The 68,157-nt window shown below is 48.6% G+C and overlaps 2 protein-coding genes, 1 long non-coding RNA gene and 1 pseudogene across 6 annotated transcripts, besides 13 other annotated features; 1 reads left to right on the top strand and 3 right to left on the bottom strand.

Annotated features, from left to right (window-relative positions):
• Positions 1-2,498: 2,498 nt before the first annotated feature.
• Positions 2,499-4,191, bottom strand: TOB1-AS1 (TOB1 antisense RNA 1). The gene is made up of 2 exons (NR_038458.1): positions 3,653-4,191; positions 2,499-3,374 (listed from the first exon to the last, which is right to left on the bottom strand). It is a non-coding gene; the product is annotated as a TOB1 antisense RNA 1 (long non-coding RNA).
• Positions 2,892-8,647, top strand: TOB1 (transducer of ERBB2, 1). Of its 3 annotated transcripts, NM_001243877.2 has the most exons (3): positions 2,892-3,065; positions 3,268-3,376; positions 6,707-8,647. In NM_001243877.2, exon 3 carries the CDS (start codon positions 6,853-6,855, stop codon positions 7,888-7,890), a length of 1,038 nt encoding a protein of 345 aa, NP_001230806.1. In that variant the 5' UTR covers positions 2,892-3,065; positions 3,268-3,376; positions 6,707-6,852; the 3' UTR covers positions 7,891-8,647. The 3 variants fall into 3 exon arrangements, with proteins under 3 accessions (NP_001230806.1, NP_001230814.1, NP_005740.1); NM_001243885.2 differs by lacking the exons at positions 2,892-3,065; positions 3,268-3,376 and adding an exon at positions 4,516-4,812 and having other exon boundaries at positions 6,910-8,647; NM_005749.4 differs by lacking the exons at positions 2,892-3,065; positions 3,268-3,376 and adding an exon at positions 4,516-4,812.
• Positions 4,181-4,690: a silencer, noted in NCBI's record as "silent region_8714". NCBI's record gives its function as "represses an Ori minimal core promoter by ATAC-STARR-seq in GM12878 lymphoblastoid cells {active_cell/tissue: GM12878}" and the evidence as "EXISTENCE:reporter gene assay evidence [ECO:0000049][PMID:35858748]".
• Positions 4,701-5,310: a silencer, noted in NCBI's record as "silent region_8713". NCBI's record gives its function as "represses an Ori minimal core promoter by ATAC-STARR-seq in GM12878 lymphoblastoid cells {active_cell/tissue: GM12878}" and the evidence as "EXISTENCE:reporter gene assay evidence [ECO:0000049][PMID:35858748]".
• Positions 5,851-5,900: an enhancer, noted in NCBI's record as "active region_12393". NCBI's record gives its function as "activates an Ori minimal core promoter by ATAC-STARR-seq in GM12878 lymphoblastoid cells {active_cell/tissue: GM12878}" and the evidence as "EXISTENCE:reporter gene assay evidence [ECO:0000049][PMID:35858748]".
• On the bottom strand, positions 21,217-22,936 carry RPL5P33 (ribosomal protein L5 pseudogene 33; annotated as a pseudogene).
• Positions 25,925-26,450: an enhancer, noted in NCBI's record as "H3K4me1 hESC enhancer chr17:48921781-48922306 (GRCh37/hg19 assembly coordinates)". NCBI's record gives its function as "activates a minimal SCP1, AML or CMV promoter by ChIP-STARR-seq in naive H9 embryonic stem cells {active_cell/tissue: H9 hESC(naive)}" and the evidence as "EXISTENCE:reporter gene assay evidence [ECO:0000049][PMID:30033119]".
• Positions 28,517-36,286, bottom strand: WFIKKN2 (WAP, follistatin/kazal, immunoglobulin, kunitz and netrin domain containing 2). Of its 2 annotated transcripts, none has more exons than NM_001330341.2 (2): positions 35,838-36,286; positions 28,517-31,371 (listed from the first exon to the last, which is right to left on the bottom strand). In NM_001330341.2, exon 2 carries the CDS (start codon positions 31,300-31,302, stop codon positions 29,851-29,853), a length of 1,452 nt encoding a protein of 483 aa, NP_001317270.1. In that variant the 5' UTR covers positions 31,303-31,371; positions 35,838-36,286; the 3' UTR covers positions 28,517-29,850. The 2 variants fall into 2 exon arrangements, with proteins under 2 accessions (NP_001317270.1, NP_783165.1); NM_175575.6 differs by lacking the exon at positions 35,838-36,286 and adding an exon at positions 34,723-35,284.
• Positions 37,572-38,092: an enhancer, noted in NCBI's record as "H3K4me1 hESC enhancer chr17:48910139-48910659 (GRCh37/hg19 assembly coordinates)". NCBI's record gives its function as "activates a minimal SCP1, AML or CMV promoter by ChIP-STARR-seq in primed H9 embryonic stem cells {active_cell/tissue: H9 hESC(primed)}" and the evidence as "EXISTENCE:reporter gene assay evidence [ECO:0000049][PMID:30033119]".
• Positions 38,093-38,613: an enhancer, noted in NCBI's record as "H3K4me1 hESC enhancer chr17:48909618-48910138 (GRCh37/hg19 assembly coordinates)". NCBI's record gives its function as "activates a minimal SCP1, AML or CMV promoter by ChIP-STARR-seq in naive H9 embryonic stem cells {active_cell/tissue: H9 hESC(naive)}" and the evidence as "EXISTENCE:reporter gene assay evidence [ECO:0000049][PMID:30033119]".
• Positions 38,773-39,643: an enhancer, noted in NCBI's record as "H3K27ac-H3K4me1 hESC enhancer chr17:48908588-48909458 (GRCh37/hg19 assembly coordinates)". NCBI's record gives its function as "activates a minimal SCP1, AML or CMV promoter by ChIP-STARR-seq in naive and primed H9 embryonic stem cells {active_cell/tissue: H9 hESC(naive and primed)}" and the evidence as "EXISTENCE:reporter gene assay evidence [ECO:0000049][PMID:30033119]".
• Positions 39,644-40,515: an enhancer, noted in NCBI's record as "H3K27ac-H3K4me1 hESC enhancer chr17:48907716-48908587 (GRCh37/hg19 assembly coordinates)". NCBI's record gives its function as "activates a minimal SCP1, AML or CMV promoter by ChIP-STARR-seq in naive H9 embryonic stem cells {active_cell/tissue: H9 hESC(naive)}" and the evidence as "EXISTENCE:reporter gene assay evidence [ECO:0000049][PMID:30033119]".
• Positions 41,916-42,025: a silencer, noted in NCBI's record as "silent region_8712". NCBI's record gives its function as "represses an Ori minimal core promoter by ATAC-STARR-seq in GM12878 lymphoblastoid cells {active_cell/tissue: GM12878}" and the evidence as "EXISTENCE:reporter gene assay evidence [ECO:0000049][PMID:35858748]".
• Positions 42,146-42,375: an enhancer, noted in NCBI's record as "active region_12392". NCBI's record gives its function as "activates an Ori minimal core promoter by ATAC-STARR-seq in GM12878 lymphoblastoid cells {active_cell/tissue: GM12878}" and the evidence as "EXISTENCE:reporter gene assay evidence [ECO:0000049][PMID:35858748]".
• Positions 51,521-51,580: an enhancer, noted in NCBI's record as "active region_12391". NCBI's record gives its function as "activates an Ori minimal core promoter by ATAC-STARR-seq in GM12878 lymphoblastoid cells {active_cell/tissue: GM12878}" and the evidence as "EXISTENCE:reporter gene assay evidence [ECO:0000049][PMID:35858748]".
• Positions 53,184-53,263: an enhancer, noted in NCBI's record as "active region_12390". NCBI's record gives its function as "activates an Ori minimal core promoter by ATAC-STARR-seq in GM12878 lymphoblastoid cells {active_cell/tissue: GM12878}" and the evidence as "EXISTENCE:reporter gene assay evidence [ECO:0000049][PMID:35858748]".
• Positions 64,482-64,703: a silencer, noted in NCBI's record as "fragment chr17:48883528-48883749 (GRCh37/hg19 assembly coordinates)". NCBI's record gives its function as "represses an EF-1alpha promoter that drives an FKBP-Casp9 reporter gene in an ReSE screen in phorbol 12-myristate 13-acetate-treated (for megakaryocytic differentiation) K562 erythroleukemia cells {active_cell/tissue: K562(+PMA)}" and the evidence as "EXISTENCE:reporter gene assay evidence [ECO:0000049][PMID:32094911]".

Raw genomic sequence — 68,157 nt, 5'->3', positions numbered from 1 at the left:
GGTCTCCACCTCCTTGTCTCAAGAGATTCTCCCACCTCAGCCTTCCAAGTAGCTGGGACTACAGGTGTGCATCACCACTCCCGCCTTTTTTTTTTTTTTAAATAAAATAGAGATAGGGGTCTCACTGTGTTGCATAGGCTGATCTCGAACTCCTCGGCTCAAGGGATCCTCCCGCCTCAAGCCTCCTAAAATGCTGGCATTACGAGCATGTGAGCCACCTTGCCCTGCCTGTCTTATTTTCAAATAAAGGTAAAAGGTTGATTCCTTAGAAGTGAAATGAGTCGGCCGGGTGCGGTGGCTCATGCCTGTAATCCCAACACTTTGGGAGGCCGAGGCGGGCGGATCACGAGGTCAAGAGATAGAGACCATCCTGGCCAACATGGTGAAACCCCATCTCTACTAAAAATACAAAAGTTAGCTGGGAGTGGTGGCGCATGCCTGTAGTCCCAGCTACTTGGGAGGCTGAGGCAGGAGAATCACTTGAACCCGGAAGGCAGAGGTTGCAGTGAGCCAAGACTGTGCCACTGCACTCCAGCCTGGCGACAGAGTGAGACTCTGTCTCAAAAAAAAAAAAAAAAAAAAAAAAGAAGTAAAATGAGTATTAATAATTATACACCATGTGATAGCTATTCTCCTGTAACCCTTTCTCAATTTACAAGGAAGCATATTAAGAATTAGAAAACTTAGGATGTCTCTATCTCAGAAATCAAGGTGTTGCATGTGTGTGTTCTTGTGTGGATTAGGTAATAATTCAAGGCACTTTCAAGAACTGTATTTTATGAAGATATTGGAAGTTATTTTTTACCAAACGATTACCTTTATTGTAAGGGCCCACTGGGAATTGTGTAGAATGTAGGGATGTGAAAGGCAAAGGCTGTAGTTTCTAGTGACTGTTATTTGCTCAGAGAGAGGAATACCTCTTGATTGTGATACACTTGGAGCCTAATATCAAATTCTTTTTTCCTCCATAAGTCTAATTCCCTGCACAATTAGCAGTTAGCCCTCCACTCCCCTGCACAATTCCAAAGTAAATGTTAGATAATAATAAGCCATATGCAGAACTTGGATAAAGAACATTTTATACCTCGTGACTGGCAATGTTCAGAGATGTGAATCAGTTTTCCCTTTTATTTGCAATCCATATATATGTATTTTTTTTCTTTTTTGAAACGAAGTTTTGCTCCTGTTGCCTAGGCTGGAGTGCAATGGCGCGATCCCAGCTCACCGCAACCTCCGCCTCCCGGGTTCAAGTGATTCTCCTGCCTCAGCCTCCCGAGTAGCTGGGATTACAGGCATGCGCCACCATGCCAGGCTAATTTTGTATTTTTAGTAGAGACAGGGTTTCTCCATGTTGGTCAAGCTGATCTCGAGCTCCCGACCTCAGATGATCCACCCACCTTGGCCTCCCAAAGTACTGGGATTACAGGCGAGAGCCACCGCGCCCTGACTTGCAATCTGTATTTGAAGAACAGCTGCAGTATATATGTTAGGAACATTGAGTTTTAAGGGCGGAATATTTTATTTATTTATTTTTTTGAGAGAGAGTCTCGCTCTGTCGGCCAGCAGGAGTGCAGTGGCACGATCGCGGCGCACTGCAACCTCCATCTCCCAGGCTCAAGCAATTCTCCTGCCTCAGCCTCCCAAGTAGCTGGGATTACAGGCGTGTGCCACTACACCCGGCTAATTTTTGTATTTTCAGTAGAGACGGGGTTTCACCGTGTTGGCCAGGCTGGTCTCAAATTCCTGAGCTCAGGTAATCTGCCTGCCTCAGCCTCCCAAAGTGCTGGGATTACAGGCGTAAGCCACTGCTCCCAGCCAAGTGTGGAATTTTTTTTTAATTGAAGGAGACATTAGATATGATCTAATTCAACCCTTTTTATAGGTGAGAAAACTAAAAGTTTATTGAAACTGGTGTGAAACTCAGACCTCCCAGTACCCACCCTTCATTGCTTTTTCCAGTATGCCATGGGGCCTCCGTGTGTGTTGTTTGTGTGGTGTGTGTGTGTGTGTTTATATTTGGTCAGACATCTTCTTACACTCCTAGGCCAAGCAGCAATAACTCATAAATTTTTGACATCTACATTTCTGACTTAAAAATGCTTTTAATGCTACTGATATTTAATCAGTACCTATCAGATGACTGCTCTCATATTTCAAATCTGGAATTACAGATTGAAGACATTCAGAAAAGAGAACTTGTCCCTTCTCTTTAGAGAATTATTGAAAAGTACAGATAAGTTTGACAAAATTACAATTCATCTATCTTTAGACATTTTAGTCTCAGCCATGCCTAATATGCCCCCCCAATATAAAATTACTAATCAAGACACATGGTCCCGCAGTTCTAGATGTTTGGTACAGTACCATTATTTGCCTAATGGTAAAAGAAGTTGTGCTTCTAGAACACGTGAAAAATGAAGTGTTTCTTTTGGTAAGGCATTCCAAGGATATCCTGTCTAGTTTCTTGAAATTTCTGTGCTTAATTAGAAAACTAAAAATAACTCACTTTTATTACAGATGGACTTGTCATTACAGAAAACCAAAAACAAACAAATAAAAAAAGAAAACTGAACAAATCATTTATATTTGACGCTTTGATGACATTTCAATGCAGAGGAAGGGACATTTTAATTTAAATGCTTTCACAGTTTTGCCATACTTTCACATTTCAATTCCACTCCTGTTTGCAACTAAAAAACCCAAACACTCAAAAAAAAAAAAAAATCACATTAATCAGAATTTAAGGAGTCACTTAGTAAAACTATGTTTTAGGAATCTGTACAATAAACATGAAATCAGTCACCTGACCACTCCCCACCCTCAGCCCATTCCACAAACCCATCTTCCCACCCCTTCTCCTACGCATTGAGCCTTCAGAAATACCCTTTCTCAGTGCGGTTCCTTCTAAAAAGGAGAGGCGGGAGAGTCAGGGTGGAGAAGGCGGCTCCAACCAGATTTTGCGTCCACAAAGCCAAAAGCTTCTAGGCCTGGCATGTACGGCGGGTTTGTGCCCGAGGAGCACAGCTGGTCTACACGGGCCCGCCCCGTAGACACCCTACTCCTCGGTGAGCTGCGGTTTAACTTCCTTATAGCAGGTTGAGAGTGCAGGCCCCAACGTTTGGAGGGGAAGGCGGCGCCCCAACTGGTGTTTTTCCAGGAAGTGCTCCAAGAATGGAGAGGAGAGGGGAAAGGGGAAAGGGGAAGGCCAGGCGATGGGCGTTTCATTCATTGCTTCTTTCTCCCCGTCCCCTCCTTCGCTCCCCCCAGACTTTCCCCTTTTCCCAGTCCGAGTTTGACGTCGGTCTCCTGGATACCAGGCAGCCAATCGCCTCGTTGCGAAGGGACCAGCGCAGCCAATCAGGCGTCGTTGCTACCTGTGAGTAATATTTTTAGCTGAGAGGGACGCTCGATTCCACTCCCGATGTAATTTCGTGTATTTCTCTGGGGCAGGTTGTGAAAAAGGCACTTACCCGCCCCCCACCACGAGTCCCTCTCTTACCCCACTCCCTAGGTACCCGCACATATTTCAGCCAAGAATGATCTTAAACGCGCTTTACAAGCAGGCACCGCGTTTATTCTGTGCACCTGCGATCCAGCAAGCCCTAGAAATGCACGCATGCGTGTGTGTGTAGACATGGACACAGATACATACGCAGTTTGGCCTCGTGTCGCCACACTCTGGGCACGGCGTGGGCTGGGACATTTGGAATAAACGGATCCGAGTCGCAGCCGGGGTCGCACCGGGAGGCCTGAGGCTGCGGAAGCAGTTAAACTGCCGGCGGGGCGGGAGCTGTGGCGGCCTCCCTTCCCCACCCCCAGCCCGGCTCCACGTCTTTGGGTTCTGCAGCTGCCACTCTCTGGGTGGCGGTTGGCCTAGGCCTTGGGGTGATTAATATTCAATTAATCGGGTGCACAAGTCCCGGTCACAGTTTGCCCTTTCTCTACCCCGCCCCTGGGGTGGGCTGGAGGCCGATTTGGTAGCTATTCCACGAGCAGGATCCTCCTTGGCCGCAGACCCCCGCGGAGAGGGCACTTTCTGGGTACTCTTGCCGCTCCTCCAGCCCCGGTTCTCCTGAGCCGCTTCGCCACCAGCTTCGTCCCCCTCCCCCTCTGCCCGGCGCTCTCCGCCTAAACCGGGCGTCAGCCGCCCTACCCCACCCCTTTCTCTCTCATTGGCACGTCTGCCCCCACAGTCCCTTTCCAGACGTTCTCTTCATTCCGTCCCCAGTGCTCCGATCGTCGGTTCATTGGCCCTCCTGGAGCCCGGAGGGTGCGGCTTCCCCACCCCTGCGTCCGCCGCGCGTCCGGACAGGGGCAGGCGGGACTTGGCCAATGGCGTCGGGGGGCAGGGCAGGGGCGGAGCCGGCCGGCGGGGGACCGGGGTGCCGGGCGGGGAGCGCGGGGAATGGCTGCGCCGCCGGAGCTGTGTGACGCGGAGCGGGCGCGCGCACCCCGACGGAGGGGATGGGGGCGGGGAGGAGGCCATAAAACGAGAGGCGGGGCGCGCGCCGCGGCAGAAGGAGCGAAGCTCTGGCCCGGCGTGTAGCGGGCGCACTACGGGGACGCTGGGCCGGGCACCGGGCTGTGTGGAGAAGTGAGCGCGCTCGTCTGACCCCCGTGCCCGCCACCCCGAGCCACTAACGGCGATCTCCCAAGGCCTGCCCGAGGCCTCTGTCCTCTGTCCTCAGCCCCGCAGCGGCAACGTCTTGCACTCGGCGAGCTCGCCGCTCCCGACCCTCCCGCGCCCCCGCCCTGCCGCGCTGCTCCCCGCCCAGCCGCGGGTCTGTGGTCCAAGCCGCCCCGAAGCAGCCCGTAAGTATCTCGGGGCGCCGGGCGGGGTCGGCGAGGAGACGGGAGCCCCGGGCCCAGGCGGCGGAGGAGGGGCTGCAGCGGCGTCGAGCCCTGGGCCCTCGGGAGCTCGGGGACGGCGGGGTCGCGGCCCTGGGCGCCGAGGGGGCAGCGCCAGGACCCGAGGGGAGCGGCTCCGAGGGGCCGCCGGCGCGTCGGGCTCGTCCTGGGCAGTTGGCCGGGGACGGGCGGCCCGGGGCGAGCTGACGGGAATTGGGGGGTTGGGGTGCCCGGAGGAGCGACGAGCTCGCGGTGGAACGCTGGGGTTCGAGGGGCCGGTGGCCGCGAGGCTGAAAATGGTGCCGAGGAACCGGTGCTCCCCCAGGCTCTGGCCGGCTCCCAGGAGCCCGGGGCGGGGGCCACGGGGCGGGGAGCAGCGGGTCGGGTTACGGCGGGGGAGGGGAGCGGCTGACCCGGCGCCCCGACCTGCTCGGTGCTGGGTGCCCAGCCGGGAGAGGTTGCTCTTCCATTTCCCGGGCCTTCCTCCTCCTTCTCCGAGGAGGCTCGTACTCTCTTCCTCCTCCACCTCCACCTCCTCTTGCTGTTGCTGCTGCTGTAGCGCTTGGGCTCCGAGGGCTGTGAGCAGAAATCTAATGAGATCTAACTGGCTGTTTATGTAATTCTTCACACTCCTGCCTGTCTTAAGGCGTTGCTTTGTAACTACCTTCCACCGAGCCTGAATTTCGCTCGGCTGCACCTTCAAGCAATTGGGCTTAATCAGCTGCCTCTGCCGGCACTCAGGCTTTTGACTTGGAAAGTGTTTGTAGTTTGGGGGCAGCCAGAGATTCTTTTTCCCTTTGTCACCACGAATATGGAAAATAGAACAGACGAATTAAGACCAACTTGATTTTTAAACGTACTTTTAAATCAACTTCAGTGTGCAAATAGATCCCTTTCGCAAATATCTTCTGTTTGCCCTTGATCTTTTCTTATCCCCACCCAGTGCTGATCCAGCAAACGTTTAAAGGTCGACCTTACCATACTTGCCTCTCCGGCTGTTACCGTGAGAGGGAGGGAGGGAGAGAGGGACAGACGGAGGTTTTTTAAAATCAGACTAAAACTCAGAAACCCTGGCCTTAAACAGAATAATCAATAGTTTTAATTTGTGTCTTTGCTTTTGTTATACTTGCTGCCGAATAGGTATTTTCAGATTTAGAAAAATACACATTGAAAACAAAAGGCCCAGAGAAGCTGGATTTTATTATATTGTATGCTCTTAGTATACTTAAGGCCGAAACTATATAGAATAATTTGGTTCATAATTATTTACTAGGATGAAGTTCATTTAGTACTCAGTGTCTTTAATTTTAGCATCATGTACTATGGAAATTAAAATGATCTTCCTAACGTAACCAAATTTTTAAATGTCAGTGACAGAGCAGATTTAAACAGTATATATCCAAAGTAAACTAAAACATGGATTCACTTCTAAGTTGGTGAATAACAATAAAAATTACTACCTAAAAGTGGCATCTATATATATGGGGGTGGGGGGAGGATGCTGAGTACAATAAATATTCTTGTGAGAACTGAGGAGAGAAGAATGCATGTTCTAGAGATTTTTCTTCTTAGAACTCTATTCAGAAACAGGTTTTTAAAAGCATTATTTCATTTGTAAATCTACATTTTCCTGTGTCATTTTAAACTTTAATAAACGATTTTCTATTTTATGTTTATTTTGTGCTAGTAACAGTTTTCAGGCTTTCTGTCCTAGTAGACATTTTCTTTTTCTTTTTATCCTTAGCAGACTAACACAGGATCTTAGACATTTTGAAAGGTGAAATTACTTTGGAGGGGGGAAGGTCATGGGACTTATATTACATTTATCTTATTTGGATATGTTTGCTTTTGTTTTAAGGAACAAGATCACTCAAGGTGAAGGATAATCTACTAATACCAGCACTTTGAATGAAAATTTGTTTCTCTGCCACAAACTGAACATCTTTTTTTTTTTTTTTTTTTTTTGGTGGGGGAGTTGAAACCTAATTTTGTGGCGTAGCAGCTATGCAGCTTGAAATCCAAGTAGCACTAAATTTTATTATTTCGTATTTGTACAATAAGCTTCCCAGGAGACGTGTCAACATTTTTGGTGAAGAACTTGAAAGACTTCTTAAGAAGAAATATGAAGGGCACTGGTATCCTGAAAAGCCATACAAAGGATCGGGGTTTAGATGTATACACATAGGGGAGAAAGTGGACCCAGTGATTGAACAAGCATCCAAAGAGAGTGGTTTGGACATTGATGATGTTCGTGGCAATCTGCCACAGGATCTTAGTGTTTGGATCGACCCATTTGAGGTTTCTTACCAAATTGGTGAAAAGGGACCAGTGAAGGTGCTTTACGTGGATGATAATAATGAAAATGGATGTGAGTTGGATAAGGAGATCAAAAACAGCTTTAACCCAGAGGCCCAGGTTTTTATGCCCATAAGTGACCCAGCCTCATCAGTGTCCAGCTCTCCATCGCCTCCTTTTGGTCACTCTGCTGCTGTAAGCCCTACCTTCATGCCCCGGTCCACTCAGCCTTTAACCTTTACCACTGCCACTTTTGCTGCCACCAAGTTCGGCTCTACCAAAATGAAGAATAGTGGCCGTAGCAACAAGGTTGCACGTACTTCTCCCATCAACCTCGGCTTGAATGTGAATGACCTCTTGAAGCAGAAAGCCATCTCTTCCTCAATGCACTCTCTGTATGGGCTTGGCTTGGGTAGCCAGCAGCAGCCACAGCAACAGCAGCAGCCAGCCCAGCCGCCACCGCCACCACCACCACCACAGCAGCAACAACAGCAGAAAACCTCTGCTCTTTCTCCTAATGCCAAGGAATTTATTTTTCCTAATATGCAGGGTCAAGGTAGTAGTACCAATGGAATGTTCCCAGGTGACAGCCCCCTTAACCTCAGTCCTCTCCAGTACAGTAATGCCTTTGATGTGTTTGCAGCCTATGGAGGCCTCAATGAGAAATCTTTTGTAGATGGCTTGAATTTTAGCTTAAATAACATGCAGTATTCTAACCAGCAATTCCAGCCTGTTATGGCTAACTAAAAAAAAGAAAATGTATCGTACAAGTTAAAATGCACGGGCCCAAGGGGGATTTTTTTTTTCACCTCCTTGAGAATTTTTTTTTTTAAGCTTATAGTAAGGATACATTCAAGCTTGGTTAAAAAAATAATAATAAAACATGCATCATTTTTCATTTGCCAACCAAGCACAAAGTTATTTTATACTGACTGTATATTTTAAAGTATACTCTCAGATATGGCCTCTTACAGTATTTAAGATATAGCAAGGACATGGCTGATTTTTTTTTATAAAAATTGGCACTAATAAGTGGGTTTATTGGTCTTTTCTAATTGTATAATTTAATTTAGTACAAAGTTTGTAAAATATCAGAGGATATATATATATTGTTTCTACGACATGGTATTGCATTTATATCTTTTTACTACAGTGATCTGTGACAGCAGCAGCTTCATGTTGTATTTTTTTTACTGAAATTGTAAAATATCCATCTTAAAGACATCAACTATTCTAAAAATTGTGTACAGGATATTCCTTTAGTGGTGGAATTAAAATGTACGAATACTTGCTTTTTCAAAAAAATGTATTTTCTGTTAAAAGTTTAAAGATTTTTGCTATATATTATGGAAGAAAAATGTAATCGTAAATATTAATTTTGTACCTATATTGTGCAATACTTGAAAAAAACGGTATAAAAGTATTTTGAGTCAGTGTCTTACATGTTAAGAGGGACTGAAATAGTTTATATTAAGTTTGTATTAAAATTCTTTAAAATTAAAAATGCCTATTGTCTTTGTTTTTAAGTGTTTTCTGAAGATCGACCTCTGGAGTTATTATGTTGTAAATGCTAATGATGGAAAAAGGCCTGACTCATTGAGTCACGAAGGAATAATGGAAAGCAGTTGCTCTACTGATGTACCAGATCGTGGTTTGCCACATAAAAAATGCTATCAAAACTATAGCCTGACCAGTGCTTGGTACAACTTTATTTTTTAACAGCCCTCTTCAGTCCACATTTGTCTACCCCATTATAGAGATGGTATGGTAAGGTTAGCTATACAGCAAGTTTCAAAATGTCATGCTGACATGGAGGAGTCAGGTGATAAGATGAAATTCCTTCGTGTAATCTGAGATGATTTATTTGAAATTTATATGGAGAGAGCATTGGATCAGTTTTCTGTTTTTGCTGAGGAAACTTGCTTGGACAAAACGGCTGACTGAACTTAGAAAAATTTACATCACTTTACTAATCTTTAAAGTTTAGCTATTGCATATAGCTAGAGAACTTATGGTCAAAATCTATTCACGGCTGGACAGATGGTTAGATGTTAGCATTTTCATTTTCCCAGCAAAAACGCTTATGTATTTAATTTTTTGCAAGTGGGTACCCAACCTGCTGGTTTGAAGGATTTAGAGATATTGACAATGTATCAAATTGGAGTGGCTTGGTGAGGATGGAGTTTTTTAAAACTGAAGAGTTGGGGAGAAGAACACTAAATGAGTCATTTCACTAAATGTCAATTGATACAGTATTGACATAGTATTGGTGAGAAAGTTAACGTCCATTTGATACAGTGTTGACATAGTATTGGTGAGAAAGCTGTCTTAAAAAACTTTATATGTACTTTTATAGTAAGAAACCAGCACTGCCTGGGTTACCAGTGAAATAAATTTGGTCTCATGAGCTTTTTGGACACCAGTCTACAAAAGCCTTTTGTCATTTACCCATGCAGTGTAGAGCAATACAAAGTTTTAAGGAAACAAGCACTGGAAATAACAGAGCTAAGCTGTTTGTCAGCTCCATGGTGAGGCTTTTGTTCTTTAGGGAACAGAACGAGGCTATGAAGAAGTATTGGAATAATGGGTGCAAGCAGCAGAGATCTGGTCTGCCAACACTTACCACTTACATGCTTTTGTGATCACGAAGTTTGAATAGCTGTAAGAACCATCAGGATAATGGCTTTAAGCACTAGTTTCTGCTACAGACTGATAAAGTTACATTTGGGAGAAAACTCTACTTATAAATGAAGGCTCAAGTGTAATGTGCTTTTTCTGAAAATCATAAGGCAGCTGGACGGAACATAATAGAATTTTTTTTTTTTTTGAGACGGAGTCTCTTGCTCTGTCACCCAGGCTGGAGTGCAGTGGCACCATCTCGGCTCACTGCAACCTTCCACCTCCCAGGTTCAAGTGATTCTCCTGCCTCAACTTCCCGAGTAGCTGAGACTACAGGCGCCCGCCACCATGTTGGCTAATTTTTGTATTTTTAGTAGAGACGGGGTTTCACCATGTTGACCAGGCTGGTCTCGAACTCCTGGCCTCAAATGAGCTGCCTGCCTTGGCTTCCCAAAGTGCTCTGATTACAGGCATGAGCCATTGCGCCTGGTCAACAATAGAATTTGAAACTGTCTGGAGCACTAATATATTCATTTTATTTTGAGACAAGGTCTCACTCTGTCACCCAGGCTGGAGTGCAAAGGGGCCATCTTGGCTTACTGCAACCTCCACTAAAGCGATTCTCCTGTCTCACTCTCCTGAATAGCTGGGATTATAGCTGCGTGCCACCGTTCCCTGCTAATTTTTGTATTTTTTGTAGAGGCAGGGTTTCGCCACGTTGCCTGGGCTGGTCTCAAACTCCTGAACTAAGGTGATCCGCCCGCATTGGCCTCCCAAAATGCTGAGATTACAGGCGTGAGCCACCACACCCAGCCAAGCACTAATATATTCAGATTTTAAATACTGAGGTTAACATAAGCCTGAATATCTGTTTCAGATCTTAAGGATATATGTATCGACAAAAATCTTAGGGAAATTTCATCTTGGTACATATGTTTGACATCGGAGAATGACTAACTCAAAATGTGATCTTGATTGGTTTTATTAAAACTTGAGCTTGGTGTCCTTGAGAACTTCATCTTTTTTTTTTTTTAGACAGAGTCTCGCTCTGTTGCCAGGCTGGAGTGCAGTGGTGAAATCTTGGCTCCCTGCAACCTCCGCCTGTCGGGTTCAAGTGATTCTCCTGCCTCAACCTCCCAAGTAGCTGGGACTACAGACGCGCGCCACCACGCCCAGCTAATTTTTATAGTTTTAGTAGAGACGAGACGGGGTTGGCCAGAATGGTCTCGATCGCCTGATCTCATGATCCTCCCGCTTTGGCCTCCCAAAATGCTGGGATTACAGGTGCGAGCCAACGCATCCAGCGAGGACTTCATAATTTTTTAAAAAATGAACAAAGGCCCTGTTTACATGCCCTTTTTGTTCATTAGGAATGGGAATTTTTTAAAAGGTGCTTTTGCCTAGCACATCTGAGAAAAGGTTACATCTTAGTTCCAAGTCATTTTCTCCCCAAGGTGCCATCACACTTTTGACTCTCTGTGGGGAGACCATTTCGGTTGACAATTTGATGAATTCGTTATTTTCACAGGCCTTTCCCATCTTTTTGACTCCTATAACTACAGATACTGTAGCAGCCTCTGAATACCCTGAGTGTCCAAAATGTTGCCTTACAGATTTCATAGCTCATGGATGAGTAAGGAATATTATACCAAAAAATGGCTTTCTAAGTTTAGTATATTCGTTTTCTGCCCTGCCTTGTCGTTTCTGAAATCAGGTACATTGTGAAATGTCCTTTTCGCCTATAATAGATGGCAAATGTAAATATAGGCCTTCTTCAAAATGCCTCCTTAAAGATAACAATATATGCTGTGATTAGTTAACTTAGCTTTTGAAGGTGAAACTAAAGGTACTCTGAGTTTAAAATATTTTTCCAGGGCAGGTGCTGTGGCTCATACCTGTAATCCCAGCACTTTGGGAGGCCGAGACAGGTGGATCACTTGAGGTCAGGAGTTTGAGACCAGCCTGGCCAACATGGCGAAACCCATCTCTACTAAAAACACAAAATTAGCCAGGTGTGATGGCATGCACCTGTAGTCCCAGCTACAGGCTGGGAGGGTGAGGCAGGAGAATCACATGAACCCGGAGGCGGAGGTTGCAGTGAGCCAAGATTGTGCCACTGCCTTCCAACCTGGGTGAGAAGAGCGAAACTCAGTCTCAAAAAAATAAAATAAAATAATGTTTTTCCAATCGGGTGTAAATTTCGTTCCCATATACATGTCTGGCATTTTAATTGAGAGACTTAATAAATCTTCAGGACTTCGATTATTTTAAAATAAGTCACTGTGACACAGAAAGAAACAAAGTATGTCTCATTGGACATACTTAAGCTAATGAAGTAAAATGCCGGTTGGTAGACCTTCCTTTATATCCTTTCGGTACACAAACAGAAAATGGCATAGGCATGCTACATCAGATACGTACCCTTGCTTGACTGGAAATGCATGCTTTTGTCAGATGCTGGGTGACAACTCTAGTGCAAAAACAGATACAAGAAAAACAGAAGACAAGTATGTAAAATGGTCACTGCTGAATAAAACCCATTGCATTGTTTAGTATACCAATCAATTGACGCTTAATCAGTTTGGCCCAGGAGGTCATTTGAGATCAGAGTGCTTTAGTTTTTGTGGTATATTAGGAAGATTATATCTTGTAGTTTAAATGATTTAGGATCAATTATCTGTGGGCATACAATTGGAAAATTAGCACATTTTCCAATTGCATGCCCAGTTTGAAACCATTTTTGAGTGGCTTATGTAAACATGTAGTTGGAGCCATTTTTAAAAATCTTTTAAATCAGGAAATAAACATATAGCACTTACTATGTGTCAAGTGTAGTTCTAACCCAGTTTATAGACTGGGTCAGGGGGAGGGGGATGGGACTGAGGCACAGAAAGCTTCACTGACCCAAGATTGCATGGCCAATACATGGCAGACTAGCGATTCAAATGCAGGTAGTGGTTCCAGAGTTCACGCTCTTAAGCACTATGCTTTGCTCCCTCAGATTAGTTGCTATTCTGATTTGAAGTCAGGGTAATAACACCATTTTCGATGTATTAGCTACGTAATTTGCAGAATCTTTACAAAAGTGTTAATGAGAGGGGTCTAGTGGAAGGCTATTAACCATGCTCAGAATATGCCATGATGATATTTTGAGTGAGACTTTATATTTCTATTGGTCATAAACTGAACTCATAGGCAATAAGGAAATGTTTTTAGAAATCATTGTTATATCATTGCTCTAGTTTTTTGTTTTTTTTTTTTTTTTTTTTTTTTTTTTTTTTTTGAGATGGAGTCTTGCTCTGTTGCCCAGGCTGGAGTGCAGTTGCACAATCTTGGCTTACTGCAACCTCTACCTCCCATGCAACCTCCATCTCCCAGGTTCAAGCGATTCTCCTGTCTCAGCCTCCTGAGTAGCTGGGATTACAGGTGCACACCACCACACCCAGCTAATTTTTGTATTTTTAGTAGAGACAGGGTTTCACTATATTGGCCAGGCTGGTCTCGAACTCCTGACCTCAGGTCATCTGCCCACCTCGGCCTCCCAAAGTACTGGGATTACAGGCGTGAGCCACCACACCTAGCAATGCTCTAGTTTTTTTGGTTTTCATAATTCAGTCATATAAATTACATCTCTTTTCAGAACTACTGGATGATTCCCTGACTACATTTAGTGGTCGGTTACAAGTAAAGTTGTAACCGTTAACCTCCTGTTGCTATTTTCACAACCATTCCTTGTCTGTGCTTATTGATAAACACTCTAAAGAAAGGCCAAGGCCGGGCGCGGTGGCTCACGCCTGTAATCCCAGCACTTTGGGAGGCCGAGGTGGGCGGATCACGAGGTCAGGAGATCGAGACCATCCTGGCTAATACAGTGAAACCCCGTCTCTACTAAAAATACAAAAAATTAGCCGGGTGTGGTGGCGGGCGCCTGTAGTCCCAGCTACTCGGGAGGCTGAGGCAGGAGAATGGTGTGAACCAGGCACTGCACTCTAGCCTGGGCGACAGAGCAAGACTCCATCTCAAAAAAAAAAAAAAAAAAGGCTCAGGAGAATTTCTGTAGTTTCTATGTGGATTAAATCCTGTTATACTAAATACTGTTTACATTGTTGGGTTAGTTGGCATTTGATTGAAGCAAATATTGCTGACCCCTTAGTTGAGCTTTAGGTGGTTTAGATTGGGCTGAAAGTCTTATTAATGGAATTTGACTCGTAAGTATTAATAGTAAAACCTACATTAACCATTTCTCAGTATTTGAAGTTTTAAGATTTTATGTCTTAGAGGACTTGGTTTGTATATATAGTCTGTTAGTGAGAACTTTGAGATCATCTCACAATTAGGCAAACCTTAGACGAAAACATTTAATCAACAGGCAGTCCCTGTCTAGTTGTCTAGTGGCTAACTGAAACTACAGGTCTAAATTCCTTGCTGAATTGTATGAAGTCATTTGATTCAGATGGCTCAGTTTATTCATCTGCAAAATGAGTACAGTGATACCAATATGCTTCCCTGAGGAGCTATGAGAACTAATCATTTGCTATTAAGAGTTGTCAGTCAACTAATAGAACATGTGTCCATAGGGGCTCACAGTATTTAGAAGCCATAAAGTCCAGAATTCTAGCCATGTTCGCTGCCCTTTAAAATGAGGAAAGTAAATGAAGATTATAACTGCCTTATGTGAACATGTTGCTGTCAGTTATTTGCGTCAACAGAAAATTGAAATTCTACAGTAATATTCTAAAAGCTCATGTTTCATAAAATAAGTATAATTATTTTCATAAGAATAAGTATCACGGAGTTTGTATTTCTAGTTTTGAAGCACTGAAGGCAACTAGTGCATTCTTTTTCATACAGTTGGCAAGTTGATTAAAACTCAGTATACTAGTTGACATTTCCTTTTGGGAGCAGCCATAAGTGTTTGCTAAGTTAAAATGTCCTTGCTGTTGTGAAAAATATTGACATAGTTGTTCTTATTTAAACAATATTGCCTGAGGAATAGTAGTTAAAATGTAGCTTGGTGGTGGATACGTCACATGGATAATGGTGCTAGCTTTATTTTAGTGCAGGTAGAAAAGAAGAGGAGGTTCGCTTTACCAAAGGGAAAAACATAGAGGACTTGGAAGGAAAAACACATTCCGTCTGGCATTATGAGTACTTACTTCACTGATAAAATATGACCAGTGTGCAGTACAGAGAACAGGTGTAAAATATTTTTAGACAAACTTTGGCATATACCGTAGGTCGCATCCCTTCTGCCTATACACTTTTCAAGTGTTTCAAAAATAATTGTGGAAAAACCACATTGACAAAATGAGCTAGACATTGATTTCATGTGGGGTTTGTTTTGTTTTGTTTTGTTTTGTTTTTTGCACTGAATGTTAAACATAAACTTCCTTCCTGGCCATCAGGTTGCAGCTATTTTTAAACTCTGATTCTCCACATGCCCTTCTATAGCTTTTGAGGTCTTTTTTTCCTCTTTCTTAGTGCTAGTGAGAAAGCTGGAAAATTATGTTGCACACTCTTTTGGAGTGTGAAGACTGACTTAAAACGATTTTGTGCTTCCTTTAGGCCAGAAAGAAAGAGTGTCAAGAATGGACGTGGCATCAGTCTAGCTTGTTTTCTAGCAAATGGTGAGTATAAGTAAATGACTTCTGTATATTGATAGAAAGGAATGCTATCAGTATCATATCAGTATGATTTAAGAAATGGAATTACTGGCCGGGTGTGGTGGCTCATGCCTGTAATCCCAGCACTTTGGGAGGCTGAGGCAGGCGGATCATGAAGTCAGGAGTTTGAGACCAGCCTGACCAATAGGTGAAACCCCGTCTCTACTGAAAATACAAAAATTAGCAGGGCATGGCAGCACGTGCCTGTAATCTCAGGTACTGGGGAGGATGAGGCAGGAGAATCACTGGAATCCAGGAGGCGGGTCGCAGTGAGCCGAGATCGCACCACTGCACTCCAGCCTGAGCGACAGAGGAAGACTCCATCTCAAAAAAAAAAAAAGAAAAAGAAAGAAATGGAATCATCCTACCCTGCAAATATTGTACACTTTAGTACAGTATCCAGACACCTTGTGACACAGGTTCAGTAGTTTCCAGGCATAGGAACATCTTTTTCTGTTTTGCACTAAATGCAGGTATTCCTTTCAGATGGCTTTCCCTTGCCACCCCTCCACTAGCCATCAATGCATTTCTTTTTCCTTTTTTTTTTTTTTTGGAGGGGGAACGGAGTCTCACTCTGTCACCCAGGCTGGAGTGCAGTGGCGCAATCTCGGTTCACTGCAACTTCCGCCTCCCGGGTTCCAGCAATTCTCCTGCCTCATACTCCTGAGTAGCTGAGATTACAGGCACGTGCCACCACGCCCTGCTAATTTTTGTATTTTTAGTAGAGACGGGGTTTCACCATATTGGTTAAGCTGGTCTCGAACTCCTGACCTCGTGATCTGCCCGCCTTGGCCTCCCAAAATGCTGGGATTACAGGCGTGAGCCACTGCGCTCGGCCCCATCGATGCATTTTTAGTAAGGATGAAGGTTGAATTTTGTTTTGTTTTGTAATGACAATGCCTATTCTTTCTTCACTCTGATTATCCAGATCTGCCTACTGCCCTCAAATCTCTTTTCCCAAAAAGAACTCTCCTAGTTTTGCAAACTACCTGCCATTCTAAAGTTTTGTGGAGCCCTGGTGACTTACTTTATTCTAATTTCTTTTTATTTCCAGAAAACATGATAGGAATCTCTTAAACCATTTTAATACAAGGTTTAAGATAGCTGCAATCTTTGCAGTCAACCTTTCTAGAAACTAAGGTGTCACCAGAGGCTCTTTAACTAAAGACTTTGAGAACAAACAGTTTTCACACAGCTATAAAAGATTTTTACCTGGGGAAATTCTTCTTTGTGAATCTTGAAAAAGGCTGGAAGAAAGGAAGGAAACTTTTTTTTGGTAACTTAGAAAGAAGATTCTTGTTTATTTTCTGAACCACTAAAGTTCAAAGAACTTTTTGGGTTCTGTGTAAAAGGAATAGAGAGATGGAGGTGAGAGCTTATCTCCCCAGGAGCATCTGCCAAAGGAGAAGGGTCTGGCAGCCGGCAAGGGACCAGGGTGTTATGTCTTCTATCTGCCTTTGCTTCCAGGGCCTGGGAAAGGTGGAAAGGACAGTAAAGGAGAGAGCTTATGCATACACTGCCTGACAACTTGCCCTGGAGATCAGTTTCCTCGGAAGGAGGCTTTGCAGAAGTTCTGACACCGCCATTTCCCAAAGATTGTGCGCGTGTTTTTTTCCCAGATTTTCAAGGAGGATGGGGAACTGCTCCTACGTAAAGCACTGCCTATTTGAAGGATGATTTTTATACTATCACAAAGTCTTATGGAATCCAGAGGGAATGACCAACCCCAAAAGCTCAGTAGTAATAATGGCAACCCTTATATGAATTTACTATGTGCTAGATACTGCCCCATTTAAATTCAGTTCAACTTCATAACAACCCTCTGAAGGTTGTACTGTTTCTCCCATTTACAGATATATAAGTGGAGGCAGAGAGCTTGCAACAGTCACAGCCAGCGGAGCTAGGATTTGAACTGTGGGATTCTGTTTCCAAAGTCCATGATCCTTAACCATTACACTATCCTGCTCCCTTGGTTGACCTCAACCGGTCGATTTTATAAAAAGAGCCCCACCTGATTATTTAGAAGTCATCTAAGCTGCACTTTGTGCCCAGTCCCCCTCTCCTGCAAACCTCACTTGTGATTGTTTGCTCAGCAATCCCAAACTTATTTTGCTATCAGCCTTTGCCAGGCACAATTAGGAAAGGGAAATCGGTTGCAAAAACACAATGGAGTAAGATATGAGTTTGAGGGCTACGTGCTAGCTTTACTTACTTACATTGCGACTGCTCTCTGGATGATTAGATTTGTTGAGAAGCAACTATAGGCACTTCACATACTGAAGTCTTGGGTCCTGAGCTTTACTAGTACTTGTGATAGCAAAAGGGTGATGTTGACTCAAGTGGCTGCCCTGGGCTCAGATTCCATTCTTGTCCCTAAATTCTTTCTCAAACAAGGTGAGATATGATTAAAAACAGCTCCTGTATTCATCCACTCAACACATTTATTAAGCATCTCCTGCGTTAGGAACTGGCAGTGATATATACAATCCTTCGGAACCTCTAAAGGAGCTTACATTCTAGCAAACGATAACACACACGCCCAAATAATCATAATACACAGGAAAATGTAGGGGTATGAACAAAAAAGGGTGAGACTGTGCCTATCTTAGGGATGCTAGATCTGGGGGGAGATATCCAGCTATGAAGAATGGGTACAATGTCCACTGGAAGCACCCGGGGAAGCCTGGGCTCCCTCAAATTCCCAGCTCCAGTGGAGGAACAGGCAGTTGAGAGGAAAACCTTGGTCCTGGTGTGTGTGTGTGTGTGTGTGTGTGTGTGTGTGTGTGTGTGTTCTTCATCAGATGTAGCCACAGTAGGAAGAATGTGTGCTGCTAACCCTTGGGGAAAAAGGCAGAGGAAATCAGAAATAGAAGCTCTGCTGCCAGCCCATCTCTCCTGGGAGAACCTGCCTTTGAATTTGAACATTTTAACTTATTTTTTCACTGTTTCAAGCTTTGTACAGAAACATTATGAAAGAGAAATAGTTTAAAACTTCTTTATTCATCAAACCCAGGAGTGAGATGGGGAGGACCAGTAAGAAGTCCAAGGAAAGAAAAGGTGGGACTGAGAGGGGCGTCAGGCTGTGTCAGAGGGATGTCGAATTCCTTCCTTTTAAGACAGTTTCAGTTTCATGCTTAATCTAGAAACTTCCTCAGGCTAGAAGCTCCCTCTAGGGGTCATCTCATTTGTTTTCCTACCTTTAGTGACAAAGCCTCTTTTGGTTTTGTGATGTCAGGGCTCACAGCAGGTACTACCCCTCCAGAAGTTGGTGTTGGTGGAAAGTGCGTGTTCATTGCACAAACTCAGACACCCCCAGGTCACTCCCAGTTGCCACTCCCATCGCCACACCCTACCCCTGGCCAAGGCAACAAGTCTGTGGAGCTCTGCAGTTTCCTTTTCCAGTTTGGCTTTTTGGGTGCTTGTAATATCTTCCGGTTTGAACATAAATCAAAGAATGAGGCTTTGAAGGGAAAGCTTTGTATAAATTTCAGCCAGAAATTAACATTCCCAAATAACTTTTCGCCTGGGTCACTTCCCCGGGCAATGCCCTTCCCCAGGCTTCCCTAAGTTCTCTTGGTGGCTGAGCACTCTGTCATCCACTGAAAATACCACCACAAGCTGGCCAAACTCCTTCATGTGACCTGGGACTGTTCAGAGAGCATCACTATTCTGTACAGAGTGTGGATCCTGCTTTGGCACAGAAGACACCAGCGTCTGATCCTTGTCTCACACTCACTTGACCAGCGGGGACACATGTTTAGGCCCCACAATTTCCCCTGCAGATGTAAGAATGCTCTAGAGTGGTGTAGGGGGCTTCATTCAGCCTCCAAATAACATTACTCCTCGTGATCCTCTATGAGAAAGAACGTGGGCTTTGGGGTCAGACTTTTTTTTTTCCTTTTTTTTTTTTTTCTGAGACAGAGTCTTGCTCTATCACCCAGGCCGGAGTGCAGTGGCGCAATATCGGCTCACTGCAACCTCTGCTTCCTGAGTTGAAGGGATTCTCCTACCTCAGCCTCCTGAGTAGCTGGGATTACAGGTGCCCAGCCCCAAGCCCGGCTAATTTTTTTGTATTTTTAGTAGAGACGGGGTTTCACCATATTGGCCAGGCTGGTCTCAAACTTCAGACCTCAGGTGATCCGCTGCCTCGGCCTCCCAAAATGCTGGGATTACAGGTGTGAGCCACCACGCCTGGCCTGGGGTCAGACTTTGAATCAAATCTCAAACTCAACCTTAAATAGCAGTGCACTGTTAAAACGATTCCACCTCAGATTTCCTAACTGTAAAAGGGTTCCAAATTCTACTTGTTAGGGTTGGTGTGATGAGCATGTAAGATAAATAAAGCATTCAGCATAATCCTCTTCCCTACATAGAATAACCTGCACTCTCTTTACTCTGTGGTGAGAGAGGGCTCAAATCCTCCACCTCTCCCCGCACGGCTTAGCCTCAAGGGCATGTGCTCAGCCTATTTAGGGGAGGTCAGCTGGCTATAAACGTGCCTTTTCATGAGAATCCTAGGAAGTAAAACTTCCTGGTATATTAGCAGGGAGAAGGGAGGACACAAAAATGAGACGAAACCAGACTTGACTGTTCTTGAATCTGTGGTGGAAAATATCACACATGCGGTTAAGTACGTGGCCTTTGGAGTCATATAGACACGCCTAGGTTTGGTTCCCTGCTTGGCCAGGGACTTTGGGAAAATTATTCAATCTCCCTGAGCCTCAGTTTCATTATCTCTGAAATGGACAGGTTATTAAATGGAGGTGAAAAATATACACATCACAGGGTTGTAAATATTTAATGAGATAATGCATGTTGAACACATATTAAGTGCTGTAAGCTATTAGTAATGGAAATTATTAACCCTACCAAAAGGGCATCTAATTGGTAAAGGGTGCCCACCTTCTATGAGGTCTGGGACAGGGATGGGTTACCATCCGTGTAAGTCTCACTAAAGCTGTGTTCTAGTCATCCATAAACACCAGCTTCAGCGCTTATTAGGGTCACAGGGTAAAATTGCTGGTTGTAATGATTGTGAGGATTGCTTTGAGTCTGTTATTGATCATACCAGGGTCCTAAGGCTGTTTCCCCTTTTATTCTGTTGCCCCTTGTGGTACATTGAGATGGAGAGTGGCACTTGAAATAAGGGGTCATTGAGAGCTTAGTTCTGTGCCCCGAGGTGTTGGAGCTGGGAATGAAGGGTTCAGAAATATTCTTAGGGCCTCCATGGAGGTCTCAGAGGTTCCTCATCTCTAACCAAATTACTACACTTTATCTTTTCTTCCTGGGCCTCCAACTGCACAACCCCGAGTGTGTGCGTATGTGTGTATGCATCTCCCCATCCCTCTTCTTTTTCCTCTCATTCCTGCCCTCCTGCTCTCCCCCTCTCTTCTCCAGCTACCCTCCTCCTGGACTCTTTCCTTATCAGCAAAGGAGACTGCATCTGTTCTCACTTTGCTCTGGGAGAGGGGCCTGTTCTCCCCTCCTGGTTCTTGCTCCAATCATTGGCAGGGACGTGCAACAGCAATTATCCCCAACAAACTGAAGCAATGAGGCCCAGGACCAACTACCCTGGAGAGGCACTATGGCTACCATTATTATTCTGTTGTATAGATGATAATACTAAGGCACAGAGAAGTTAACTACTCAAAGTCACAAAGCCAGTATTTGAACCTATGCTCTGCCATGACTGTGACCTTTTCTCACTGCCGGCCCACCCTGGATAGCAAGGAGATTTGGGGACCTTGCGGCCTAAAATATCTGGCCCCTTATTTACTTATCTATTTATTTATTGCTTAATATGTTGATTGTCTTTATCTGAAAAATCCTCATAGAAAATTGTTGTCTGGGGCCGGGCGTGGTGTCCCACGCCTGTAATTTCAGCACTTTGGGAGGCTAAGGCAGGCGGATCAACTGAGGCCAGGCATTCAAGACCAGTCTGGCCAACATGGTGAAACCCTGTCTCTACTAAAAATACAAAAATTAGCCTGGTGTGGTGGGGTTTGCCTGTAATCCCAGCTACTGGGGAGGCTGAGGCAGGAGAATTGCTTGAACCCGGGAGGTGGAGGTTGCCCTGAGCCAAGATCGCACCACTGAACTCTAGCCTGGGTGACAGAACAAGACTCTATCTCAAAAAAAAAAAAAAGAAAGAAAGAAAATTGTTGTTTGGTTTAGCCCTCAGCAGTCTGCTCCTCTGCTCTTGTAAGAGAGGGCTCAGAGAAAACAAGCTTGCCTTCTTTTGAGCTACCCAATCTTTCTTCTGGGCAAGGGACATTTGGGGACGGTTCTATCTCCTCTTTTTAGCTTCTTTCTCGGGCTTCTTCTCATGGACTGGTGATATGGTTGGCATCTGTGTCCCCACCAAATTGCATGTCAAATTTTAATCCCCAGTGTTGGAGGAGAGGCCTGGTGGGGGATGACTGGATCATGGGGGTAGTTTCTCATGAATGGTTTGGCATCACCTCTCAGTGCTGTTCTCGTGATAGTGAGTGAGGAAGTCATTGGGAGCTCTGGATGTTTAAAAGTATGTAGCACTTCCCCCCTCTCTCTCTTCCTCCTGCTCTAGCCATGTAAGACGTGCCTGCTTCCCCTTTGCCTTCTGCCATGATTGTAAGTTTTCTGAGGCCTCCCCAGAAGCAGAAGCTGCTATGTTTCCTGCATAGCCTGCCAATTAAACCTCTTTTCTTCATAAATTGTCCAGTCTTGGGCATTTCTTTATAGCAGTGCAAGAACAGACTAACACAGCTAGATTCTCTTGTATAGCAGCATGAGCTTCCTTACACATCTCCTCCACCACGTCTGTAGTTACACTGTTCTTTATGTATTGAGATAACTCTTTCTTGTAAGCATCTTTATTTTCTTCCATTAGGTGATGCATCCAATCTGCAACATTCTGACCTATGATGTACTTCTGATGTACTTCTTCATTAAATTCCTTGCCTTCAGAATCATAAGCAGGGAATCATTTGGTACTGTGAGGGATAGACAAGCCTCCATCCACAGCTCCCTTCAGTGCCCCAAAAACTTTATTGCCAATAGTAGTTCTGGCAAAGCCTGCATCCAAATAGCAGGTGAAGGCACCGGGCTGACCATCAATGCTTTCCACATTATAATTCATCTCTGGTCACCTTCTCTTGGCCATCATAGATCTTGTCCATGCCGAACCTATTGAGAAGCCTGCAGGTCAGCACAGGCTGGTACAACAGGCTGCAGCGTCATCTGTCAGGCCAACCTTCACATTGCATTTTGGCAGTTCATGTGCATAAGCTGTACAGACTATCATATCCCCTTCTATGTGAGCATAAGTAATCTGACAAATGATATCTCTATTAGTTACATGACTTTTCCTGTATTTGGGCATGTTATACTTGTTTTTATCCTATATCACCAAGGGTTTCCAAAGATAGTAATCAGTTTTACCCTCTTGTCATTTTCTAAATTTCACGTGTATCTCTTAAAGTAGGCCTAGTTCTTGACGTCTTTAACCACCCCCATCCTGCAGAACAGAGCCCCCTGGGCCCTCTTTTTAAACATTTATGCAGCACACTTATAGCAGCAATGACCACTAACAAAATAATTATTAGACTTTTAGTCAGCACTTCCATGCAAGAAACAAGATGACAGCTGCAGCATAGGTGTCTCTGAAAAGCTGCTGAATAACTGGCCTGGTGGCAGGCTGATTCCTGGGAGGCGGCAGCTGTCATGGGCACTGTGCTGTGCCATGGGAGGACTTAGCCTCTCATTCCCACTGTCTCCTTCCCATCAGCAGCACCCCTACCATATTCAGCTAAAAGTTTGGAGAACTCATCTTCACCTGCGTGTCATGACTGCTGGTGCTGCGTGTGTGTGCGCACTTATTTGTGTCCCTTTTTGGGAACTCTGGGGTATTGAGGGAGGCCATCAAGAACTTTATTTGCATGAAGATATATAAACCTGGCCAAGCACAGTGGCTTACACCTCTAATCCCAGCACTTTGGGAGGCCGAGGCAGGTGGATCACTTAGGTCAGGAGGTCGAGACCAGCCTGGTCAAAATGGCGAAACCCTATCTCTACTAAAAATATGAAGATTAGCCGGGTGTGATGGTGGGCGCCTGTAATCCCAGCTACTTGGGAGGCTGAGACAGGAGAATCACTTGAAGCCAGGAGGTAGAGGTTGCAGTGAGCCGAGATTGCACCATTGCACTCCAGCCTGGGTAAGAGAGTGAAACTCCATCTCCAAAAAAAAAAAAAAAAAAAAAAAAGAGAGAAAAGAAAAAAGATGTATAAGCTTTTCAGGAGAAAAGATGAGGGCATACTGAGGCTGAGATCAGGGTCATGAGACAATGGGAGTAAAGAGAAATTTGTGTCAATCCTTTGTAACAGGGGTGTGCAATAGAATTTCCTGTAATGTTGGAAATATTCTGTCTGTGTTGTCCAGTATGGCAGCTACCAGCCACATGAAACATGGCACTTGATCCATAACTAGCGTAACTGAGGAAATGAATTTTACGTTTTTATTTAATTTAAATTCATTTACATGAATTCAGTACTAACAGTATTGAAGGGTATGGCTTTATAAAATTTCTGTAAACCCTTGGTACTCCCAGAGGTCAAGGACCAGTTGGAAGTGGTGGTTATGGGTGTTTAGAAGGGGAACCGCCATTTGGGGTCCTCAGCCTTTAACTGCGATGGTTAAAATACATATGTAATATCGTGATAAGGGTACAGGTACCAAATTCGGACAGACTTGGCTTTGAATCTTGGCTCTTTCATTTAATGACCCTATAGCCTTGGGTCCTTTAAACATTTAGAGTCTCCGATTCAGCATCTGTAAAATAGCACCTATGAGGGCCTCTTTTCCTCCATAAAGCCTATAGGGCTTGCCCCATTCATTCATTCATTCGACAAACACTTAATGAACATGGTCAGGCTTGTGTTTGGTGTATAGGTCTTTGCCCTCCTGAAGGTTGCAGCTTAGAGTGTGATCTGCCAAGTGGTGAAATAGTAAAATAATATGGTGCCTTCAGAGGGTTGGGAGGATTCAACCGGGCAGTCCACGTAAAGTGCCTGGCGCAGGGGTTAGCATTCTCATGTCCACCCCACTCCTGGCACTGTGCTTCTCCCCTGCCCAGGGTCCTTGAGAAAACCCTAGGCCCCTCCTCGCTTCCAGGCTACCCACCCAGAAAGGAGATAAAGTCACCGTCGTCTGCTCTCACTTAGACTATGGACAGAATTGGATGCATCCCTCACATCAAAACAGAAAACAAGTTATCTGGATGGGTCCACCTCCTCCCGTCGGGTCTCTGGCAGTGTCCTCAAGGCCTGAAAAGGGCCGAAAGCACGCAAGTGCCCCCTTTGCCCCTGACAGACACCTGGGAAGAGGCCCCACCTCCAGGAGAGGCTAGTCTATGTTGGGCTGGGTTCTGCTTTCCCTCATCCGAGTGGGGTTGAGGGTGGCCAGAGTATTGCTGGAGACCTAGTGGAGTACCGTGTCCCGGGGTAATTTGGGACGGGACCGCAGGGACTCCAACGTGACCCTGAAATGGGTCGAGGGCCTCAGGAGCCTGGGAGGCAGGCAGGAGAGGGGTGAGGGGCTTGCCCACCTGCCCACCCTGCCCTCTCCCTCAGGAGATGTCAGCTGGAGGTTTACTCTTCCTTCCTCCTGACACAGCCTGAGTGAGGAGTGTCACCTGACCTCAGGGCACATTCCAGAATGAGGCCACAGCCAAGAATAGGGCCCAGGAACCCTGCCACCCATCCCGCCTGCATTAATCACAAATTCTCCAGAGTAGGAGGGAAGCTTCAGACTCTTCAGAGAGGTGGGAGGAAGAGGAGGAGGAGGAGGCAACATGAGGTGGAGCTGGGAAAAAGAGGGAGGACCCCAGAGAGGCCCCTTCTAGGCTTGTGGTTGTTCAGTGCAGCAGCGCTGAGTGGCCCCTGGTCCCAGGACCCTCTGTTTCACCCAGCAAGCACCCCCATGAGCTCTGAGAGCTGGGCCCACAGCTTCCTGGAGGCCCTAGGCAATGATTCTGATCTGGATCAGCACAAACACAGAGGGAGAGGGACTCAGAGAGGAGTGCTCACACAGCCGGGGGACAGCAGAGGCTTCCCCAAGGAGCTGAGTCTTGAAGGATGAGTAGGCAGAAGGCTGATGAATCTAGGCCAGGACTGCTTGTGTGTGTGATAGAAATACTTGTCACAGGGTGAGGTTGTAAACAGCCCTGAGTGGTATGTGTGTGCTGATGGGAGGCAGTCTCTTTAGAGATATTTGGGGTCCTGATAGGACTCCACACTGCCCAGCCCAGAGCAGGGTGTGTGTGTGTTTGTGTGTGTGTGTTGCACACTAGGAGAAACAACATAACATGAGCATTAAGAGCTCTGGGCTGGGCGCGGTGGCTCATGCCTGTAATCCCAGCACTTTGAGATGCCGAGGCAGGCGGATCACCGGAGGTCAGGAGTTCGAAACCAGCCTGACCAACATGGCAAAACTCTGTCTTTACTAAAAATACAAAAATTAGCCAGGCATGGTGGCACACGCCTGTAATCCCAGCTACTCAGGGAGGCTGAGGCACGAGAATCGCTTGAACCCGGGAGGCGAAGGTTGCAGTGAGCTGACATCATGCCACTGCACTCCAGCCTGGGTGACAGAGTGAGACTCCATCTCAAAAACAAAACAAAACAAAAACTCTGAAGTCAGACTGGCAGGATTCAAGTCTTGGCTCTGCCACTCATCCGATTTGGGGCAAGTTTCTTATCCCGTCTAGCCTTAGTTTTCCTACCTACAAAATAGCCTTCTGTCTCCTCCAGTTGCAGTGGAGCTTACAAGAGCTGGTACCTGGCACATAGGACGTGCGCAAGCATGCTGCTGTTTTACAATAGGACAAGGGGACGGAGGGAGTTCCCCACGGCCTAAGGCAATCACCGATGCTGTGGACTCTAGTCAGGGTTCACCCCATCCCTGCTCTCCAGCCCCACTGTCCGGGGGGTGACATCAGACTACGGAGCGGCTGGCTAGACAATGGAGCAGAGTGTCCTAGCAGGCTGGAGGTGCTGGGGGAGGCGGAGGGTGGAAAAAGCCAAGCTGCCCTGCCCCAGAGGCCCTGGGGGCTGATCTGGAGACAGGCCCGCTCGGGAATAGTCCTCTGAAGAGGCAAACTGAGGGTCAGAACAGGAAGGAGAGAGCCAAGTGGGTGCAGGAAGGTGAGGAGTGAGTATCCAGGGCAGACAGGAGACAGGTGAGTCTAGCCTGGATAAAGGGGCCTCAATTTCGTTATGTCCCAGGACCTAGGCTGGGGCCAAATCTCCTCGATTTGACTGAGCAAAGCAACCTCCCGAGACTGGCTGGCAACCAGGCCCTGGGAGCTCCATCCACCCTTTCCTGAGCTCCTGCTAGATGCCAGGCTTTGTATAAGGCCTAGGGTAACAGAAAGAAAGGACCCCGGCTTGGTTTCAAGGATAGAAAATGAATGCCAGGTAGTAGGTCAGAAGTTATAATAGGTTCGAAACCACCCATTCCCTAAGTGCCCATATTTTCTGAACCCCAAATCAGTCTATAGTGGGTGTTCACTTTGGATATACTCTGTGAGCAATAGAATAAAACATTTGAAACTGCAAAGCCCCAGACCCAGAAACGTGAGGGGAGGCCTTTCGGTTCTGGGGTCTGTTCTGAGCTGAGAGCTGCCGAGGGTGGGAGGGGGCAGGGGGCAGCCACTCGGCGCCAGGTCCTCCTTCCTGGGCTTTCCAGTTGTACCCGGTTAATAGGGCCCAGCTCCCAAGCCTCTTGTAGAGTGATCTTACTACCCTCTGTTTTACAGATGAGGAAACAGAGACTCAGAGAGATTGCAGGTAAGCAGCAGAGCCCAGATTCAGACCTAGGCAAGTCTGACTTCACGGGCTGAGTTTTCTCGCTCTGCCAGGTGGGGCTGGAGTGTGACAGGGATCCCAGGTCTGGGGCTGTATGTGGGCAGTGGTCTGGTGAGAGGGAGCCCCACAGTGGGATTTTCCTGAACCTCACACCTTCATCAGGGAAGCAGACGTGCGACTGGGGGCCCTGCTGTCCCGGCCCAGCCGCACGTTCAGGTCCCGTATCTGTGCAAATGGGGTTGAAAAGGGAGGTGACAGGTGCTGGCATGTGGACAATTGCCCCCACAGCTTGCATGGTAATGTGCTAGAGCTCGAGCTGGAAGCAGGTGCACAGAATGTCCCTGGGCCTCTGAGGACAGGGTGAGACCATCCTCACCCTCCTTGGTTACCTGACCTGAGCAGGGTGGGGACCCGTGGCTGCTGCTCACACCACTTTGGTGGCTAAGTTTTGTGCTCAGTGTTCTCCCGATGTCAACTTGAGAAACCCTGGATCCTCTGCCTCTGTTCTTCCTGCTCCCGACCTCCTCCTCACGCCCTTATTGCAGATGAGATGGGCTGGGCCAGGCTAGGCTGGGCCTGGATTCTTCTTTTGGGTTGGGGCCCGGGAAAACACAGGCAACTGTGCAGGGAAGTGGTGTCTCTTGGGGACAAACAGGCTGTGGGGTGTGCCATGGCTGAACACGTCTCCATGCCTCGGGAGCTGCTGTGGGCCTTCCTGGGGCCAAAGGCACTGCTGTCCCCATTCTGGGAACCAAGCCCCACACCCTGACCTTACCTAGGGCTTTGACACAGTCTTCCTGGGACCAGGCCTCACCTAGAGGCCCCCTAGTGAGTCACAGCTGGCAGCTGTCCTTGCCTGCTCCGTTCCCATCTCCTCCACCTTCTTGCCTCTGAACTTGACACCATTGGTGGAAGGGTCTGGACACTGCACCTGACCAACTGTGCTGTCACGCTGGGGTGAGAGCAGGTTACAGATCAGAACACCTGGGCTGGGCCACCCACCCCTTCCTGCCTTTGTGTTCTTGGCAAGTCACCTCACCTCTCTGACCTCAGCTTAACTCACGGAGCTGAGCTGAGCATCAGTTAAGGGGCCTTGGAGCTGCAAAAGGGGCCCACATATTACCAGCATCTCTCCATCCCCCAAAGATGCTCCCAGTGGCCAGACTTCCCTCTTGTAAGGTCACCAAAGCAAATGACACTACCCACCTCCCTCCCTCCCCCATCATAACCCAAACGAATCACACAAGAAGGGCAGTTGATACTATGAGCTTTTAATTGGTATCTTCCTCCTTATATTTGAGGAAGAAATGAGGACGCCCCACAAGGACCTTCTTCAGCTTGGAGGGGCAGGGACAGAATAGGGCAGAGGAGGGTAGTGGGGGCAGATGCAGAGCTGACAGTGGGGTTTCCCAATCCTCTCTCTAGCGGCCGGAGGGCCAGGATCACACAGGAAGCCTGGAAACACAAAAAAATCATCGACGAGCTGCCCCATCCTTTGCCCAGGTCTCACAAAGAGCCTCCTTCCAGGTTCCCGTGGGTTCCTGAGGCCGCCACCAGATGGGAGCATCGAGCAATGTTCCTTTTCCTTCTCCAGCCACCTCCCTCCTCTCTCAGTCCTTTACTACCCCCTTCCCTGCCTGCTTTTTCATCTTCCTTCATTTCTCCTGCTACCAAACAGATCCCGGGGCTTTTGTCTGATCTATGTCCAAGGAAGCCAGTGGCATATGAAAGCACACCATCCATCAGACAGAAACTCCAGACAGTTGTGAGTCCAGCGGAGGGGTGTGTCTGGGGGCCCTGGGATGAGGGTATCTGTGTTGGGGCTCTAAGAACTGGGCAGTGACTAACATCTCTCTGTGGTCCTGGCACCCAGTAAGCATTCAGAGAACATCCACTGAGTTGAACTGAACTAGATCGACAAACCAGTGCAGCCAAGGAGAAGAAATACGTATTCTGCTGGTGCCGTGGTGGCCTCAGAGGCAAGCCGACCACCACCCAAAGGCACCCGTTTCAGCAGCTTCCATTCAGGGCAAGTCATATGCTGGGCTGGACTCTGCCGCCAGCTTGCTATTGCCCATGCCCCTAACTCCGAGTGGCCTCTGCTCACAGCAATCGAGGAGGCTGTGGGAAAGGTGTCCCATGAGTCCCTGGGCCCTCCTATCTCTCCCCACCTACCCCCTTTGCAAGCCAATCCATTCAACACTTCCTGTGACCAGCACACAGCGGCCATCTCTTAAACCCTTGCTGGGAGACTGGCTAGGGGAGGGTGACTGGGAGAGCCAGGGGTGTGGGGCCAGTGAGGGGAGGAGGAGAATATCTGAGCAAGCTGGTGGTCACGAGTAACTTCCATGTGTCCACTGACTTCTCCTCTTGTCCCCCTCAGCTAAAAAAGATATGAACCCCTTATTGAACCCAAAGAATAGATGCTGATCTGAGACCTTCTGTGGCTTTTTCTGTGACACGTCGGTTGATGTTTCCCTGCTGTCCCAAGCCTGTCTAATCTGACCTCGCCCAGTTTGCTGAGAGGCATTGGGGTGGATAGGTGGAAGAAGGCCAGGGAGGGGGCAGGGAGGGGTGGGGGGCTTCAGTGCAAGCCAAGAAACTCCTTGAGGACGTCACAGGTCTTCTTGTGCATGACCTCACGAAGCTTCCTGACCCGGCGGGCACTCGATGCGCCCACAAAGCTATCGGGGCGCAGCATGGCCATGCCGCCGTCCACCTCCCCCATGATGATGAGCGGCATCTCGCTCACGGTCACGTTGGGGCAGGGGCATGCCCAGTCCACGTGAAGCAGAGTGACCTCCAATGGCTCCTGGCCCAGGAACTTGAGGCCCATTTTCTCATCCTTTAGGACCTCATCCACAGTCACCAGGGCGCGGCCCGAGTCAGGCTCCTCGGTCAGCTCAGAGACTCGGCCCAGGATGACAAAGTCGCTGCGACAGAAGCTGGTAACGAGCTTCTGCCGAGGCTTGCAGGCCCGACAGCGCTGGTTCCCCCTGGGGAAGGGGCACGACTCCTCACAGGCCTCACGGCTCTCAAAGTTGTTGCCATTGCCCTCGCAGCCACCATAGACAAAGGACTGGCACTGGCCCGTCTGGCTGTTGTAAGCCCAGCGAGGCGCGTAGGCTTTGCAGGGCCCCTGCAGGGCGGGCAGGCTGCACGCGGCCAGCGGCCCGCTCATGCAGGCCAGCATGCAGGCCTCATAGGTCTCAAAGTGGTTGAGGTTACGGTGGCAGTGGCCGAAGGTGAAGGTCAGGCAGTTGTTGGCCTGGGCATCGAAGTGCCAGCGGGTCTGCTCTTCGCCACAGTCCTCACTGTCTGGGGGCTTCAGGCACTCGGCCGCCGGGAAAGCCGTGCCATTGGGGCTGCTCTCTGAGGTGGCTGCAGCCTGATGACCCCTGACCACCGACAGCGGGAAATCAGCCCTCAGGACCCCAGCCACGTTCCGGGCCGTGCAGGTGTAGATCCCAGCATCCTGCAGCTGGGCGTTATAGATGACCAGCTGGGCAATGTTGGTGACCACCACGTTGCCACGCACATGGTTGGGCCGCATGACCACATTCTCCCGATCCTCCAACTGCTTCTCCCAGGTGATCTCAGGCCGGGGCCGGCCCACCACATCACAGAGGAAGCTCACTGTCTCACCCATGGTGACCGACTGGTGCACAGGGTTGTTGAGCAGCGCAGGGGCCGCCATGTCCAGCTCAGGGGTCTCTGGGGAGGCTGTGGTGGGGTGCATGGTGGTCTCAGGTGGTGGGGGGCTGGTGTTGGGCCAGGTGAAGTGATAGCGGCAGGTTACAACGGCCAGTGTGATGCCTTTGGAGCAGGCCTCGGCATCCATGTAGCAGCGGTTATAGTAGGTGAGGCCGTCCGAGGCGCAGGTAAAGCTGGGCTCCTTCTCACAGCGGTCTTTGCACTTACACACGGGCTGGCCATCCCAGATGTCACACTCAGAGCCCTGCTGCAGACACATGAAGTGGTCACATGTGGCCTCCTTGGGCATGCCCACTGGGCCCTTCTTCCCTTTCACGTCCATGTAGCGGGCCGCCACGCAGCTCTTGGTCCCACATACGTTGGGGCAGCACTTCTCATAGGTCTCACACTCCTGAAAGAGCCAGAGAGAGTGGCCTGAACAGGGAGAAGGAGGAAAGGAGGGGCTCCCTATCCTACCCCATGGTTTGTGGGGAGGAGAACTAACATGTACTCACCATCTAGTGGGAGCAAAACACTTGAAAATAATAACGAATGCATACGTAGCATCTCCTACATGCTAGGCCCCTGTGTAAGAACTTTGACATCTGTGAGCTTGCTATGCTCATCACAAGCCAGAGGTGGGTATAGCCATTATCTCCACTCCACAGATGATGACTGAGGCACAGAGAGGCTAAGTAACTTTCCCAAGGTCACTCAGCTAGCAGGGTAGGAAGGGGTGGGCCAAAGACTCTAAGAGGAAAAGTTTTCCTACAACCATTTTACAGATGAGACTGCAGAGACTCAGAGAGGTGATGCCCAAGTTCACAGAGACGGGAAGTGGCAGAACAAGGCTCCAAGCTCCCAGTGGAAGGGATTGAGAAATGGAGTTTTTTCTCCTGCATCATATAGCACAAATGAGGTCTAGCTTGAACAAGTAGGCCTGCCTTTCATCTCTTTCCTATGGGAGTGAGGATGCCTTGCTGACTGGAAGAGATCGCATCAGAGGTTAAGAGGGGAATGCCCCTGGGACTTTATCCGAGATGATCCACACCTCTCCTCCCCTCAAGGAGACCGACACACACGGGGAACAGAGGCTGTGAGAGGGCCCAGATCGATCCACAGCCAACAGTCAGGGCAGGCGTGACGGGCCCCACACGCCAGGTCTCAGAGCCACAGGCTGTGCCAGGCCCAGGTATCAGCTCCGTGTGGGACCTTTCACGGGAAAAGCAACAAGAAAAAAAGTCCCCTTGTGTGGCAAAGGTCAGCAAGGCCGTCAGCGAGGACTTGCCAGGCTGTAATCCCCTCTGATATTCTGTGGAGCCACGTAAAGCATTAGTTTAATTCCTCGAAATTAGCAACATGCTCCTGGAGCTGACACAAACAAGGATTTCACGTGGTGTTTTCGACAATAACACATCGTACCCACTTGGCAGGCAGGCAACGCTCCTAATCCTCCACCAGGTAGTAACTCTGTGAATTACTCCCCACTAGGGCTGGCCTCTTGTCATTCCAACTTTTATTTCAGCCTCTTTGACATTCCACATCAGCTAAGAGGGGGAAAATATCCCCCCACCCTGGCTGCATGGAGCCTGCCTGCTTGACTTGTTTACTGTTCTACCCGTTTCGGCTCAGAATGGGGACTTTGTTTTGCAGCCCTTGTTTGGCATAGTCTTCTAGGCCACACCAGGGGAGGCTTTGGGACAGGGATGGGCAGCTCTCAGAGCTGGGTCTAAGGGAGAGAGACCCCGCAGGGAATGGAGAGCAGGAGAGGGAGTAGGAGCAGGAGAACCTTCTCCTTGGCCTGAGCCTCATCCCATTCCCTAAGACATTCAGGACCTGGAGGTCCATGAAAGCCTGGGTCCTTGGGCACCAGAGGGAAGGTACTTCTGGCCACAGGGAACCTACAGGGGGTCCTTAGAACACTTCTGTGTAAGGGGGCCAGAATGTCCCCAAGGGCTGTCTGGATACCCAGCCTTCCACAGGTGCCTTCTCTCCAAGACACACAAAATCCACCAGAGTCTCACCATCCCCAAGCCCTACCTGGTTAATCAGGCCAGCCTGTGCCTGCAAATGTAGCCAACTAATGGCATGACCTTGGCCAGATGGGAGCAGCCACCACTCCTCCTGACTTCTTATCTTCCTTTCACTTGGCACCACCATTGCCCAAGGGGAGCATCTGTCCTGGGAGGCCTAAGAATTGTCCCTGGGCACTGTGAGGTTGAGGCCACCCTCTCCAGGTCAGCCCTCTGCTCTCCTGTGGGTAACCAGGCATCTATGGGGGAACCAGTGTCTCTCGTGTTCCCTGGGGATGCCCCAGCCTGGATCTGGAGCCTTGGGAGACTCCGTGCTGCCCTCAGAGCTGGCCAGACTGGGCAGGAAATAGCTCTGCCTGGAGCAGGTGTAGGTCCCACAGCCTGTTGCCCCAGAGGGGGTGGGCAGGAATGGCCCTCGGGAATGACTCGGGAGCTAGAAGAGAACTGGCCCTGCCCTGCAGCAGTGCCCTCTGATACAGAGCAGAAGGCAGGACCAAGGACGCTGGGAGGCTGAAACGTGGTCTCCTTCCTCCCAGGGACACCAGAGATCCATTCAGAGCTGCTCCTGCTTGGCCTGCCGTCAGCCTGGTCTTCTCTCAGGCTCAGGGTCCAAACTCCTGAGGAGGTGGCCTGGAGTCCAATGCAATCAAAGCTTTCTTGTTAGACATGAGTTCCAAGCTCATCGTTCCCTCACTGGCCATGACAACTGTGCCCTCCGTGCCTGGCTCTGTGTCCACTCTCTCACCTGTGAATGGGCTGCTGATGCCCACCATGCTGACATGTCATGCCAACATACACGACGTGCCCGGCACGGTGCTGGCCACAGTAGCCCTCAGCACGCATGAAGGAGGAATCCTCGGGCTCCAGTCCCTGATGAACTGGGACATCGCTCCCACCTCTCCTTCCAGGCTTCGGTGTTAATAGACAGGATGGTGCCCTGTTTCTCTCCAGGTGAACGGGGCCTGTGTTCCTTCACCTTCCTAGGACCTGCAGGGCACTCCTGCATGGTCCCCACCCTGTGGCTCCCACCCCCATCACTCACAGGCTCATATGGTCCATCTCTGGCTTCTGGACCCCACTCACCTGGTCCGCCTCACACTCCAGCTTCTGGATCCCACTCACCTGGTCCATCTCACACTGTGGCTTCTGGACCCCACTCACCTGGTCCACCTCATACTCCCACTTCTAGATCCCACTCACCTGGTCCGCCTCACACTCCAGCTTCTGGATCCCACTCACCTGGTCCATCTCACACTGTGGCTTCTGGACCCCACTCACCTGGTCCACCTCATACTCCCACTTCTAGATCCCACTCACCTGGTCCGCCTCACACTCCAGCTTCTGGATCCCACTCACCTGGTCCATCTCACACTGTGGCTTCTGGACCCCACTCACCTGGTCCGCCTCACACACCGGCTTCTGGACCCCACTCACCTGGTCAACCTCACACTCCCACTTCTAGATACCACTCACCTGGTCCATCTCACATTGCGGCTTCTGGACCCCATTCACCTGGTCTGCCTCACACTGTGGCTTCTGGATCCCACTCACCTGGTCCATCTCACACTCCTGCTTCCGGACACCACTCACCTGGTCCGCCTCACACTGTGGCTTCTGGACCCCACTCACGTTGTCCTCCTCACACTCCCACACAGTCCCTCCCCGACGGCTCCCACCCCCGTCACTCACAGGCTCACGTGGTCCATCTCTGGTCTCTGGACCCCACTCACCTGGTCCGTCTCACACTCCCGCCTGCAGGTGCTCTGTGCGTCCACCCAGAGGTTGGGATTCATGTCGTTGGGGCAGATGCCGGCGTGGGAATAGCGGATGGGCGGCAGCGCCAGGCTTCGCGGGGGCACCCCGAGCAGTAGCAGCAGCAGCAGCAGCGCTGCCACCTGCTCCCAGCGAGACCAGAACCGGCGACACCTTGGGGCCCACATGGTGCAGGCTGGGGCGGCTAGAGACCTCCCCTGAAACGATGCCAGGGTCTGGGGCCCACCAGGGCCTTCTTCTCAGGGGCTGCAGACACCTGCCCTCCCCACCCCAGCAGGTTTCCTGCTCAGGCTGCTGCTCAGGCTGCTCTGCCGCTGCTGCCTCCACCAAGTCAGCACAGCCTGCCGGGCTGTGCGGCTTCAGATAAAAGAAAGGTCTTTAGAAGGAAGCTCCCTCTCCTGAGTGTGCAGGGAGAGGAGCCACAGCAGGGGCCCGCGCCCGGATTTATATCCTGGGCGCGCCACCCGAGTGGGAGCCAGCTAACCTGATGCCTGTCACAGGCAGGCTGCTGGCGCCTCTGTCCCGTGGCTGATCACAGACTTATTGCAGAAGGGGGGAAAAAAAAAAAAAGAAGCTGGAAGCAGTTTAGGCAGCGTATCTGGCACGGTGGGACACCTGCTTGTTTTTGACTCCAGGAGGCCTTTAACCCCTTCAAGGGCCAGAAATGGCATGTGCTTTGCGGGGAGCTGGCTCCAGGACACGCAAGCTCACTCTGAAGGAGGGCTTGTTTCCCTTTCCCCCACCTCCTTGGGGCCGGGCCCCCTCCTCCCCTTTGGCCACCTCTAAAGAACACACAATCGCTTGTTACGAGGAGGGACCTGCAGCCACCGGGTTAGCATCGCCCGGCTTGATAGTACATTTGAGAGCAAATGACGTGGAAAAACAACAAGTTCACGGCCATTCCAGGGCGGGCCTGCGCCGCGCTGTGCCCTGTAAGCCGACTCCCACCCCGGCCCCGGCCCTTTGTGGGGGGTGTGCGCACGGACAGCTCTGTATCTCTGTGTCCAGGGCAGTTTGCGTCTTAAGTTCCAACTTCAGTTAATTTTCCCCAAATCATTCCAGAGACACATACCAGATATGCTCTGGCCCCGCCGGCGGCTGGGACGGATCACATTCCTCCCTCTTCCATCGACACACCGAGAAAACCTCCGCGGTCACAGTGTCTCAGGATTGTGCCGGAGTCCAGCTGCCCTCGCTGACGACCACAGTGGCTGCTCTTCAGTGAGCTCCTTCTGACTGCCAGCCTTGTCTGGCCTCCCCCACTTCCCAAAGGAGAAGGTCTGTGGTCGAAGAGGGCGAGCGACTTGTCCAAGGTCGCACAGAGTGAGCAGTCCTGGTGGTACCAGCTGCCAGATGCACTGGGCTCTTCACACGTGTGGCTTCTCTGAACGCATCATCTCATTTAATCCTCACAACAAACTGCACCTCCATTTCAGATCGGAGGAAAGGACGCACAGAGAGGCTAAGCAACCTGCCCATGTCGCACAGCTACCCCACCACGGTACAGGAAACAGGGACACCAGCTTGCTGGGTGTGGGCAGGGGCCTTTTAAAATCACCCCTCCCCCATCCATCTGCCAGAACTGCTGTCAAGGCACAGCCCAAACTCTGGTTTTCACAGACTGGACAAGAAATTTTTGAAACATCAGGGGCTATATTTGTGGAGGGGCCGGGAAGAGAGCCAGAAGCTGCCAGGGGCTGGGGGCGATTCCTCCCCCATTTGGCAGCAAATGGCTTCTATCTAAAATGCCACAGAGCAGCCTGCAGTCTGAGTGTTTTCGAGTTGGTCACTCGATCCTGGGGGTAGGGGGCGGAGGCACATAGAGCCCCGAAAGAGAGGTACCTTTCCAAGGCCAAACCACAAGGGCCTTGAGGAGCTGCTGTGTCCCGGGGACAGTAGGTGGAGTGGCCCCCACACGCATCAGATACGGAAGGGATCCTGAAGGTAATCTCGCTTTACAGCTAAGGAAACTGAGGCCTGAGCCCAGGCCGCTCCTTCCCCACGTCCACTTTCCCCTTCAAGAACACAGCTCGCCATCTCACAGGACTGTAAAACGGCCACGGGACCCTCGCTTCCACACCCAGACCCTTCCCCTTCCCAGCCGGGCGGGTGCTGCCTTCTCCCCGCCTGAGCTGGTCCCTTCCCGTTGTGCGGCCATTCTGCAGGATCTGTCTTTTCTGCTTATGTCAAATCGCTAATGAAGGGTGTCAGATCCTAATCCTCTAAATTATTGGAATAAACTTCCCTTCGAGGCCAGTCCCCGTAATGAAGCCAGACAGCGGGCGACGCCGGCTGCTTTGAATTCCCCGTAATTTCATCAGCCCGTGTTCCAGCTGCTCCGCGCGGGGGCCTTCACACAGCCCTTGGACAAACGCGGTTTGCGCAGCCTCCTTTGATAGCACAAAGGGACATGGACAGTGACACATTTATAAGCAGGACTTAGAAAAACTGTCACAGCCCCATTAGGCCAGGACAAGTATCCAAGGAGAGGAGGCCGATTTCTGGGCAGTCCCAAGAGACCATTAGAGGGTGTGGGAGAGATGAGAGGGGGTCGGAGGAGGGGAGGCACCGAGCAGAGGTTGGGGGGTGCTGAGGAGGGCAGGAGAGGGGCACACGGCAGGGCAGGGGAAGCTTGGCCATCCTACCCCCACTCCTGGGGCTGATGGAGAAAGCCCCCACACCCAACCTGGTCCTGTCTCAAGCCACGGACTTCTCCTTCCCGGGCCCCATTCCTGGACGTTCTACTCTGAGAACTCTCAAAGCAGCATCGGGAAAGAGAGGAGCCCAAAGCACTCTGACTCTCCCTCCAGCCCTTCCAAGTCTCCCACCAAAACACAGCTCAGAATAATAAATAACATCTGATCGGCCTGGAGCCCACACAGTGTTTTCACCTGCACGTTGCTGCTGACCCCACGGCAGCCCCAGGAGGGAGCTCCCTAGCGCGGGAGAGGAAACCGAGTCACAGAGAGGTTAGGCTGGGCCCTCCTCCTGCCCACCCCGGGCCTATGGCCTCCACACACCCCGTGCAAGCTTCCAGCCCCTCCAGAAAGCGACCCCCAGCCCATGCTGGCTGCCCCGCCCACTGGCTTGTTTATAAGCTGTTTGGGAGCGCTTTGAAGTCTTCTCCTCCCTCCCAGAGGCCCTTGGAACTGGCTCTGGATCTGCCTCCTTCTCTCTCTCCTCTTGGTGTGTCTGTGTGTCTGACTCTGTGTCCCTCACACTCTTCCCTGTGGGTGGTGTGGGCCCTACCCTCACCAAACCCACGGTACTGAAGGTGGGCCCAGCGGGAGCGGCTCAGTGGCACATGCCCACTGTCCACCGGGCCTCCTCCACTCAGGCCACTGGGAGCAGAGGCTGGGCTGGGTCTCCTGAGCAGAGGCCTGGCCTCGGGCGTGATCTGCCTTTTCCCCTTTCCCCAAGGACACCAGGCACAGCTCTCCTGCTACTCAGAATGAGAGGTCAGAGAGGGCTGGGCTTGGCCCCATCTTGGAAGGGCCCCTCCATCCCCCACCATTGTCACAGGGTGGAGAACCATGGATTCTTCACACTGCCAGGGTGGGTTCAAATCTGCTCTAGGAGCCGTGGGAGGAGGTCACCAGGTCACTCTCAGTGACCCTTGACCTCAGGTTCACCCTGACATTAACAACTCCTGAGCCGCTAGGGTCTTGACGGGACAGCACAGCTGATACCATTTCCCAAGTCAGCCAGCCCCCAGCAGCCGCGATGGGGAGGTACAGAGGTGCCACAAGAGTATCTTGGGTGCCACGTGGCTTATGCACACCCCACACCCACACTCCTACCTCACACTGCACCTGCTCCCTCTATTTCTCTCCACAAAGGTTTTTTAGAGCACCTACGGTGTGCCAAGTTCTGGGCACATCGGAACCAATAACTGGCCAGGCATGGTGGCTCATGCCTGTAATCCTAACTCTTTGGGAGGCCAAGGTGAGCAGATCACCTGAGGTCAGGAGTTTGAGATCAGCTTGGCCAGCATGGTGAAACCCCATCTCTACTAAAAATAAAAATAAAAAAAAATAGCTGCACATGGTGGCGTGAGCCCGTAGTCCCTGCTACTTGGGAGACTGAGACAGAAGAATTGCTTGAACCCAGGAAGCGGAGGCTGCAGTGAGCCAAGATCACGCCACTGTACTCCAGCCTGAGTGGCAAAGCGAGACTCCATCTCAAAAAAAAAAAAAAAAGAAAATAACAACAATCTTTGTCCACAGGGAGGGTACCGTCTAGTCTAGAAAGCCAGCATGCAGAGATAAGAATGGTGAATGCTGGTGGGGAGTCCTCTCAGGGCTGGGGAACAGAGAGGAGGGAGAGACCTGGGGCTGGCTCTCGCACGACCATGACATTGGGTGGGGCCCAAGCCTGGGCAGAATCTCAAAGGAGGGAAGGCATTTCCTACACCTCTCCTTGGAAAGGCCTGGCCCACACCACAGTCTCCTCGGCCAAGGCCCTCCCTCCGCGGGGCCCAGGCCTCCGGAAAGGGGAGGTGATAGGGACGTCAGCAGGTTTAGGAGATGGGGTGGGGGTGGGAGCTGCAGGTCTTGCAGGCGCGGCACAGGGTGGCCCCAGCAAAGTACACCCCAGCGGCCCATTCTGGTCTACCCTGCTTGGGCCCCAGATCTGAGCCAGCCACATTTTCTCCCAAATGGATGGGGGGAAACCAGCCCCCCAGGAGCCCCTCCCGCTCTGATCTTGGTCATTTAAACATGTTTGGGGAGGAGGGGCAGGAATTGGGGTGCTGAGAAGGAAAGGAAGTCCTAGCCAGGGTGCTCAGATGGCAGCCCAGGTTGCCTTGGCTAAAGGCAGTGATTAGTCAGACTCAAGCCGGAGAATTCAATAAAGCCAGCGGCTCATTACCCAGCTGGGACCCCCTGCCCGCGCGGCCTCGGGCCTGGGTTGCATTACAGGACCGCGTGAACTCTCCCCTCTGAGTGAGGCTGCACCGGGCCTTGGAATAATTATGGGGCCTCAGCAGATGGTGGAGACGGATGGGGGAGGCCTTCAGCTGTGAGACACGTGATCCATCTGCATCTGTGTGGAACAGGACACGGGAGGGTCCTCACTGAGCAGAGAGGTAAAGCAAGGGCAGTCCTGAATCCACATCTGAGAATTATGGGGTTGTCAGGGGTGGGGCATGGCCCAGTGTCCCGGGCCAGCTAGGCCTCCTTGGAGACCCTTGCCTGGCCCGGGGGGGTCTACAGGTGCAGTGAGCCCCTGGAATCTGGAGTCCTGGAGTCTCTGTGTCAGGAACCCAGAAGAGGAGGCACCTCTGGGACAGCACAATTCTGGGCTCCTTTGGCATTCAAATGTCTTCCTAGAAGATTTGGAGCCTGTCTCGGGCTCCTCACCCACTCGGGAAGCTACATGGTCTTGGTTTGAGCACTGTGCAAGGAGTCAGGAGCCCTGGGCTCTCTTCCTGCTTTGCCATCATCTCACTGTGGGACCCCCTCTATTTCCCCATCTGAGGCCCCTTCCAGCTGCCTCTTCTGTGATCCCATGTCCTGACTCCTCCAGCTTTGCCTTGATGGAATCAGCTTCAAAAAGCCCTGTGGAGCTCTCAGCCAAGACAAACACCAGAGTGCAGAAGCCACAAGGCTGTGGGGCTGCGGGGCTGGGGCCAGCTCCACCACCCTGCTCTGCTGGGACACAGCGAGGGCGGGTTTCCACTCTTCCCAGGCCTGTAGGAATACCACAAACAGAGGCATGGCCTCTATCCCCCTCGGGTCTCCCCCACCCTAAAAGTTTCCACAGCTACTCTACTCTTCACACTCTGGAGCTCCTGCCTTCCTTCTTTCTCCCTTTGAATGACAGGGAAATGAGAAGGTGTGAGACTCTTGGGCCTCTCTGCTTCCCTGCCTGCTGCTGAGCAAAGAAGGACAACATCTCTAAAGCTAATTGCACCCCTCACACTCATTCCAACAATACAAAATATCCAATGAAGGCTGGGTGCAGTGGCTCACACCTATAATCCCAGCACTTTGGGAGGCCAAGGCGGGCAGGTCACCAGAGGTCAGGAGTTCGAGACCAGCCTGGCCAACATGGTAAAACCCCGTCCCTACTAAAATTACAAAAATTAGCTGGGCGTGGTGGCGCGTGCCTGTAATCCCAGCTACTTGGGAGGCTGAGGCATGAGAATCACTTGAACCCGGGAGGAGAAGGTCATGGTGAGCCGAGGTCACGCCATCATGCTCCAGCCTAGGTGACAGAGCGAGACCCTGACTCAAAAATAAAAATGAAAAATAAAAACAAAATGTCCAATGGCTGTGTGGGGGTGAGCTGGAGTAGGGATGAGAAACAGGTTTCTTTCTGACTGATCATGATTCCAAGACTTGTGGCTTAAAGACAGCTTCCCCACGCCTTCAAGAGCAGGCCAAAGCATTGTTCTGGACTGCCGTGACCTTCTGCCTCCATTTACTTCCCTGGTCTTACCATCTGTCCCTTTCACTCTCAAACTCTGGAGGCTGCCATATCGCGCTTTCAGACCTTTAAGAGCTCCTCACAGTACTCCCCCTTCCACCTCACACAGACATTGTCCTCTGTCCTAAACACTCTCTCACCCCTGGCCTGCTCTGTCTTCTCCCAGCCCACTGCTTCCTGACCGATTTCAGAAACAACTTCTTTCAGGAGGCCTTCCTGACTTTAAATGACAAAGCAAAACAAAACAAAAGCCGCAACTGGGTTGTAAAATACGGGTAAAGTTTAAATGTTCAATGTAGTGGGTTGAGTGGTGCTCCCCCCAGCCCCCCACCCCTGCCAAATATATCCATGTTCTAACCCACAGAGACAGTGACCGTGACCTTGGGAAAAGGGTCTTTGCAGATGAGATTTGGGAAAAGGGTCTTTGCAGATGAAATTAAGGATCTTGAGATGAGATCATGCTGGATTACCGAGGAGGGCCCTAAATCCAATGACGGGTATCCTTATAAAAGGCAGAGACAGAATCGAGACACAGAAGACGGGAAAGTCTTGTGCAGATAGAAGCAGAGATTAGAGCGATGCACCCACAAGCCCAGGAACACCTGAGCCCCCAGAAACTGGAAGAGGAAAAGGACTCTCCCCTAAAGCCTCTGGAGGGAGCGTGGCCCTGCCAACACTGTGGTTTCATACCTCCAGCCTCCAGAACTGTCAGATAATAAATGTGTGCTGTTTTAAGCCACCAAGTTCCTGGTCATTTGTTTAGCAGCCCCAGGAAATGAACACACCTGCCTAAAATTCTCCAATGGCCTCTCCTGGTCATAATTAAATGCCACAACTACCCTGAGCTGCCCCTTTTAGGTTCCTGCTAAAAATACTCAATGAATTGCCTCTCCAGAGTGTGTTCTCTTTTCTGAGAACTGTGCTTTTTTAAGCACTGAGTTGACAGACTCAGTGCTTTAAAAATCTAAAAAAAAAAAGCTATGGTTGTTGTTGTTTTACTCTTTAACAGAAACCGAGAGTCAAGATGATCTCAAAGTAAAGACACTCCGTAGAATGTGGGTGGTCAGAACAGTTGAGAACTGAGCTCAGCTGCTGAGAGCTTTGATTCACCCCACAGGGCCAGAGGTGCTGGTGGCATGGGACAAACTTTTGGGAGGCAGGTACTGAGCCCCCCGCTGAGCTGAACGGAGCCCACCTCTAATCTGTAATCCTTAGGGAAGAAAACCCCTCTGTGACAGGGGCTTTCAAATGTTTTGACTGCAACACATAGTGAGGAATACTTTTTTTCTTTTTTGAGATGGGGTCTCGCTCTGTCACCCAGGCTGGCGCGATCTCTATTCACTGCAACCTCCACCTCCTGGACTCAAGCGATTCTCCCACCTCCGCCTCCCGAGTAGCTGGGACCACAGGTGCACACCACCATGAGCAGCTAATCTTTTGTATTTTTGGTAGAGATCAGGTTTTGCCATGTTGCCCAGGCTGGTCTCAAATGCCTGGGCTCAAGAGATCGCCTGCCTCAGCCTCCCAAAGTGCTGAGATTACAGGTGTGAGCCACTGCACCTGGCCAGAAATACATTTTTTATTATGATTCAGTACACATATTCATGTAAATAACTGAAACAAAAGTTACACAAAACCGTAGTTGCCCTTTCTATATGTGAGGCACTCCATCCACCTGGTGTGACTTTCCTAGGGCCATCCGTGCAGAGCCGGCAAGACCTGCGGCTCCCACCCCCACCCTGTCTCCTAAACCTGCGGCCTCCTCTCTCACCTCTACTTTCCAAAGGCCAGGGTCCCATGGAGGCAGGGGCCTTGGCCAAGGAGGCTGTGCTTGGGCCAGGCCATTCCAAGGAGAAGTATGGGAAACTCCTTCTTTCCTTTGCATGCAGATTCCAAAAGTCGAAGATCACTTGGGAAAGTCAGGAACAACCCAAGGCCAAGGGTTTGGGGGCTCCTATTGTCATCATCTAAAAAGCCAAGGTGTCAGGATACACAGTTAATATACAAATGTCAGTTGCTTTCCTTTATATCAGCAATGAACAATTGGAATTTGAAATTAAACAGAAACCATTTACATTAACGTAAAAAAATACTTAACGTGTACATCTTTTAAAAATATGTATAAAAGCTATGCGAGAAAAACTATACAACTGGTAAAAGAAACCAAAGAAAATCTAAACATGGAAAGACATGTTCCAGCTGGGTGCAGTGGCTCATGCCTATAATCCCAGCACTTTGGGAGGATGAGGTGGGTGGATCACCTGAGGTTAGGAGTTGGAGACCAACCTGGCCAACATGGCAAACCCTGTCTCTACTAAAAATACAAAAATTAACCAGGTGTGGTGGCTCACACCTGTAATTCCAGCTACTTGGGAGGCTGAGGCAGGAGAATCACTTGAACCTTGGAGGCAGAGGCTGCAGTGAGCCAAGATTAAAAAAAAAAAAGAAGAACGACATGTTCCATGTTTATAGATCAGATTAGATTCAAAATTGTCAAGATGTCAGTTCTTCCCAACTAGATCTATAGATTCACTGCAACCCTGATCAAAATCCCAGGAAACTATTTTGTGACTTCAACAAAATTATTCTAAAGTTTATATGGAAAGGCAAAAAACCAGAAGAGCTAACACAATCCTGAAGAAGGAAAATAAAGTTGGAAGACTGACATTACCCAACTTCAAGACTTACTATATATTAAGCTGCAGAAATAAAGGCAACATGGTATTGGTTAAAGAATAGACATATAGATAAATGAAACCGAATACAGAGCCCAGAAATAGACTCATAGAAATATAGTCAACAGGTCTTTGACAAAGGAGCAAAAGCAATCCATGGAGAAAGAACAGTCTTTTCAACAGACGGTGCTGGGCCAAGTGGACATCCATATGCAAAAAAAAAAAAAAAAAGTCTAGACATAATGGACCTTTACATCTTTCACAAAAATTAACTAAAAATGAATCAAGAGCTAATTGCAAAACACAAAACTATAACATTTCTGGAAGATAACACAAAAGAAAATCTAGGTGACCTTCATTTTGGCAATGACTATTTATTTCTTTCTTTAGAGATGGAGTCTTGCTCTGTCACCCAGGCTGGAGTGCAGTGGCACGATCTCGGCTCACTGCAGCCTTCATCTCCCGGGTTCAAGCAATTCTCCTGCCTCAGCCTCCCGAGTAGCTGGGACTACAGGCGGCCCCCACCACGCCTGGCTAATTTTTATATTTTTAGTGGCAACAGGGTTTCATCATGTTGGCTAGGCTGGTCTCAAACTCCTGGCCTCAAGTTAACCACCCACCTCAGCCTCTCAAAGTGCTGGGATTACAGGTGTCAGCCACCGCGCTTGGTGGCAATGACTTTTTAGATACAATAACCAAAACATGATCGAGACAGAAAAAATTGATGTTACTTTTGCCCTGCAAAAGATATTATTAAGAGAATGAAAGCCTAGGCAACATGGCCAAATCCTGTCTCTACAAAAAATAAAAACATTACCCTGGCATGGTGGCACATGCCTGTAGTCCCAGCTACTTGGGAGGCTGAAGTGGGAGGATTGCTTGAGCACAGGAAGTTGAGGCTGCAGTGAGCTGTCATTGTGCCACTGCACTCCAGCTCAGATGATGGAGTAAGACCCCGTCTCAAAAAAGAAAAGAAAAAAAAAAAGAAAAGACGAGCCACAAATTGGCAGAAAGTGTTTGGAAAACATGTATCTGATAAAGAACTTGTATCCAGAATATGTAAGAACTCTCAAAACTCAATAATAAGAAAATAAATAACCCAGTGAAAAATGGGCAGAATATTTTAACAGACACTTCACCAAAAAAGATATATGAATGGTAAATAATTATAATAAAAGATATTTAACATTGACCGGATGCCGTGGCTCATGACTGTAATTCTAGCACTTTGGGAGGCTGAGGCAGGCGGATCACTTGAGGTCAGGAGTTCGAGACCAGCCAATATGGCGAAACCCCATCTCTACTAAAAACACAAAAATTAGCCGGGTGTGGTGGCTCGCACCTCTAATCCCAGCACTTTGGGAAGCTGAGGCAGGAGAATCACTTGAACCCGGAAGGCGGAAGCTGCAGTAAGCCAAGATTGTGCCACTGCACTCCAGCCTGGGTGACAGAGCAAGACTCTGTCTCAAAAAAAATAAAAAATAAAAATAAATAAAAGATGCTCAACATCATTAGTCATCAGGGAAATAAAAATTGAAAACACAATAAGAAATTATTACACACTAATTAGAATGGTTAAAATTTAAAAGTCTGGTCATACTAAGTGTTGGCAAAGATGTGGAAGAACTGAAACTCTCATACACTGTTCCTGGGAAAATGAGTGCATTTGGTACCATTGTAAATGGTACAATTACTTGGTAAATCAGTTTGCTTCTTAAAAAATTGGGAAGTTAAACACTTCTACCATTCCCCTCCTGGGTGTCTACACAAGAGAAATGAAAGGATGTGTTCACAGAAGGCCTGAACATGAATATTCACAGCAGCTTTATTTTTCATTGCCAGAAACTACAAACAACTTCAAAGGTGAATGTTTAAACACATTGCAGTGTATCCATACAATAGAATACTACTCAGCAATAAAAAGGAATAAGCTACTCATACATGCAATAATACAGATGAATCTCAAAATAATTATACTAAATGAAAGAAAACTAACCCAAAAGAGTATACTTTAAACATGTGCAGTATATTGTTTGTCAGCTGTACATCAGTAAATCTGGTTTTTATTTATTTGCTTGTTTGCTTGTTTGTTTTTTCTTTGAGACAGGATCTTGCTTTGTCACCCAGGCTGGTGTGCAGTAGTACAATTATGACTCACTGCAGCCTTGACTTCCCAGGCTCAAGAGATCTCCCAACTTCAGCCTCCTGAGTAGCTGAGACTACAGGTGCATGCCACCATGCCTGGCTAATTTTTAAATTTTTTTTGTAGAGATGGTCTCATTATGTTACCCAGGCTGGTCTTGAACTCCTGGGCGCAAGCTATCCTCCTATCTTGGTCTCACAAAGTGCTGGGATGACAGGCATGAGCCACCGCACCCAGGCAAATCTGTCTTTTAAAATGTCAAACTCTGACCTTATCTACAAGAGTCTGCCTTTTCTGACCCCATTCAGCCTCTTGGTCCTCATGCTCTCCTTCTCTGCTACCACTCTGCTCCAGCCTTATTGGCCTTCTCTCTCAAACATGCTGGCTGTGTTCTTACCTCAGGGTCTTTATTATTATTATTATTATTATTATTATTATTATTATTATTATTATTTTATTTTTTGAGATGGAGTCTCACTCCATCACCAGGCTAGAGTGCAGTGGCACAATCTCGGCTCACTGCAACCTCCACTTCCTGGGTTCAAGCAATTCTCCTGCCTCAGCCTCCTGAGTAGCTGGGACTACAGGCGCGCACCACCATACCCGACTAATTTTTGTATTTTTAATAGAGATGGGGTTTCACCATGTTGGCCAGGATGGTCTTGATCTCCTGATCTTGTGATCCACCCGCCTCGGCCTCCCAAAGTGCTGGGATTACAGGCGTAAGCCACCACACCCAGCCACCTCAGGGTCTTTGTAATGTGTCCTTTCTGCCCAAAGAGCTCTTCCCATGATGGTGTTTTCTATTCATTCAAAGACTTCCCTCACTTCCTTGTCCATTGTTACACACACACTCACGCCTAGATTTTTGCCACCCTCTCCCCAAGTCACATGACACTCCACCCTGTTTTATTTTCTTAAAAGCATTCACCATTACATCCATTGAGTTTCTTTTGGCTGCAAAAACAGTAATGGAACACCCACCCAAGGTATCTCACATGTCAAGGGGTCCAAGAATGGGCAGTACCACGGCTGGTTCAGCAGCTCAACAACACTAGGGCTTCAGGTCAGCCTTCCTGGAATTCTCTTGACCTTCTCCTCATGGTCACAAGATGGCTGCCATCACTGGAAGTGCTCACATGACAACATTCAAAGGCAGGAAGAGAAGATGTGGCAGAGGCCATTTGTGCACTCCAACCATCCCATGTGCTCCCTACATTTCCCAGCCTTCCTTGCAGTTAGGTTGAAGCCATGTAACTAGTTCTGGCCCATAAACTGTGAGTGGAAGCAATGTTGGTGGTTGGAAGCCCTTAGTAGGAGTTTGAGGTCTTCATGAGTTGCCCGATTCATGCTCCCATGCTGGTATTTGGTGATGCCTCCAAACTATTTACTCTCCACATGAACACCAGTTTTAAGGGTTATAAGATGTATGAGATAAAGATGGTGATAGGGGAAAGCCATTGCTTTGCCTAGGAATAGGTCAGACCACAAGGCATGCACTCAAGTTAGAATTCCGAGCCTTAAAGTAAGCAATTATGGATAAGCCCTGGGAGTGTTCCTATGGGAAGATCTTCCAAATGCAGCCTGAGGCTCTCATCTCTGGTTCAACTGTGCCAAATGAGGCATCCTGGTGGATTAAAGATGGCCACAAATTCTTTGCCGCTCCCTCAGTAGAGAGATGGGCTTTCCTTCAACCTGGCTGGTCCTATTGACTTTGGCCAACAGAATGTAACAGAAGTATAACTTCCAAGTCAAGCTTTAAAGATCATGACTTCCACATTTGCCCCTCTTTGAAGGTTTCCTTTAGAAGCCAGCACTGTGTAAGAAGTCCAGCTACCCTAAGACCACCATGTCATGAGGAAGTCCCAGCTAGCCACGTAGACAGAAATACTTAGTGGATCCATGAAGGGGCACCAAGATACCAGACAAGTGAATGCATTTTCTTGGACCTTCCAGCCTAGCCCAGCTACCAGCTATGTAGTTAAATGAATGATTCCTATAAGGTAGTTGAATGAATGATCCCTAATATTTTTGCCATTAAAAGTAATGGCAAAAACCACAATTACTTTTGCACCAACCTAACATCACATAGAGCAGAAGAACAGCCCAGCTGAACTCTGCCCAAACTTCGGATCCATAGGATCATGAGCAAATAAAATGTTTTATACACTAACTTTTGGGATAGTTTGTTACAGAGCAATATACAGGCTGGATGCAGTGGCTCACGCCTGCAATCCCAACACTTTGAGAGGTCAAGGCAGGAGGATCACTTGAGCCCAGAGTTTGAGACCAGCCTGGGCAACATAGCGAAACCCTTGTCTCTACAAAAAAAAATAATAAATAAAAATAAAAATAAAATTCTTTTAAATTTATTTAAAAACAAAAAATAAAATGTAGAGCAATATACAAATGGAATAGACATGAGGGAACTGTGGTGGAAACCAGTTTCAGCTGCTCAGCTTCACTGCTCATGACGAATCAGGAGGCAGAGACAAGAATCCTGCCAGAATTCTCTTTAGGATATAAGATAGAACATCTGGGGCTCTTCTCAAAGCCTGTGCCCTTAGCAATGCTCATGACAGGGGTCTTGAGTGTGGGCTTAGAGGAAAGCACCATCAGTAGCCTCTAAGCAAACAGACCATGATTATGATCCAGACCATAATGTTGGCTGGAGTAGACTTCAAATATGTGGCCAGCTCAGATTCTAGGGGAACAGCATTAGAGGGTAAAAGCCCTATTTCCCATTAAAAGCAAGGTCAGGTAAGGGCTTCTAGAAGAAGTGACATCAATACTGAGACCTGAAGGATAAATCATAGTTAGCTGGACAAAGAGGGGACAGTATATGCAAAGGCTGTGAGATGGGAGGTGGCACAGAGCATTGGAGGAACTGGAAGACAGCCAGGGTGGCTGGAGAGGAGGGAGTCCACACAAGTCCAAGTGGGACTCAGAGGGTAGAATCTCTCACCCATGCCTACACCACCACCAGGAAGGAGGCTTTGATTTTTGCCTTCTATTTCAGAAAGGCTTGCTTTGCACTTTGAACTCTGTTTTGGGTTGATCTTGGGAGTGGCGATTTGAGGGAAACAACAAAACAGTATGTAGCTAAGTGAAGAGGTAGACCACAGAAAATATATATTAGTCACTGCTCTAGCTTGCAGCAAGCAGACTGAAAGTCTCACAGGAGGCTGGGCGTGGTGGCTCACGCCTGTAATCCCAGCATTTTGGGAGGCCAAGGTGGGCGGATCATGAGGTCAGGAGTTTGAGACCAGCCTGGCAATATGGTGAAACCCTGTCTCTACTAATATACAAAAATTAGCCAGGTGTGGTGGCGAGCACCTGTAGTCCCAGCTACTCAGGAGGCTGAGGCAGGAGAATCGCTTGAACTTGGGAGGCAGGAGTTGCAGTGAGCCGAGATCGCGCCACTGCACTCCAGCCTGGGCGACAGAGTGAGACTCCGTCTCAAAAAAAAAAAAAAAAAAAGTCTCACGGGAAAGGTTCCTTTGTCCCCCTCAGATGGTGTGCGATGGGGGTATGGCTCGCTTCTTCAGTGCCCTGCTGCTCAAACTTCTAGGGGAACATACAGATGGGCAGGCTGTGGGGCTCTGACCCCACGGCAGTGTCAAGGGGTGAATGTTTACAGCTGAAGCTCCAGTGAGCGTGTGTTACAGGGTGCTCTTTCAGTTTTGCCATCTGTAGGCAGCTTGGGTTAGTCAGCTCAATTAGACCCACTACTTTGTCACTAGGACAGAGGGTTTTCTGTATCCCAGGGTTTCTTGCCTTGGTGTACCAGAAGAATCAGATCACACGTGGGCTTGGAGAATGAGTGCAAGGTTTTATTGAGTGGAAGTAGCTCTCAGCAGATGGGGGAGCCAGAAGGGAGATGGTTTTCCTCTGGAGTTGGGCCGCTTGGTGTCCCAGGCTCTCCTCCAACTGCCCCAGCCAAACTCTGCGTCCTTCTGCTGGTCAGTGGCCTGCTGGCATGCCGATGCCGGTGCCAGTGCGTTCCTCTTGACATCCAGCCGCCTGTGTGTCCCACCGCCAATATACTCCTCTAGATGTCCAGCCGCTTCTGTCTCTGCCCTGCTAGGGTCTCGGGTTTTTATAGGCACAGGATGGGGGTGTGGCAGGACAGGGTGGTCTTGGGAAATGCAACATTTGGGTGCAAAAGCAGGAGTGCCTGTCCTAACCTAGGTCCACGAGGGTGGAGCCCTCGCCAGGGAGCACAACCTTCCTCTACCCAACATTTCCCTTGCGCTGTTCCGTATCATTTAAAGGGACCACGCTCTTCCCTTCCCAGCGTTTCCATATCAAAAGCAGAAGAACCCATGACTGTCCGCATTTGGGCCAAGTGAGCATGAAATAGTTGAGGGATAGAAAGCTACTGCACATTTCATGGTGGAATGATTGGGGGCACTGCTGGGTACAGAGGATGGGCAGAAAATGGGCCAGGCTCATTCATCGGGAGCCACCAGGAGGACTTTCTGCCAGTGAGGAGCCGGGGGGAAGGCGCTTCTCTCCCTAAGTCCAGCAGTCAGACACCATGGTAGATGGCAGGAGAGGTGCTTCCCAAAGTTTGGAGAGGCTCTGTTCCTAACTCTGAGTCAGCAGAAGGAAAACAGGAGGGAATTGGAGGATAAAGAGGGGGCCCATGCAAGGGAGCCAGCCCCTTTGTGCCTGCAGGGCACAGGGCAGGTACAACCTGCCCACTGTGGCCTCAGGTACATGAGGATCAGAAAGGCAAAGACCCCACCACTGAGGGTAGAAGGTGTTAGGGTGCTGGAGTGAGGGCTCAATGCCCGAGTATCCCCTTCCCTCTGGGGTTTCTCAGGGAGGGAGTCATCTTGGTGCCTGAGCCCTGCCCCCAATGCAGAGACCCTTAGTATAGTAGACCCTGATGAACCCTGGGGCTTAGGCTTAGGCCAGGCTTCAACCTTCCAGCTTCCTTCCCCAAGGGTCCTGCCACAGGTGGAGAAGATGGGCCAGAAAGAAAGGGTGGCCAGCCCCTACACTCCCCCAGCTAACTCATCACTGGGACAGTGCCTCCAGGTCTGGCTGCCACGAGGGAGACGTGAAAGAAAGAGAGGACGTAGAGAGAGGCCTCTATCAAGGCCACGTGCCTCTGAAAATCCAGTCACCGCATTCATGAGTAAATTCTGAGTGATGGATGTTCTTGACCCCCACCAAGTAAAATGAGCCACCCTGCCCCCACCACACCCTCTCCACCTTCCACCCTGTTACAACTGAGGAGGTGTCCCTCCTATTTAAGGTCAATGCTGCCAACAATGTGTTGGATCCCAACACTTCCCTTTCTTTCCACCTCCTTAGGAACTTTATACCATCAATTACGCCTTCTGTCTCCCAAATACCTGCCACCTTTATACACATTCATGTCTCTCTTATCCTCAACAGATCATTACATCATTCCTTCCACCCCGTATTCCCCCTCCATGAACAGCCCTGCCTCTTTCTACCTTCCAAGTCAGTCCGCATCCTGGCTCCATTTTCTCACCTCCCAAGTCCCTGAACTCATTCTCCTGAACTCTGTGATCCAGCCTCCCACACGTTACTTTGCTGACAAGCCTGCTGCTAAAGTCACCTGCTGCTAAAGTCACCTGCTGCTAGTGACTACCATGGCCCTAAATGACACAACCAGTCCTCGTTTTCTTGCCTTTCTGCAGCTTGTGACCTGTTGACCACATCCTCCTTCCTGACCACTCTCCCCCTACATCTGTGTTGTGACCTTTTTTCTCCTGGCTTTCTACCCACTTCCCTGGTAGCTTCTTCTTCATCTCCTTTACAGAAGCTTCCCCTTCCACCCAGACATTGCACCCTAGCCCCAAACAGTTAATATATCAGTTGCCAGAGTGGTTGCCATGTGTGGTAGATTTAAGAAGCTCCTAGGTGGCCAGGCGTGTAGTGACTCATGCCTGTAATCCCAGCACTTTGGGAGGCCAAGGTGGGTGGATCACTTGAGGTCAGGAGTTCGAGACCAGCCTGGCCAACATGGTGAAATGCCATCTCCACTAAAAATAACAAAAATTAGCCAGGTGTGGTGGCACATGACTGTAATCCCAGCTACTCGGGAGGCTGAGGCAGGAGAATCGCTTGAACCCAAGAGGCAGAGGTTACAGTGAGCCGAGATCATGCCACTGTACTCCAGCCTGGGCGACAGAACAAGACTCCGTCTCAAAAAAAATAATAAAAATAAAAATAAAAAATTAAAAAAAAACTCCCAGGTGATTTTTACTTGCAGCCAGGGTTTCGAGCCACTGCCTTCAAAGTTGTATCTGCAGCTCCTGGAACACCGAAAGACAACTCTGTTCCCCAGAAGGCATCCACCCAGATCCAGTGATTCCTTCTCCATTTGCATATGAGCCATTCCGGAGACTGACACAGAAGTTATGCAGGGCCTTCCCCTATCCGTAAATAATCTGAATACATCTTTCCATAGTGGACTAATTAGGGAAGTAGTTCTCTTTGAGACCTTAGTCATATATCTAGAAACAAACTTATATTTTTATCTCTTGAATCATGAATTTTAAAGAAAATCTAGAATGCTAAAATGCCTATGCCCAAATTATGATGTTTTGGTTCAGTTCTCTGCTTCCCTCCGCCCCCCACCAGAATTGTCACTGCTCTCTGCTTTCTGACTTCCTGTCCCCGGGGAATTTTCCTGCTCATCCTGCTAGTCTCCACTGAGAAATCACCTCTTCCTGGTGATTCCCCAAATTCGAGCCAGGTAAGCCAGGCATCCACTTCTGTGATCCCACCCTGAGCTGATCGTAGCGTTTTGCTTTTCCTAGCATTCATCACATTGGAATGTATTGACACGCCTCCCCAGCCAGACCTCAAGGCAGGAACCGTGTCTTATTCACCAAGGTATATCTGGTGCCTGGCATAGGGCGTTCTATAAAGTTCTATTGAACTAATGAATGAATGAATATTTTTCAGGTGTAAACATAGAATAAGCCATTTCTCTGTGGTTGGTTCACCTGAATGGATTGATTAAAAGGAGAGATGAGCCCGCAAGCAAGACGGTGCAGCGTAGAAGGCAGAAGCCTGATGTCTGCAGATCGTGAACTTGAAGGAGGGCCGTGTGGAGTCCCAAGCCTGGGCATGAGAATCACCTGGAGGCCTCATGGACTCTGTCCTGGTCCCACTGGGATCATGTCCAGGAATTTGCCTTTTCACACGCTCCCTGGGTGGTTATGAGGCGGCCAGTACAGCACTAGCTGCATCCCAAAATTGGGGAGCCGTCCAGACTCCCCAAGGGCAAGTAATCCTCACTCAAATATGTGTGAAGTAAACCGAGGAAGAAGACACCGCAGCAAGGTGGAAATTCACAAGCAGCCCAAGTAGGAGAAATTCACAAGCAGCCCTGGTAGGAGAAAGGCCCCTGGAACCCGACTTGTCTCAGCGCCCCCTGCTGGGGGGAGCCCCGCGTGGGCTCAACCCGTGTTGCTGACCGCGGCACCGTGGGGCACGGAGCCCTCACCCTCCCCTGACCGAGGAGGGGACCTCCTGTCTCCGCGGGGAGGTTTGAAGAAGCTGCCTGAGGCATAAAGAATGTGGGGCTGTAGGGCAGAAAGCTCGGACGCTGGATAATCTCACCCGTAATGACCCCGTGGCTGTCAGCCCTACAGCACTCACCTCAAGCCTTCACCACGGTGTGGGAAACCACAGATGGGGTTGACAGATGATTCAGGGGCTGCAGCACCCCCAGCCACACCCCAAGGAGCTGGCATCGTTGTGCTCCTGGTTGAATTTTTCCAGCCCCCGGCATATACCTGCCCTGCCATGGAGCCTCCACTCCCTTCCACTTCCTTCAAGAACAAATATAGAAATGTGGTCCATCCACACAATGGAATATTACTCAGCCTTATAAAAGAAGGAAGTTCTGATACACACTACAACGTGATGAGCCTTGAAGACATTATGCCACGTGAAAGAAGCCAGACACAGAAGCCCACATATTGATTCCATTTATGTGAAATGTCCAGAACAGGCAAATAGGTAGAGACAGAAAGCAGGTTAATCGTTGCCAGGCTGAGGGAAGCAGGGAATTGGGTAGGGAGGCCTGCTGATAGGTCACAAGTTTCCTTTTGGGATGGTGAAGATATTCTAGAACTAAATCATGGTGATGGCCACACAATGTTGTGAATGGACTAAATGCCACTGAACTGTACAACTTAAAATTACCACTTCAGGTAAATTTTACATTACATGCATTTGACTGCAATTAAAAGAACAGATATGATTGCTCAGGCTTAGATGGTCCCCTGGCTCTAAGAGGACGCCCAGGGCTTGGGCACCAATGGCCACCCAAAGGCAACTGTATAGAAGTTTAGCCCAGGGGCAGTCAGTTCCCCAAACCAGGTCAGCGGCCATAGCCCTCAGAAACAGGAAGTACCACTGTCCCTCCCAGCCATTGACCATCAACAAACCACGTTGAACACCCATTCCGTGCTGCTCCAGAGACAAGGAAGAAGCGGGGAGGAACAGGTGTGGAAAGGGGAGGAGTGAAGATTCTATTTGGACAAAGCTAAATTCAAGATGTGAATTTTTGACTGAGCACAGTGGCTCATGCCTATAATCCCAGCAGTTTGGGAGGCTGAGGAGGGCAGATCACCAGAGGTCAGAAGTTGAAGACCAGCCTGGCCAACATGGCCTATCTCTACTAAATATACAAAATTAGCCAGGTGTGGTGATGAGCACCTGTAATCCCAGCTACTCGGAGGCTGAGGCAGAAGAATTGCTTGAAGCCAGGAGGCAGAGTTTGCAGTGAGCTGAGATTGCACCATTGCACTCTAGCCTGGGCAACAAGAGTGAAACTCCATCTCAAAAAAAAAAAAAGATACTAATTTTTTATTTATTTATTTTTGAGATAGGCTGCTCACTGCAGCCTCAGGTGAGACTCCGTCTCTACAAAAATATTTAAATATTAGCCAGGCCTGGTGGTGTGCACCTGCTACTTGGGAGGCTAAGGTGGGAGAATCACTTGAACCCAAGAGGTTGAGCTGTGACCACGCCACTGCACTCCAGCCTGGGTGACAGAGCAAGACCCTGCCTCAAAACAAAAGAAAGATATTTACAGCCATGGCCTTGGCACTGTCACCAGGTGGGTGAAGAAAAGGACCTGTCCCAAGGCCCAGGATACTGCTACATTTAGAGGTCTAGAGAAGGAGGAAACAAGCAAAGAAGAGGAAATCCAGCAGCCGGTGAATAGGAGGAAAGCCAGGAGATGGTGGAATCACAGAAGGCAAGGAGACAAAGCACTTAGAGAAGGAGGAAGTGGCCATGCTTTGGTTAACGCTGCTAGGAAGTGGATAGAGGAGGGCAGAGTTGTGGACCCCGGGTTGGCAGAGGGGATCCAGGTGCAGTGCCAAAAGCTTATACAGTATTGGGAGATGGGCAGGCTCTCCTTATGAAAAATAATATAAACTTACAAGTAAAAGTGTGCGTTCAAGTTTTTAGAATATGAAAAAAATCACAAATTACACATTTTTAAAAACTGATAACACCCACCTCAGCAAATCTAGAAAATTAACATAATATTCTTATAATTAAGTGCCTGACTATAATCCTTTCCTTCCTACATTTTGACTACCTACTCTTTGATTGCCTTTTCATATTATAATGATTTTGTAATATGAATTTTTATAGAAAAAAAGAAAAATAATCAATTCTATTTTTCTTTTTATTATGAGAATTTAATACTTTTTTTCACCTTTGCAATTCATATTACTAATGCCGTGAAAATGTTTAGGGTTGTTTAGGATTTGTTGTCAAACTTGGGGCAACCTGTACCAAGCTTCTTTCAACAATGAGCCAATAGGGAGAAACAACTCAAGCGTCCATCAACGGATGAATGAATAAACAAATGTGGTATATCCAGACAATGGAATATTATTTAGCCTTAAAAAGGAATGAAGTTCTGATATATACTACAACAGGGATGAAACCTTTTTAATTTTCTTTTCTTTTTTGTAGAGATGTGGTCTTGCAATGTTGCCCAGACTGGTCTTGAACTCCCGGCCTCAAGTGATCCTCCCTCTCAGCCTCTCAAAGTGCAGGCATGAGTCACTACATCCAGCCAACATAGGTGAACCTTGAAAATATTATGCTAAGTGAAAGAAGTCAGACACAAAGGACAAAGACTGCAAGATTCCACTTATCTGAAGTATCTAGTGTAGGCAAGCTCACTGCAGCCTCGACTCACTAGGACTCAGGTAATCCTCCCACCTCAGCCTCCCAAATAGCTGGGACTACAGGCACGTACCACCACACCCAGCTAATTTTTCTATTTTTTTGTAGAGATGGGGTTTTGCCAGGTCGTCCATGCTGGTTTCAAACTCTGGGGCCCAAGCGAGTCACCCGCCTTGGCCTCCCAAGGTGCTGGGATTACAGGCATGAACCACTGCACTCAGCAGCAAATTCCTTATTGCAGGAAAATCTATGAATCCTCCTTTCTTCCTCCTCCCTATCCAAGAGGCCACCAGATCCTACTGGTGGTGCCTCTAAAATATCTGTTGCCTGTCTTCTCTCTGTCTTGCTTGTTACGAATTAGTTTATTATGCCATTGCCCTGTCTGGGATTGGCTCCCCTACTCATCCCTCTGCCCTCTGGCTCCAGCATCTCTGTCACCAGGAGTCATAGTCTTCCCCTGAGGACCAACCCCAGGGCCTCTTAGCTTCATCTTCCTTCTCCTCCTCCTCCCAGGGATCTGCTCCAAGATGATGGATGTGACCAGGCCTCTCTGTGGGAGCTGCCACCTCCTCCTGGCCATGTTGCCTTGTCTCTCTCCTCATGGTCACAACATGGCTGCAGCAGTTATTCTATCTATCTATCTATCTATCTATCTATCTATCTATCTATCTATTCTAATCTATCATCTATCTATCCATCATCTATCTAATCTATCTATCATCTGTCTCTTATCTATCATCTATCTATCTAATCTGTCATCTATACTTCATCTATCTAATCTATCATCTATCTATTATCTATCTATCTAATCTATCATCTGTCTATCCATCATCTATCTATCTAATCTATCACCTATCATCTATTATCTACCTATTATCTGTCATCTATCTATCTAATCTATCATCTATCTAATCTATGTATTTATCTAATCTATATATCTATGCATCTATCTATGTATCTATGTATCTATCATCTACCTACCTATCTATCTATCATCTATCCATCCACTCATTCACCCATCTATAATGAATTTTACTCACATGAAGATAATAAATACTCAAGACTCATCCCTTCCTAATTCTTCTACTACCTGGCTGGAACTAGAAAAGGAATGAGAGTGAGCATACCGTCAGCAGAAGGGATGCCTACACTAACAGCCGTTAGTTAGCATCATTCAAAAGTCCTCTTGATCTGGTTCCTGCCTACTTCTCCAGCTCCGTGTCACACCCCTCGCCCTGTTGGACACAGTTCCACGCCATACTGGGCATCCTTCAGTTCCTGGAATCCGCCAAACTCTCACCCACCCCTGGGGGTTTTTCCTGCCACTGACTTCTAACCTCTGCTGGGTCTTGGTTCAGATACCACTTTCTCCAGGAAATCTTCTGCGACCTTCGGACTGGGTTGTTGACCACCTATGAGCTCCCATATCTGTCTCTATTTTATTTAATAAATATGTATTCGCCACCTCATCTGTGCCAAGACCTACTGCTCCATTGCTTGTTCTTGTCTGTTTCCCACTGGAACATACGCCCTGCAGGGGCCAGCATCGCATGCACCTTCCTCATCAGCATGTCCTGTGACAGCTAACAGCACGCAAAGCACAGGCCACAATGCCACACATTTTTGTTGGAGAAGAAAAAATGAATTAATTGTTTTAGTTGAGGTGAAATTCACACAACGTAAAATCAGCCATTTTAAAGTGAACAATTCGTGGCCGGGCAGAGTGGCTCACACCTGTAATCCCAGCACTTTGGGAGGCCAAGGTGGGCGGATCACCTGGGGTCAGGAGATCGAGACCAGCCTGGCCTACATAGCAAAACCCCGTCTCTACTAAAAATACAAAAATTAGCCAGGTGTGGTGGCATGCACCTGTAGTCCCAGCTACTAGGGAGGCTGAGGCAGGACAATTGCTTGAACCCAGGAGGCAGAGGTTGCAGTGAGCCGAGATCATGACACTGCACTCAAGCCTGGGCAACAGAGCAAGATTCTGTCTAAATAAATGAATAAATGAAGTGAAGAATTCAATGGTATTTCGTACAGTCACAGTGTTGTACAACCACTGCCTCTGCCTGGCTCCAAACATATCCATCACCCTCCAGGAAACCCTGCACCCATTAAGCTGTCACTCCCCACTCCTCCCTCCTCTTGGGTTCAAGTGATCCTCCCATCTCAGCTCCTGAGTAGCTAGGACTATAGGCACGCACCACTACACCCAGATAACATTTCGATTTTTTGTGGACTGTGTTGCCCAGGCTGGTCTCAAACTTCTGGGCTCAAGAGATCCTCCTGTCTTGGCCTCCCAAAGCACTGGGTTTACTGGCATGAGCCACTGTGGCCGTCTTGTTCTTCATTTTTAAAAGGAGACAAAAAATAAGGCAGTTGTGTCACTTTGCCTCTGAGTCTGAGGGTCTGATGCCTGGAACTATAGGAACTCTCTCTGAGGCCAGGAGCGGCAGCTCACGCCTGGAATCCCAGCACTGTAATCCCAAGGCAGAAGGATCGCTTGAGCTCAGGAGTTTGAGACCAACCTCAGCGACATAATGAGACCCTGTCTCTACAAAAAAATAAAAAACATCAAACATCAGCTAAGCATGGTGGTATGTGTTGTAGTCCCAGCTACTTGGGAGGCTGAGGTAGGAAGATTGCTTGAGCCCAGGAGATTGAGAGATGGAGGCACAGTGAGCCAAGATCGCACCACTGCACTCCAGCCTGTGCAACAGAGCAAGACCCTGTCTCAAAAAAAAAAAAAAAAAAAAAAAAAGAAACCGTCCTTGAGTCCAGGTGAGCAGCCCAAGAGGACAGGCACGAGGCGAAGGGGACAAGGAACCAAATGAGTTTTCGGTGGTGTCACAGAGCTGCTACATTTACCAACCTTGGGCCTGCCCTTACTCCAGGAAGGGTTTCAAATTTGCAATGTTTCATATATGCAAGCACATCACTGATTCATCTTTCTGCGGGTGCTTTATGCTGCCCTTTGCTCTGTCACTCCCCGTCTGTGGCCCTCAGGTCCCTCTGTCAACTCTGCACATCCTTGCAGAAGCTCTAGTTCCTCATCACTGTTCCAAGCCTCTCTCCACCCCACGCTTGTTTTAGCATCAGAGTTGCCCCTCTCCTGTTCCACTCCATCAGGAAGGAAGTCACCATGAAGCCCCACAGAACAGTGTCACCAGGTCTATACACTGGGTATGAAATGGTTAAGCTTGGGTTGTGCTGGGTGGGTGAGGGGGAAGGGGATTCACTTGGAGTTGATGGATCCCTGCACAAGGAGGAGATCTTTTTGATTGTCACTCAACTGGAAAGTTGTTCTCTTCCTGCCATAAGTCAGGGTGGTCTACACAGCCCCTCCTATGGCTGGGAGTGGTGCAGAGACAAAGCCCAGAGAAGTGTCCAGTGGCTGGAAGCCACAGCAGGGGAGAGAAAATATTTTACCATGCTCAGCCTCCTGCAGATGGGGTAGGAAGAGCCCCCAGAACGTCAGAGCACAGTGGATGAGGCTAATCAAGTGATGAGGCTGGGGCTGTAGGAGATCAATGCCAGGTGGCTAGGAAGTGTGTGTGCTGTGCTTGCCCAGTGCGGGCCACTGAAAACAGACAGGAGGGTCTGTGGACAACACAGAGCCAGGAGAACCAAGGACAAGAGGATCCCAAAGGCCAGCCTGGATGGGGCACTTTACTCAGGCTCCTTGTGCTGCGGCCGTGCTGGTCTTTTCTGGGCAAGTGTTTGCAATTAAGACCCAAACTGCCTTCCCAGTTACTTGCAATCATGCAACTATACAGTGTGCATTGGGTCAGCCATGCTCCTGGAATCTTGTGAAGTCCCCCAAGTCCCTTAGGCAGACTCATCAGTTATCTCTGACCACCTTCTTTCCCTCTCTTCACCTTCCAGCCAGTCACCAAGTCCTCTCAAGTCTGCCTAGGAAAACATACACACAGCCGGGTGCAATGGCTCATGCCTGTAATCCCAGCACTTTGGGAGGCTGAGGCGGGAAGGTCACCTAAGATCGGGAGTTCGAGACCAGCCTGACCAACATGAAGAAACCCCATCTCTACTAAAAAATACCAAAAAAAAATTAGCTAGGCATGGTGGCACATGCCAGTTATCCCAGCTACTCGGGAGGCTGAGTCAGGAGAATCACCTGAACCCAGGAGACGGAGGTTGCAGTGAGTAGAGATCGCACAATTGCACTCCAGCCTGGAGTGCAATGCAAAACTCCATCTCAAAAAAAAAAAATGGGAAAAGAAAAACACACACACACACAGACATACAAATACACATATATATACACAAATGCATGCACACACACTCACACACACACGTATATGTACACATGGATACAAACACACAAATGCAGGTAGACATATACAAACACACATACAAACATGCAAATACATGTACACACATACACAAAAGCAAATACACACATGTACACAAGTACATACACATATACATACACTTAAACACAAATATGTAGGCATGCACACACATACATACACATGTGTTAGGCACATACTTGGGGTGCTGGTTAGAAATGGAGATTCCTTCATCTCACCCCATCTAGGCTGGAGGATTGGGAAGCTGAGAGGAAAGTCTAAATCTATCTTAGTCTGCTTCTGCTGCTATATCAAAATACCACAAACTGGGTAATTTATGAACAACGGAAATGTATTTCTCCACCAAGTACAGTGGCTCACACCTGGAACCCCAGTGCTTTGGGAGGCTGAGGCAGGAGGATTGCTTGAGTCAGGAGTTTGAAACCAACTGGACAACATAGCAAGAGCCCATCTCTATAAAAATTTTTTTTTTAATCTTTTTAAAGAAATGTATTTCTCCCAGTTCTGGAGGCTGGGAAGTCCATCTCCACGTGCCTGCAAGATTGGTGTCTGGGGACAGCTACTGTCTGCCTCCAAGAGGGCACGTGTTGCTGCAACCTCCAGAGGAAGCGAACATTGTGTCCTCACAAGGTGAAAGGGGTGGAAGGGCAAGAGGAGCTCTCTTCAACCTTGAGCCCTTTAATAAGAATAATAGGCCCTCAAGACTTAATCACCTCCCAAAGGCCACACCTCTTAATACTGTTGCATTGGGGATTATGTTTCAACATGAATTTTGGAGGGGATACCATCATTCAAACCATATTAAAACTTCCTTTTCAGAGCCCTAAAGCTGCTCCTGCGCCACACAGCAAGCTCTGCATATAAACAGGCCTCCAGATTGCATGGTACTTTCACAGCCTCCGTTCTGAACTACCAGCCTTGACCTCCCTTCCTGGTTTCTAAATTCCTATTTATTCTACTATCAATAGCCTTATTCCACCAGAGCCTGACACTCGGCCTTGTTTCTCTGAGAACTCTTTCCTGTTCCCCCACAATCCAGACTGTAGCTCTGGCTCCAGATGCCTTTATCTCCTGGAAAGGCACGAGTCTACAAGTGCACAGCCCCAACAGTACTGACCTCAACCCTACAAGCAGGATTTTGGTCCCTCAGAGAACCTATCAATGTCACCTGGCTAGGAACAGGGGATCCAGTGAACTGAAAGAACGTTGCCAAGTTCACCCAACTCCAAGACAGCAGCAGGAAGGATCTCTCCTGGCCCCATTCCACAAGGGCTACCGTTCACCCAGATTAGCCTCTCTTGGTGTGAGCTGGAGTCCACAAAGTTGAGGTCTCTTTCTCTCTCTCTCTCTCTCCCTCTCTCTCTCTCTCCCCCAGTACCTAAGGCAGAAGTTCTCATGCTTTAGTGTGCTAGAGATTCCCTCAGTATCTTCCCAGATCCCTGGCCGTGCCCAGGCAACCAGCAGACTCTCTGGAGCTTGAGATTCAGGCGCATGTGTTGGGCAAGGGAGCAAGAAAGGGAAGAAGACAGAGTTGGTGACTTATGCGGCTCAGAAAGAACCCAGGAATCTTTGTTGAGGTTGTCGCTGGGATAGTGGTGCAGATGTGGCTGGGGAAGGCCCGGCCAGCCCCTGTGGGACCGTCTCACTTGGTGCACAGGACACCTAGTGATGGTCATCAGTGCGCCAGCGTGGAGAAGTCTTCCCATGGGCGCATGGCATGGACCAGCCAGGACCTCTCAGAAGCCAAAAAAGGCCCAGCCCACTCCCCTTTTCTGAGGGTCCCAGTATATTTTTTAAAGTCAAGACATTTCAAAACAGAGTTTCTAAAATTATGGCATATTTTAAATGTCTTAGTTATTAGTGCTTTTGATGCATATACACACAAACAATGAAATATTTTCTCTGCCTAAAAGAAGTATGATAATATAGTTTTGAGTGATGCAAAATGCCAGAAGGTTTGCAGCAAAATTACATTTATTTTACATTTTCTTTCTTTCTTTTTTTTTTTTTTTTTTTTTTTTTGAGACAAGGTCTTGCTCTGTCACCCAGGCTAGAGTGCAGTGGTGTGATCATAGCTCACTGCAGGCTCCGCCTCCTAGGCTCAGGTGATTTTCCTGCCTCAGCCTCCCAAATAGCTGGGATTATGGTGCTTGCCATCAAGCCTGGCTAATTTTTGTATTTTTAGTAGAGACGGGGTTTCACCATGTCGGGCAGGCTGGTCTCAAACCTCTGACCTCAAGTAATCTGCCCACCTCGGTCTCCCAAAGTGCTGGGATTACAGGCATGAGCCACTGTGCCTGCCCTAATTTTACATTTTTAATAAGACAGAATTTTATACTAATGATGGTTTCATGATAACTATATTAGTTTCCGGTGGCTGCTGTAACAAATTGCCAGAAACTCAGTGGCTTCAAACAACAGAAATTTACTTTCTCACAGTTCTGGAGGCCAGAGTCCGAAATCCATTTTCACTGGGCCAAGGCTCACAGAGAGAATCCGCCCCTGGCTCTTCCAGCTTCTATTGGCTCCCAGCACCCTGACCACCTCACTCCAGTTTCTCCCTCTGTGATTCGTTGCCTCCTCCTCCTCCTCCTCCTCTTCTTCTTCTTCTTCTTTTCTTTTCTCTTTTTCTTTCTTTTTTTTTTTTGAGTCAGTGAGTCAAGGTCTGATTCTATCACCCAGGCTGAAGTGCAGTGGTGCAACCTCTGGCTCCCAGGCTCAAGCCATCCTCCCATCTCAGGCTCCCAAGTAGCTGGGACTACAGGTTTGCACTACCATACCTGGCTAATTTTTGTAGAGACGGACGGGGTTTTGCCATGTTGCACAGGCTGGTCTTGAACTCTTGACCCAAGCTATGGAACCCACCCATTGTGCGGGTAACCGTCTCACACACATCTTCTCCCGAGTCTCCAAGCTGCAAGCTCCCATGTGTTTGTCTGAAGGAAGCTCATCTTTTTTCTTATTATTGTGATGAAACACACATAATATAAATTTTACCATTTTAACCATTGTAGGTATGCAATTCAGTGGCATCGAGGACATTCACATTGTTGTGCAACCATCACCACTACCTAGTTCCAGAACTTTTTCATCATCCCCAAAGGAAATCCATTAGCCATCACTCCCATTCCCCCTCCCCACAGCCCCTGGCAACCGCAAATCTGCTTCCTGTCTCTGTGGATTTGCCTATCTAAACATTTCACATAAATGGAGTCATACAATATTGGCCTTTTTGTGTCTGGCTTCTTTCATTTAGCATGAGGTTTGCAGGGTTCATCTATACTGTGGTGGGTGTCAGTACTTCACTGCTTTACATGGGTGAATAATATTCTGTTGTTTGTTGGTTCTTTTTTTTTTTTTTTTGAGATGGAGTCTCACCCTGTCACTCAGGCTGGAGTGCAGTGGTTCGATCTCGGCTCACTGCAGCCTCCGCCTCCCGAGTTCAAGTGATTCTCCTGCCTCAGCCTCCCGAGTAGCTAGGATTACAATTGTGCACCACCACGCCTGGCTAATTTTTGTATTTTCAGTAGAGACAGGGTTTCACCATGTTGGCCAGGCTGGTCTCAAACTCCTGACCTCAAGTGATCCACCCACCTCGGCCTCCCAAAGTGCTGGGATTACAGGCATGAGCCACTGCGCCCAGCCTGTTGTTTGTAGGTTCTACATTGTGTTGATTCATTCATCAATTTTTGGATATTTGGATGGTTTTCTACTTTCGGCTGTTTCTGGCCAGAGCCCCACAGCGCCCCCTCTAGACCCTCCATACTCATCTCTGAGTGAGGCAGTCATGCAGCCAGCGGGCCTCCAAGCTTCTGTGCCAAGTCAAACAAGAGTTTGACCCTAATCCAACACAGAGAAAATTTGGCAACGCTAAGCCAAGTTCCTTGGTGAGGCGCACATTTGCCTCTTGATCTGCCGCATGCCCTCTTCAGGGAACACCCTTTCTTCCTGGGGGCAGCTTCTCCCCCTATTCCAACCACGTGGCCCTAGTGGGGCTGCCATGCCATCCCGGAACCCTACCTGATGCAGGGTCTCTGCAGCTCAGCCTTTCCCACATGCGGAGCGGCCAAGTGTGCAGCTGAAGTTTTTGGTTGATTCTAGCAAATTCCCCCTTTCTGCCCAAGCTGGCTCATGTTGGATTTTGTCACTTTCAAGCCAGAGTCCTCACGGGGGCAGCTCCATCTCCCACCACAAATCCCAGGTGCTCCCTGAAGTGGAGAAAATGGGGCATCCTGCCTGGGCCCAGACTAGCACCCCCCCACAATATAATAACTCTGTGGGGTCCCCAGGTGTTTCATTTAACTTTGAGCTTCCTGGATGAACAGCATGGAGCTCCAATATTCATAAAAACTGGACCTCTGGGGCACGCCCAGGCTTGTCGAGACCCTGGAGGTCAGAAAGTGCAAGAAAGTTCTCCAGGTGTTCCTTGGACAGTTTGCACCTGGTAACTGACCCTTGGCTTGTGGGATTCCCCCCACCCCATGTCATTCCCCCCACCCCATGTGGCTAATGAATGGATCCTGCAGGGAGTCACCATTCGCCTGGATAACGTCCTTGGGTGCCGTCCAGTGGGGCCTGGAAAAAGTTGCTGGCTTAGGCAGCATCGCCTCCAAGCCAGCTGTTCCTAAGGACTGTGTTCCCACATGCAGAACACCTGGGCCCTCCTCTGTCCAGCCAGGACTTCTGCGTGTGCTGAACTGGCTATTGACACTTCCTAGGTAGATTCCCCAGTGTCTGTCTGACCAGCAACCCTCCTCACCTCCTCCTCAGAACTTATTGTGGAATCAGAAAGTATAAGATTTCCCCTTGGGGACGAGTAGTACAGAATGAGTCCAGGTGTGGTGGCTCACACCTGTAATCCCAGCACTTTGGGAGGCTGAGGCAGGGGATCACTGGAGGTCAGGAGTTCAAGACCAGCCTGGCCAACATGGTGAAACCCTGTCTCTACTAAAAATACAAAAGTTAGCTGGTCATGGTGGTGTGCGCCTGTAGTCCCAGCTACTCAGGAGGCTGAGGCAGAATTGCTTGAATCTGGGGGGTGGAGATTGCAGTGAGCCGAAATCACACCACTGCACTCTAGCCTGGATGACAGGGCAAAACTCTGTCCAGACTCTGTCTAAAAAATAAAAAAAAAAACTGTAGGGCACGGTGGCTCACGCCTGTAATCCCACCACTTTGGAAGGCCAAGGCGGGCAGATCACCTGAGGTCGAGAGTTCAAGACCAGCCTGGCCAACATGGAGAAACCCCATCTCTACTAAAAATACAAAAGTAGCCAGGTGTGGTGGTGCATGCCCGTAATCCCAGCTACTTGGGAGGCCGAGGCAGGAGAATCGCTTGAATCCGGGAGGTGGAGGTGGAGGTTGCGGTGAGCTGAGATTGCGCCATCACACTCCAGCATAGGCAACAAGAGTGAAACTCTGTCTCAAAAAAAAAGTACAGAATGACAATTATGAAAATCAATTTTGTTTAATCTTTTCTAAAATGGAACAATGAACCAAGCAATTTCCTGGGCCCAAAAAAAGAAGCAGTATTGCGGTTATTAAAATAGTGTTTACTTTGTGCTGATGGGAAAAGATGTGAAATATTAATGACTCCACGGAGCCCCGATTATGTGACTCATTAGGCAAAGGCCCTATGTGCAATTAAAGTAGACTCTTCAGTGTCTATCTTAAGTGACTTTGTGTTTTGTCCAGCCACTCCATACACAAGGATGAGTGGCCAGGTGCAGAGGCTCATGCTTGTAATCCCAGCACTTTGGAAGGCCGAAGCAGGAGGATCGTGAAGCCTAGGAGTTCGAGACCAGCCTGGGCAACATAGTGGGACCCTCATCTCCATAAAAAAAAAACCAAAAAAGCAAAAACAACAAAAAAAAAAGAGAGAGAAAAAGATAATTTTTGTTGTTCTAATTTTTTTCTACAGAGCCTTTTTCATATAACTTTGTGCCTCGGGTTCCTCATCTGTACAATGGGATAATAGTACTTACTCCATAGGAATATTTTGAGGATTTACGACATATAACTCACTTAAAAACTGTGCCTGATGCCGGGCGTGGTGGCTCACGCCTGTAACCCCAGCACTTTAGGAGGCCAGGGAAGGCGAATCACTTGAGGTCAGGAGTTCATGACCAGCCTGGCCAACATGGTGAAACCCTGTCTCTACTAAAAATGCAAAAAATTAGCTGCAAATCGCTTAAACCTGGGAGGCGGAGCTTGCAATGAGCTGAGATCTGCCACTGCACTCTAGCTTGGGCGACAGAGCGAGACTCCATCTCAAAAACAAACAAACAAACAAAAAACTGTGCCTGAAAAGTAGGAACAATAAAATACATGAGTCATTATCATCCCCATTATCATCATTATAAATCTCGAGGATGTAGAACACACTTTAGGTAACTGAGTGAAATGAAGCTCGATAGCACAGGACACAGTCATGGTTCAGGACCTGCACCCACTGTCAATCACTTCAGCTGCAAATACGCTCAGCAAACTCACTGGGTTCTTGTCCTTTGTTTTGTGTTTCTTTTTCCCCATCTAAACTAGGTCCCTCTGTTTCACTTACTAAGCGAGACCAGTCTGCTGTTTTTCTCTGCAGATACTGGCTTTAAGAAAAAGGTGCCTCTGGCTGTTTCTGAGTTTTAATGAAAGCAAAGCTTCTTTCTTTCCCCAAGACTCTGCCGCAGGCTGCAGGGTGAGGCCTGTGATTCAAACTGAACTCGTTTCTCCCACCTAAAGAGGTTACAAGCCAGACCCTTTGGATCTCTTTCTCCGGACTTTTCTGCCAAGCTTGCCTCACAGGTGCAGGGGGCAGGACTGGAAGGAGGTGGCCTGGAGCTGCTGAAGCCCACAGGGGCTGGGTCTCTAACGGTGGCCTGTGAGGTCTTCAGAGACACCCCAGTTGCTGCCATTCTCAGCTTCCTGGTGTCCTTCCAATCGGGGCCTGTTGTTTGGTTTGGTTTTGACTCGTTTGAGTATACTTCCTAGGGTTCACCAGAGACACAAGAAACACCTACAGCCAGGCACGGTGGCTCCCGCCTCTAATCCCAGCATTTGGGATGCCAAGGTGGGCGGATCACTTGAGCCCTGGAGTTGGAGACCAGCCTGGGCAACATAGTGAGATCTTGTCTCTACTAAAAATAAAAAATTAGCCGAGTGTTGTGGCGCACGCCTGTGGTCCCAGCTACTTGGGAGGCTGAGGCAGGAGGATTGCTTGAGGATGGGAGGTTGAAGCTTCAGTGAGCCATGATTGTGCCACTGCACTCCAGCCTGGGCCACAGAGCAAGACCCTGTCTCAAAAAAACAAAACAAAACAAAAGTGAAACACTGTCACCTTTTTTCTTCCCCTCCTGCCTCACAGCCAGCCTCCTAGAGAAGGAGAAAGGCCTGGTAGCAGCATGAGCTGCCAGGAGCTGAGAAACCCATTTCTGTCTGTCCTCCTTGTTCCTGAGCCACTTCACCTAGGGGAGTGCTATTTGTGCTCTGGTGGGGACATAAAATTGCAACAGGAAGCCAGCACAGGTGACCTCTGCCCCTGTCTATTTGGAGAAAGTTGGTCCTAGCTGAGGTCAACACCCCAGGCACAATTACACCCACAGTAAAGCGGGGGGATGA

This window comes from Homo sapiens, chromosome 17, assembly GCF_000001405.40.
Source record: "Homo sapiens chromosome 17, GRCh38.p14 Primary Assembly".
NCBI classification, from domain to species: Eukaryota; Metazoa; Chordata; class Mammalia; order Primates; family Hominidae; genus Homo; species Homo sapiens.
Note: the sequence above shows the minus strand (reverse complement) of the source record. Positions and strands in the feature narration are given on the sequence as shown.

Excerpts from the sequence above, each read along its gene's own strand:
- TOB1 (NM_001243877.2), top strand. The coding sequence starts at position 6,853 with ATGCAGCTTGAAATCCAAGTAGCACTAAATTTTATTATTTCGTATTTG.
- WFIKKN2 (NM_175575.6), bottom strand. The coding sequence starts at position 34,932 with ATGTGGGCCCCAAGGTGTCGCCGGTTCTGGTCTCGCTGGGAGCAGGTG. Across the intron at positions 31,372-34,722 it reads GGGAGTGTGAGACGGACCAG|GAGTGTGAGACCTATGAGAA; the intron begins GTGAGTGGGGTC and ends TGGCTCTTTCAG.